Genomic DNA, 71,359 nt, shown 5'->3' on the forward strand with positions numbered 1-71,359 from the left:
CTAAGTAATGTTTTTTTTTTATAATGTCAAATATGACATGACTTCATCCCTGCATTTAGCCCTTTCTTTTGTTAAACTTAACTATCTGTTCAAAGTTGAACAACATTTTTTATTTTACTTTTAAAAGAGAAAAAAAACCTCAGCTCTTAAACAAATAGTCAATAATAAAATCTAAAATTTAATCAAATCAAATTAAAAATAATAACCCCATAAACAGATAAAAATCTTATCATATTTCTGATTAATCGTGCAATTTCTTCAAGACCATTCTGGTTGTTGTCAATAACACATGTTTGAAACTGAATAAATTCAAATCAAAGTTTCGTTTTTAAATTATTTAATAGCTTGCCATTTTAAGTAAAAGGAAATAATTTCTCACTTCAATAGCCATATGCTACTAAACAAAATAATATTTAATTTAATATAAAATTTCAAAAGGTAAAAACAATGGCAAAATGAGAATCCGGGTAATTGACCCCTTCTTAAATTTCAAGGTAGACTATAAGTTATATTCATAAGGACTACTTTCCATTTCTTTTGCCTAAGCTTCCGACGTGAGACTTGAGTTTGCTATGGCCTAGTTAGCCGGGGATTATGGAATTGTAATCCATATAATTAACTAATTATCACACGTAGCCTTCAAATATTCTTTGCATTTTTTTCTTCTTCTTCCTGTCTTCATTGTAGTGTCTCATCATCCTTTCAAGAATTCATATAACACATAGCTTGAGCTTGAAGATAATATGAATCCTTGTATTTTTTGTTACTTCCAACATGGACCCCATTGTGAATCCAGTCCTCCCGACTTATCCATGCATCCCTGCCTAAATCAAGAACACCAAGAATCTGCAAAGGCATATCAGTATGTTAAGCAAAAATTAAGGATACATTATACATGATCAGGTTCAGGTATAAGATTTTAAAACAAAATATCTGACCACTTCCCACCAGATTTAACATCTTACAATTAATAATGGACCCACAATTATGGAACTTGGACATTGTAATAAAGGTCCACATCCCACAATTGAAAATCAACTGGAACCGTAGACCTGAATCTGAAATTGATTGATAATTTTTATTTAAAAAATAACAATGATTTACATATATAAATAAATAAACAACTACTAAAACATATTATTTATTTGGCTTCGCTAGGCTCGCCCTCGGTTTCCCTCTGAACCTTAAATTCATGAATTTCATGACTTTGAAAGCTGAATAATTAACAAGATTATTTTTCCAATAATTTAAGACATCAAATTCCTCCAAGTCCATGAAAGAAGAATCAACATTAACATCCAAAAAGAGATGAACATATATTTCTCATTCATAATTGAAAAAACATATAGTGACAATAAGAACCACTTAATAACCAACAAGAAGAAATTCATGAAGTAAGAAGCCAAGCATGAAGGTCACAAGTGTTCAACATACCGCCCCGCCCTTCCAAGACACAAACGTCGGATTTGTCCTTGATTGTAGAACCTTAAGAGCCACCATGTACAAAAGGTAGTACATAAAATCAGAGACAAATAGTTAACAAGAAAACAAAAAATAAGTAGGTTAAAGCTATCACTTTCACATAAATGTGTAAAAAAATAAAACTATTACAATTCAATGGTTTGACCTTGGTTGAAAGTGGCCAAACCACAATAATCAAACATTGGCTTAAACATGTTTCTGGTTTCTAAAATATATTTGTTTTATGTTTTGAGTCTCTAAAATTTTTCTTATGGCTTTGATCCCTATAAAATTTTATTTTTCAGCTTTAGTCCCTATTACTATCCCACGCATGACATGTCAACTATCTATTGGATAACAAACCCAATGATTCTAACATAGGGACTAAAATGAATATCTTCTAATAGAAGAGGGGCAAATATCAAAAGTTTACGATTTTATAAGAACTAAAAAAATACCATTTAAGGACTGAAAAACAAAATTTTATAGGGACCAAAACCATAGAAAATTTTTATAAGGACTAAAAACATAAAACAGGTATATTATAGGGACTACAAACATAATAAGCCTTAAATACCATTTTTTAACATTATATAATATATTAAGTAATAAATTAGATCAAATTCTATGTTTTAAAGATAAACTAATAATAAGAGACTAAATAATAATAATAATCCAACAAATACCCCTCTTAAGGCTGAACTTTCGTTGTAGCTTGGCATCGGACCTTTATTTTGCTAAAAATTGATTCTGGTTATATTAAAAATGAAAAAGGTTTACCACCAGTTTCACTAGTTCTAGACTGGTTCAGCCAATTATTTACTGGTTCTTTGCTGGGTTGAGTGAACTGGACACCTGACTAGTTCACCTCTTTTTCCAATCAAAGCCACTAGTTCAGACCATTTTTTTTTTTTATCTTTTATCAATGTTTATGGATCGATTATTCACACTACATTACAACAATTATATGGAGCGCTAATGGCCAGCAATGCCACTTGGATCAGATTTGTATGCACATCTATAATTTTAAGTACAGATGATTAAAAAGTAATCATTAGATTATAGGATATGAAACTAACCTCCACAGTATCAATTGCTTCATTTGGAGGAATGGCATGTAAAACTCTGAGACTCAAAAGAATAGTGGATTCATCCATCAGCTTAATATCATGACATAATTAACAGAATCATTCATGACACTATGGTGTTGAAATTCGACATGAAAAATAGAACTAATTAAAACAAGATGAGGAAAAATGAAAAAGCATAAAATGATGGTCACTGCTAAACGTGCAGTTCTTTTAGAGAAAAAGTAAGGAAAAATGGGATAATGTCAAACAGGATGAAGAAAAGAAAAATAGCTTACGAAGAAGTCAAATCTAACATTAAAATTATAAATAATAAAGAAAGAAAACAAAAAAAATTACATTAACGTTGAAGTCAAAACTTCAGGTCATTAAATGAGATTATGTTTTCGTTCCAATATGTAACATAATTACAGACAGAATTCATTGATCTGCTTAATATGTCTACAATATCACACTAACAAGTAACAAGGATGCTGGTGATTTCAGGTTTCTTTTTTTTTTTGGTCTTTTGGGTACAAAGAAGTTTGGGGGACGGGGGTAGGTTTTCCAATTTCAAGGTCAGGAAGATGATCTACAAATGAATAAGCACTAGTAAGAATTAAACCCTTATCAATGTAGTTTGATCCCATCAACTACTTTTTCTTTCTTTAATACGAAACAATACATGAACTATCATTGCAAATATCAGTATCATAGCCAAATTAACTTGTTGTCAGGTAGGTTAATATGATAAGGTGAATCAAAATTGAAACAAACCTTTCTTCTACTGCTGCAACTAAGCCACTTGTCAAAGCCACCCCACCAGTCTATTCCAGAAAAATGTGTCAATTCCTTCCAATCAACATGTAATATTAAGATATAATTATATACCAAGCTCAACATGTAAAACTCACCAATTGTATGCTACAAAATAATTTTCTCTGGATGTCTATGCGACCTGTGAATACAAAACCCAGCAGTTAAACAAGGCTTCAAAATTATGTGTATGAAATGAAAAAAAGGACAAAATTACCAGTTGAGAGAATGCAGTTAGTAATAGCCTCTGCAAGGCCAACTTTCTCTTCTTTTTTTGGCTTAGTTGAAAAAACTGGATAGCTTTCCCACATTGGTAATCCTCCATTAACATTGGGATAGAAAGTATCTGGCATGTCAGACCTCCGGGAAAAGTCAATATGCCATGTATCTTCAAGCATATCCTCATAGTCGTGAAACCTAGCAAGGGAAACCACTAGAATTGTGTAAACATATAATTTGTTCACAAACATGCTAACAGCACAGAAAGAAATTCATGAATCCACTAACCAAGTACGGGGAGGAGGAGGATACACATCAGGAGTTAAAAGTGTTGGATAGAACAATCCCATAGGAGGAACCTGTGCAATAATCATCATCCCTTTGCAATCATACCATTGTTCAAAGGAAAAATGTGAGGGAAAATGAAAAACATTCAATGGAGGAACATACATTAAGAGCAGAAAGCCTTGTCTTGTGAGACACAGCTGGCACTTTTTCCGCAAAGGAATGAACTACTGCAACAGCATCAAGTTCCCCCTCCTATAGACAGGACACTAGATGATTAAAAAATGAATCCAAGTTTGGAAGCAAGCAAAAACTTGAGAGGAGCAGCAGCACTAGTTGTATATGATGAGATGCATATTCGAAAGTCATGAGACACGTCCAATGTTTTGGCTTATTTGTACATTAAAGGGCAGTTATAAAGAATATAAAAACATTAAAGGGTGGGCAAACTCATTTGGAGAAAATAAACCTTAAAAAGAGACAAAAAGAATATAGAAAAACAGATAATTTGAAGCAGATTTTATGATACAATTTTTAATATTTATATCAATTTAAATATTATTAAGTTAGCTTTTCTTCAAATTTTATTGTGTAATTTTTCAAAAATTTTGAAAATTTACCAAGTAATATTTTAAAATGACCACAAACCCAAAGTGTACAGACTAAGTAGACCCTCCACATAAAATATAATTGAGAAGAATTGTGCACTTGTACTTACATCAAAGAGTATTGCATGCTAGGAGGTATTTTGTCCAGCATTTTTTTGTTACTTAGAAGCTACTTTTACATCAGAACTCAAAATAAGAGATTTAAAAATAAAATAAGAGTTGTTTGACAGTTTTCATTCTTTTAGCCTAAAAGAGATGGACCAGAGAGAGAGAGAAGAGAAACCAACTTTTTTGGGAAACCTTTTTCACCCAACTTTTTTTAAAATGCTACTTTCTCCCTTTTGCTTCAAACTCAAGCTATGTGTTATATGAATTCTTTAAATAATTATTAGACTCTACAACAGAAACAAATAAAAAAATAAAAGGTGTTAAGAATGTTTGAAATAGGTTTAGTCACTGCTACTTACTTTTTTGTAGGCCATAGGACAAAATCAATTCAAATGGATTTAAACAGTTGTTTGGAATCTGAATTTACTTTGTACACAAAAAATACCTTGAAACTGTAAGATTACTTGTTCCCAATGACAAGTGGAAAGGAATGAAATTTGTAAATAGTACTATATAAAAAAAAATTATTCATGATATTTAGAAACAAGATAAACATATTTACAGGGGCACAAATGTGCGGCAACTAATTTACAAATTAAATAATCCAGCTTGCACTCAATAAGCTTGAGCTCTAAATTACTCAGGGAGATGTCTGCAAACTCAGTAACAGGATGCAAGGAAAATAATGTATTGTTTCAACAAAATGAGATAAAGTAGTAGAACTCACCTTGACTTCACAATATGTCTCTTTCAGTTGATTTAACATTAGCAGATCTATAGGTTTTGCAAAAACATCTGAATGAACTGGTGACCAAGTCTGGTAGTGTCTTTGGGTCCAGAGAAAAGCCCTTGATATATCCTGAAAGTATGAAGTCCTTATTTAAATAATGACATCATATAATACCACAAACTTACAAAATTTGGAACACACAAAATATGGTCAGCTACATAATTAGAAGAATTATAATATGAAAATCTTGATACTAAAACAAATTGAAAAAGCCAAAATAGCAACATATTACATAATGGAGAATCAGTATACATTGACAAGCACAGTTTTCTTTAATTACACGAGGCATGGGATTTAGAGGGTGTGTTGCTGAATATTTTTAACAATTGGATTATACAAGTCAATGTTAGGTAAGTGTATAAGAGTAGTAGAGTGGAATTACTCCTTTCTTTTATTTCAGTTTAGTATAATTAGCCTTTACAGTTAACTCAACTAACCTTGGGTTAGTTGACAGTTGCAATAACAGCTGTGTACAGCTGTCCTAGCTCTAGCATATATACTAGAGTTGTAATCGTTTTTTGGATGGGTTGAATATTATCATCTTCCTCATTTTCTGTTTAGAAGTTTTTCTGTCTTTCGTTTATAGAAAGCTTTAAAAGTGGTTGTAATACATATTTGTTGTAACTCAAGTTCTTATACGTGTACATCTTTCATCCAATGTATAACTCATAATCATAGTTCAATTTATTCCCCCACCATTTAGGTCTTTTTTGGAATGCCTAGGCTAGCTGAAGACTTTTGTTTGGATCAATACTTCATAGAATAAATACTATTGGAAAGCCTCCTTAATTGTGGTCACCCCTAGCCTATCTTAGTTGTGGCCTCTTTAGGGGTTTCCTTAATTGTCACCTCAAGGGTGGTGTTTAGTCCCAGCGACTTATATGACTAAAATAGAGCTAAAAAAGTTTGCACAGTCCTCACTTTACAAGCTGGTTTTGTGAGATTGAGTTGTGCCCTAAGTTCAAATTCTAAGAAAATACTTTTGTTCGGACCAATATACTACACAATTAATCCATTTGTTCGGACCAATATAGTTTAGTTTATACATGGCAAAAGTCACGGTCACAGGTGGAAAGAAAATCACATAGTTGCTACACTTAAAGAAAAATTTGAGTCAGAAAATCAAATATTAGGTATATCAAGCATGTCAGTAAGTGCATATTTTCCAAGTTTTTAAGGATTTAAAACATCAGTAAAAATGGGTAGAAATATGAAACTATTTTGTACCTCACCACCAAAAGGCAAAGTCTTTCCGGTTGAAGGTAGAGCACCTCCATCCTGAGCAACAAGAGACAAATTTAAATGCCAAGATTAGTGACCTTGTGTTTTTCATATCAATCTGAACTACCATCATCTATGCAGAGAACTCAACTTCAACAGTTAATAAATAGGCACAAGCTAATACTTAAAGTTGATATATGTGGCCAATAGCAAAACTATATTCAGAATAATATTACTAGTGTCAAAGTCATAGAAGTTATTTTACCATATTTGTTTTACTGAAGTCACAAAGAAAATACAATGACTGGTCAGAAGTTTAAATCATTAAAACAAACGTCACAATCAACAATATTTAGTTGTTACGATTACCATGGCCAACATAAGATTTATAGACAACCTCACATAGTGGGGGAAAAATTGTTTTTGTTGTTATATCTCTAACCATAGTTATTAATCCAAGATAGCAGCATGCAGCGTTATTTGATCCATAGCCAACCCCACCTACGTAGTGTTTGGCCTAACATTTTCTGCGCTTCTCTTTTCCTTAAAAGAAGTTGGGCTAAGCACGATTTTACAAAAGCTCTTAAAAATAAAGTAGCTTTTTTTTAATGAACAAAATCCCAAAAATAAAGCTTCTATGAAAGCTACTTGGAGGAGCTTCTACTTTTCAGGAGAAGGAAAGCCCAGACAAGTGGGGCAAAACACTACCCTGAGAAAAGGAAGGGTTATTGTCATATTAATCAACACATGAAAGCAACCTAGCGATTGGTTTTAACTTAGTATATGTTTGGTTCTGCGTCTAAGAGACTCTGATTAGCGTTTTTTACTGAAAAAATGAAAAATAAAAGCTAAACAGAGTAGCTTCTCTGTGGACGTAAAAATTAAACGTGTATGGTTTGAATTGGCGTATTATCAAACATGCTATCAACTTGTCACCCAAGAGTGTCATTTGTAGGATTTTAGAAAATTTAAGGACCACTTTCAAAAATTGAAAATATCAGAAAAGTAAATGTTATTTTCCTTACTGCTGATGGTACAACAAAGTTTTCCACACTGCCAAATCTGAAAGTTGAGGGTGGTTACTTCAAAACGAATGAAGTAAAGTTCAGGGAGCATATATACATTTTCTGCTGTAATTAATCTACTACCACACTGTCAGGCAGTGCTGGCAGAGGCGGAGGGAGGGGGGCACATGCCCACCCCTCCCCCCCAAATTTTTCCAAAGTGTATTTAATATATTATAGAAAAAATTATGCCCTCCTAATTTTTTTTAAAAAATATTGAAAAATGATATATGAAAATTACCATGTTAGTAGACACTTAGGGAGAAAATTAGAGAAAAATGAGAAAGGTGTAACTACAATAGGTAATATAATGCGAGAGAAAGAGTAAGATAAAGAGAAATTATAGGCATTAATGAAATATTTGTAATGTTACAGTGTCCACATATAATTATTCAAAATTATTTTATACATCTAATTTATCCTTTTTCTCTTATACTACCTCTATTAATATATAAAAGAAATAAAACCAATAGAAATAGTTAAGTTAGTTAATTTTAATTAAAAATATCAAATTTGAATTTTATTCTAAAAATACCCATATAATCCAATAGTTAAAGTAGTGGTTATATTTAATAACATTACTAAATAATTTTTTTTTTTGCCTATGAAATTGACTTAAATTGTTAATAAATCAAATGAATACATCCACTTGTATATGAAATGATTGATTGTCTCATTAATAAAATTCACAATAATTTAAGGATATAAAAAATGTATCTATTTGTTTCTTATATACAAGTGTATAATTAATATATTTAAAACCGAGTATGTTTTTTATAATTACAAGAAAAAATGTATCTATTTGTTTGTTATATTTATATAAATGATCTAATTAGCTAGGTAGTAATGTTTTTTGTACTTGATATAGTTATATTTTTTCTTTATAAAAAATATTAGATATATATATATATATATATATATATAAAAAAAAACTTGGTACCCCATTGCCCGGAGGCTCTTCGCTATGCGAAGGTATGGGGGAGGGATGTTGTACGCAGTCTTACCCTTGCATATGCAAAGAGGCTGTTTTCGGATTCGAACCCATGACCAACAAGTCACAAGACACAACTTTACCGTTGCACCAGGGCTCGCCTTCACACACACACATATATATATATATATATATATATATCATATATTAAACTTTTTATATATTTTTTATACATGTAAAAGTTTATTTTTTCTTTGGCCCCCCTCAAACCAAATTCCTGGCTCCACCCCTGGGTGCTGGATAAACATACAGTGATGTGTTGATCTACATACAGCGCTGTCATTAATCTACTTCCAAATTTTCTGCTGTTAAGAGTAGTAGATCATAGAACTATTAATCCATAAAGACAAATTCTAGATTCATGTTCAGGAAAATGTTACATCATTGAGTTATTCCATCTTCCAAGATATCCTAATAGAAAACTCCAAATGTAGTGCCAAATAAGATATGTTGAATAATAATAATAATAATAATAAAATACACCGAAGTTTCATTTACCTCAATGCATATAAGTGATGTCACCTGGGCACCAATATTCACAACACATGCTGTTGATAATCCATTTCCAAAAACTGCTGCAAGACCTTCCTGGTCAAATAATACCATATGAAATCTTTAGAAGCTAATTGAGAAATCCTGACAAATAGTTCCCTTCTATGTATAAAAAGCCTATTTGATCAAATGTTTTAGTATTTGATCTCCAACACCCCATTCTATAATTATATTTCATCATCCATCAGGATCGTGATCCCTGATGTAGATTAAAGATATCGCAACTGTTAGAGCTCAAAGGATTTGTAAAGCAAGAGCAAAAAGTTTGAGACTAGGAAAATTTGAATAAAGTCTGCTGCAACAACTTCCAACAGTAAGACTCGGTTTCATTTGGAAAATATTAACCAAAAGTTTGACAGTGAAATCACCCAAATTAAGGGCAAGAACTGCTTTGCTTAACACACATTTGTTCAGTTCCCTCAATTTTCATTACCAACATGCTTGATACCAATCTTGAGGGACTGAACCCACTCCTTGAGAATGAGACTTGCCGATGATACCAGTGTCCATCTATAGTAGTCAAGGGAGTTTGAAATAACCCCAGAAGTAATTTAAAATATTATCAACAGCAGCAACAAAACAACTATAACCACGATCAGTCAATGATGATGTTCATCATCTCAGATTAATAGTCATTTATACCAGCATTCATCATATCATATAAACTTATAACAGCAAGATAGGTCATACCTGGTGTACCACTGCTGAGCCAAAGCGGAGTTCTTGTAGTACTAAAGATAGAATTTCTTTTATTTCTGCTCGTGGCAAGGACAAAAACATAAAATGACTATATCAAGAGTGGAAAAATAAGAATTTGAAAAGAACCACAACATGCAAAATAAATTAATGACAAGTATTTATCACAGTTTAAATGAACTAATTTCCAAATACCACGATTGTCAAATGTTTCTGGCATCACAAGAACAGCAGAATACATATTTCTTTCATTGTGAGGAATGTGCAGTTTCTCTATTAAAATCCAGTCCCAAATAGTATGTAGATCTTCAAGTACCTGCAAAATAGGCAAGTGGTAGTGATATAAAATGAGAGCTAGAAATAATGTCGAAGACACTCAACATTCTCACCATTCAATCACAGTAAGTATCTTAATCTCTAAGACATGGTTCACATTTAGATATCCTACATTAGCTAGAAATATGGCCAAACTTCTTACAAGTGTTGGGCAACACTTTCCCTTGAGCTAGCTTTTGTAGTAAAGTTAAATCTAATCTGTTTCTAATATAGTATCAAAGTCTGTCCAGTCTTTGATGTTTGGCCACCCATAGATGTCTAGTCTTGGAAACTTCATATTCCAACTATTCAATCTTGGGCATGAGGGGGAAGATGTTTCACATCAGCTAGGAATATGGCCATAATACTTTGTAAGGCTTGGGCAATCCTCTTCCTTTGAACTAGCTTTTAGGGTTGAGTTATTAGACCCATTTCTAATAGTTTATATAAGCAACTCAAAGGACCCTAAATTATTTGGACAAGCAACCCGAACTTCAGACTCAAGTTATCCCAATCTAGAAAACAAAATAAAAATATATTCCAAAAGAGGTTAGATATTCAATGACCAAAACAACTAAACCATAATTTCCCAAATTATTGACGATAAATCTCTAAATCACCAATACAAGTGTTAACTCCCAATTCAGTTACATCATAATTACTACAATTTATTAATTAATAATTAAACATATCATCCCCCACTTCTGCATTATTCTCCATTATGAAGAAAACTTATTGTATATTTTTTTTTAAATGCGGAACTAACCTAAAAATGCAACAGGCAACAACAAAGAAGCCCATAGGTGATGCTGTGATGGAGGAAAAAGCTTTACAGCACCTAGATAAAATTACTGACTTACACCAATAGTATTCTAGTTTGGAAGTGATAAGTACCTGCTGCATGGAATAATATTGTGAAATGTTCAAATGTCCTCTGCGAATTGGATGGCAAAAACAATATGGTTCAGTTGGGGATATTCTTAATGCTTCCTCACCACAAATGAACTCTTTGAATTTTCTTTCACTTGCATTAGGTTCCTTTGAATGTGTACCTTCTTTTGGATCCAAAAACTGACCAGTCTCATCTTTACTTGAAGTCTCTACAAGTGCCAATTTGTATACAAATCATAACATAATGCTAATTAATATGAAAATAACACAGCATTTAAGACCAAAGCAAAATTAAATGCCATGTCCTCTTATGTACATCTACAATGCTTATAATGGATCACAAAGAACCAAAAAGCTAAACATGCTCTGTTAGTTCACACAACAAATAGATTGAACTCAGATTAGAGAGACAGCACACCCCATTCATATTTATGTAGAATATATTCTTTTTCACAATCAGAAAAAGCCAGATGATCAATAGAACTAGTTGCAATACAGACATTTCTTTAGTTTCTTTGTTTCTGGGCAACAATAACTTGAGAAAGATACAGGGAGTGTAGCCGCCTATGTATTTGAAGTACACATAGATAGCCCCTCAAGAGCCTGAACTTATGGAGACAGCAAAACAAAACAAGTGAACATCAAATTCTTAAAAAAATAAATCTGACCATCAATTTAAAATTTGTGAGTTCATGCAGGTCTTCAGCAACTTGTCTAACCACATTCCAACTCCAAGACAGTTATAGTAAAGTTATGATGCATCTTAGAATGTTGAAATCTGAGGTGCTTAGATACATAATTTCAGGTGAAAATTTTATACCTGTCCTAAATTCTTAAATTCCTGATGACATTTAATGGAAACAAAGCAAGAAGAAATGCTCAAATATTGAAATTAATAGCAGGCTTGCACCTCTCCCTTCACACTGTGATTGAAAATAACAAATAAAGGAACAAGTCCATTGACCAAGACATAAAACTAGTAAGAAAAAATATGGAGAACAAATGAGGTTCCAGATCCATAAAATTATGCAGCTCTAAATCATTTAATAAATGCATTTCTTACATCTAAATGGGGCACAGTTAATACAGATCTACAGTACAACTGAAGCACCCAACATTGACTCAGTGAGTTTTGACCAGGAAAAAAACACATAATGGCTCTTTTTAGGAACACTCAGAAAGCAACTTACCGTTAAAATGATGCCAATATCTTTTGTTACACCATGGTCCCAATCCAAATAAACAACTACACCATCACAATAAATTCCTTGCTTACACTCAACAGAATCAGAAGCAGTCCCCTTCATTGAATAAAAATGTAAAAGAGAGGAAGCCAACCTCTCAATAACCACTAATGCATGGAACATACAGGATTAATGTGTTCATCAGTGTTACTGTTATACCAACTCGCTTATGAAATTATTCATGCTACCATCAACACTTCATTGCTCATGTGACATAATCGTTTTAATTTGAACATTCCAACTTCTCACTTCTAAATGAAGACCTCAGTTCCAAAAAAAAAAGCAACAAAGCAAACACAAGGACCAAACAACGATGGGACAAAAAGAAGATAAAAGAGAATAACATATTTCAATTTAATGTCACTAAAAAAATAAAAACAATAAAAATTATCTTAAAGTGAATTTTCATAATCCTGCCTAGGTTAGCTTTGCTATTCTTAGCCGGTCCCAAGCCCGGATAAAAGGAGAGGGTTGTGTTAGGCTTTCGACAGCCAACGTAAAACTTTGTCGAATCTCTATGACATGGATCAATTACGTAATAATGTGAATGCTAGGTCGTTGCCCGGAAGCAACGCGCTGTATGGCTCGAGTACAGTGTCAAAAGAGCAAGGGCCGCTGCATCGCCGCCCGGATGTAGTGAAAAGTAAGCAAGGGTTCCCACATTTTCGTGAACGGGTGTGGGTAAAGAAGCTAGTTCATGACAGGAGGATTCGCTTTGGTACATGGAATATAGGTACACTTACTGGAAAATCTATGGAAATAGTGGATGTTATGGTGAGGAGGAAGATCAATTTTATGTGCCTACAAGAAACTAAGTGGACAGGTGAAAAAGCGAAAGAATTAGACAACTCGGGATTTAAGCTGTGGTATACGGGAAAAATCAGATCAAGAAATAGGGTAGGGATTATTGTGGACAAGGAGTGGAAGAAGGATGTCGTAGATGTAAGAAGAGTAGGAGATCGTATCATAGCCTTAAAATTGGTAGTGGAACAGGACACCTTTAATGTTATTAGTGGGTACGCACCTCAGGTTGGGTTAGCAGAACACTTTAAGGTAAAATTTTGGGAGGATCTAGAAGGGGTACTTCAGGATATACCCCAAGGAGAGAAAGTTTTCCTAGGAGGGGATCTCAATGGACATGTAGGTAGCGTGGATAGAGGTTTTGAGGGGGTGCATGGGGGTTTTGGCCTAGGGGAGATGAATGGGGAGGGTAAATCCATCTTGGAGTTTTCGGAGGCTTTGGATCTTTCTATAGCCAATACATGGTTTAAGAAAAGAGAGGAACATCTTATCACTTACAAAAGTGGAGGGACATGTTCTCAGATAGATTTCTTCCTTATCAGGCAGTCTAATAGGAAGTATTGCTTGAACTGTAAAGTTATCCCGGGAGAGAGCTTGACTACCCAACATAGAGTTTTGGTTATGGATGTAAGAATTAGAGATAGGGCAAAGAGAAGAAGTCCTATGGTAGCACCAAGGATCAAATGGTGACACTTGAAGGGTGAGAAACAAGGAATCTTCCAACAAAAGATATGGGAGGGATGGTGTGGACAATCACAAGGAAGTGCAAATGATATGTGGAACAAGACGTCCCAAGAGATTATTAAAGTGGCTAAAGAGACGTTGGGTGAATCTAGAGGTTTTGGACCTAGGGGTAAAGAATCGTGGTGGTGGAATGAAAGTGTTCAGAGCAAAGTTAGAGTAAAAAAGGAGTGTTTCAAGGAGTGGTCTAGGTGTAGAAATTCTGAAACTTGGGATAAGTATAAGATAGCTAGAAATGAAACCAAAAAGGCGGTGAGTGAGGCAAGAGCCCAAGCTTTTGACGGACTATACCAAGCTCTAGGAACCAGGGACGGAGAAAGACCTATATATAGGCTTGCTAAGGGTAGAGAGAGGAAGACTAGAGATTTGGATCACGTAAAGTGTGTTAAGGATGAAGAAGGCAAAGTCTTAGTGCATGAAAAAGATATCAAGGAAAGGTGGAAGGTGTATTTCCACAACTTATTTAATGATGGATATGGATATGACTCTAGCAGTCTAGACACAAGAGAAGAGGACCGGAACTATAAGTATTATCGTCGGATTCAGAAACAGGAAGTAAAGGAAGCGTTGAAAAGAATGAGTAACGGTAAGGCGGTGGGGCCAGACAACATACCTATTGAAGTGTGGAAAACTCTTGGAGATAGAGGTCTTGAGTGGCTCACCAAACTCTTTAATGAAATTATGAGGTCAAAACGCATGCCGGAGGAATGGAGGAGAAGCACGTTAGTGCCAATCTATAAGAACAAGGGGGATATACAAAATTGTGCAAATTATAGGGGAATCAAGCTCATGAGTCATATCATGAAATTATGGGAAAGAGTGATCGAACGGAGATTAAGAAAGGAGACTCAAGTTACTGAAAATCAATTTGGTTTCATGCCGGGAAGGTCGACCATGGAAGCGATTTATTTATTACGGCGGGTGATGGAGCAATATCGCATGGACCAACAAGACTTGCACTTGATTTTTATTGACTTGGAGAAAGCGTATGATAGAGTGCCTAGAGAGATTTTGTGGAAAGCTCTAGAGAAGAAAGGGGTTAGGGTTGCATATATTCGAGCTATCCAAGATATGTATAATAGGGTATCGACTAGTGTTAGGACACAGGGTGGAGAGTCAGATGATTTTCCCATCACAATTGGTTTGCATCAAGGGTCAACCCTTAGCCCCTACCTTTTTACCTCAATTCTGGATGTCCTAACGGAACAAATCCAAGAGATAGCGCCGAGATGCATGCTTTTTGCAGATGACATAGTCCTCCTTGGAGAGTCGAGGGAGGAGTTGAATGAGAGGTTGGAAACTTGGAGACGAGCTCTAGAAACACATGGCTTTCGCCTAAGCAGAAGCAAATCGGAGTATATGGAATGTAAGTTCAACAAAAGTAGGAGGGTATCTAACTCAGAGGTGAAAATAGGAGACCATATTATCCCTCAAGTCACACGGTTTAAATATCTTGGGTCTGTAATACAGGATGATGGAGAAATTGAAGGGGATGTGAATCATCGCATTCAAGCAGGATGGATGAAATGGAGAAAAGCATCGGGGGTGTTATGTGATGCAAAGGTACCGATCAAGCTAAAGGGAAAGTTTTATCGGACTGCGGTAAGACCGGCGATTTTGTACGGAACAGAATGTTGGGCGGTCAAGAGCCAACATGAGACTAAAGTAGGTGTAGCGGAGATGAGGATGTTACGGTGGATGTGTGGTAAGACTCGACATGATAAAATTAGAAACGGAGCTATTAGAGAGAGGGTTGGAGTAGCGCCTATTGTAGAGAAGATGGTGGAAAATAGACTTAGGTGGTTTGGGCATGTAGAGAGAAGACCGGTAGACTCTGTAGTGAGGAGAGTAGACCAGATGGAGAGAAGGCAAACAATTCGAGGCAGAGGAAGACCCAAAAAGACTATAAGAGAGGTTATCAAGAAGGATCTCGAACTTAATGATTTGGATAGAAGTATGGTACTTGATAGAACATTATGGCGGAAGTTGATCCATGTAGCCGACCCCACCTAGTGGGATAAGGCGTTGTTGTTGTTGTTGTTGTAAAGTGAATTTTCATATAATAATTGTAATACTTTATAACAAGATAGGGTAATGCATCAGCTCTAACATTACGTTGTTCAAATAATACTCATTAAAGATACTTTCCAGCTCATATTAGATACTTGGTAAAATGGACATAGATGAATCAAATGCTAAGCTAATTGACATAAACATACCAAAGCCACAAAGGAAACCAGGAAAGTACTAGGAAAATGCAAAGAGACCAATTTCTTCTTACCTAATGATACAGATGAATTAGTGGCCTCCTCATAGACATTAGTCCAGGTCAACGGCAAATCCTTCCTGATATGAGGATTGTGTCCATCAACACGTCCCATCTGCACATCAGGTACATTGAAAGTCATAGTATTAATTAATTAATTAATACTATTAATTAAGAAAAAAAGTTACTTGGGCTTAAGTTGTATTGTCAAATAGTAATCCTAGAAAAAACCAATAACAACTTCATAAATATTTGATAGAATTTTCCAAATAGATTAGTTTTGCCTGATCCTGAGAGTAGGAAATCGACTTTTCACTTTTCAGAAATCATAGAATTCATCCTTGTTAACATGTTCATAGAATCAATGAATAACTAGCTACTAGAATCATTCCCAAAACTTATCTATCATACTCTCTCGATGGATAACCTGTTATTTTGCTTCTTTTGTCTTCAGTAGCTCTCCAGCTTTACATGCTAGATTTTGCTCTATTTTTATTTAAACCAGCTTTACATGCTAGATTTTACTCTATTTTCATTTAAAATGACTTTTATTAGAAGAAAACAACCATGGAAATAAGAATTGTCTAGGTGATACATGAGTGAAGTGACAAACTTCATGAGATCATAAGGACATGAATTGAATATGTCTTCAAATCATATAATAAAAGCTCAGTTAAGCATTGTTTATTTATATTAAGGACAAAAATAGCAGTGACCTTCATAGAAATGTGATTATTCCCAAAAGGGTTAATCAAATTACAATATCTTTAATGAATAATATATTTGTCTGTCTGCATGTCTGTCTTCTGCAGCTCATCACTTATCTTCAGCTCAAAATCTTTATCAAATCAAGTACAACATAATTGCCACAGATTTCACACTACTAGAAATGCGATGGTTTGAAAGGGGAATATTAGTCCCATGCTTAAACAGATCCAAAGAAAGTCTGGACAGGTCCAAACATTATTACAACAAAATTACAGTAACACAACAAACAACAAAATCAGATCATACAAACAAACAGTTATGAGTTCATTCATTTGAATTGTAACTGAATAAACATTCCACATACCTTACGGGGGAAAGAGTTACCGGGACCTTCATCCAAAAACGGTATCTTCAACAATGGTGCAATCTTTTTTTTTTTTTTAACAAAAGAGGGAAAAAAATCAATATTAGCAATCTGTAACATGAAATTACAGCCTCAAAGTGTGCCATAACTTACAAAATCATAAGCTTTTTCCCTTTCGATGAGCTGTGTTGTTGTAACCATACTATTAAGCATCTAAATGCAAAAAACAAAAACCAACAACAATTAAAGTAACACATACATGCATGCAGAAAGAAAAAAAAAGGTGGGTAGGGTACAGAATAAAATGGAGTATAAAATAAAATTGTCAAATTATAGGGAAAACCTGATCTATAACAGTAAAGTTAGGAATTTGTTTGGTATGGCGAGCAATGCAATGAGGAATATTAAAAGGGGTGTCCTGTGAAGCCAAGCCAATCCTAACATTTGCAGAACCTGAGTAATAATGGGTACAGTATCAACAAAGTTAGAATATTTAAGTGCTTGATGTTGATTTTGGGAAGAATGTGGTAAATGGGTAGTGAACAAAATTGAATTTTTTGCATACCTGGGTTGATAACAACCAGATTGGAGCCTCGTTCTGACATTATTTGAGAAGGAAGCGCGGACTTAAGGTAATCCTGTGACATGAGAACATCCCCAATATGATGTGAGAACAAAATTGTTGAAAGGGTAACGGTAACATAAACAGATAAATTGTACCATGGGAAAGAGAGGATGTTGTAGTTGCAGTGAGTAGAGTGACAAAGGTTTTGAAATTTGGTGTGTGTGTTTTTTCCTTTTAGCCTTTGTTATTTTCTCTGCTCTTGCTCAGATCAAAACTGAGGAACACTTTCTCTTACAAATTTGTTTAATAAAGGTTCCTAGTAGGGGTGGCTATTCCCGCTTACGTCCATGAATCGGGCACGGGACTCTAATCCGCGCTTGGGTTATGGATGAATTTTTTTTAAAAAAAATTGATTACATAAGATTTTAGGTTCATCTTGCATAATTTATGGATCTTGCATAATTTATGGATTATGCGGGTTTGATCCAGGTAAGCTTAATTTAAATTCAATTAATCCAAAAAAAAATTATATTTATGTTAAAAATTTAGTTGATTGTGTTAAAACTTTTATAATTGAACATTTATTAGAGATTTTTTAAAATATATATATAATTGAGTATAATTGATTATTTTTTTAAGAAGAAAAATATATTTATTTTGAAATTGTAATTAAAAAAAAAATCTAAGTCTATGGGACGAGACAGACCAATATATTGCTTTCCTGTATAAGTGCAGGGATAGACTAATTCGATCCACACCAATGTAAATTTATGCAAGACGGACTATGCACTATATACACAAGAGGACAATCTATTTACCCACCCCTAATTCATACTCTGATAGTATCTCCTAAATTAAAATTTTCTAACAAATTTGTCTAATAAAGGTTCCTACTCTTCTAGTATTTTCTAAATTAAAATTTATAAGATTAAATCATGATTTTCATCTTGAATTTTTTAGGTATTCACGGTTAGCTTCTTAAAATGTAAAAATTAAAATTTTATTTTTAATTTGTAAAAAATACGATAAATTAATCTTAAATTATTATTTTAATGTGATTTTAAAATAAATTATATTGATATGTCTTATGTATTATTTAATTATATAATATTATGTAACTTATTTTGTTACGTCATATTATTAAGTTTAATTTTTCATTTTTTAAGATTAAAATATAAGGAAGTTTTTGTAAATTTAATATTTTATTTTTAATTTAATATATTTTAAAAAGATACTTTAATTCCTAATTAATTTGTAATTTTCCTAATTCTAAACCTCACCTACGTAGAGGTGGGGAATGCTGACTTGTCACTAACCAGTCCGCTAAGTGGTGGTCGTCGAGGACGTGTGAAGCGAAAGAAGGTTGGTGGTGGAGATAGAGACAAGGAAAATAATGATTAAATTATTAATGGCTATTGATATTTAGACCAGCTCATTTTTTTAATACCTGCGCTGGTAGACATTTTCCATTTTTGGAATGTTCTACCTGCTATAATTTTGCCATCCTTGTTTCTTGTTTGAGGTTAAGCTGGGCATCAGATATGATGTTTTTGAACTTTTCTTTCTAAAGTATTCAATTTTTGCTATAAAAAAATTATGTGAAGATGGTAGTTAATATTGATAGAACGCACGAAAGATTAGATTTAGAATTACGAATTAAAATATGTTTTTGAAATATATTATATTAAAATTTAAAATAAAAATATCCGATCTTTAAAAAATATCTTTAGTCTTTAATTATAAAAGATAAAAAATTAAAATTAAACTTAATTATCTAATGTGATAAAATAAGTTGAATGATATTATATGATTAAAGCAATAAAAACACATCTCAATGTGACTTATTTTAAGATTATATCCAAATAACAACCTTAATTTTATCATTAATTTTATCTCTTAACTAAGACGATTTTGTCTACTTGATGCTTTTATTTAATGATTATCATGTGTCATCAAAATTACAAGAGATATGTAAGAAAATAATTATAAAAATCATTGAATTTTGATGTGAAAATTATAAAAGGTATGTAAGAAAATGATTATAACAATTTCAAATGATAGGATTGTAGAAATAATAGAAATAAAAGAATATGATAATGTTTATGTTAATAATTTCATGTAATATGAGACTTATTTAAAAATTTAAAAATATTTTCAGAAACAAAAATGACAAGTATGTGTCAAGTTTTGGAACCAAAATGTCATTAAGTGTGGTTAAGTTCAATGATTTAAATGATAATAAGTTATTAAGTTCATAAAATAAATTGAAAAATTAATTTTGTGATACAGAGACAATAAGGTGGATGACTTATGTCAATCACCAGCGGCTAAGTGATCAATGGAAGTATCACATGTGTACAACTGTTTGAGTTAATAAAAAAAAATCAACATAGGATTAATTTGTCATTTTTTATTATTTTTCATCTTTCAACCGCGTTTGACGAATTTAAAGACGAAAATGAGTATTTTAATTTTCAATCAAGCAATTTCAAGAAGAGACGTAAATAAAGGGACAATGAGATTTTAGTTTTTTTAAATATAAAATAAAAATAAAATATGTTTAGTTTTTTTTAGCAAAAATAAGTTTAGTTAAAATGGAGATAAATTTATGTTTAATTTAATTTTAAAATATTTTGATGTCAATTTTTTTAAAAAAATTGTAATCTTAGGTTTTAGTTTTAATATCATCAAGTATGCGGTAAAAAAAAAAACATCAAAGTATCCTTTTTTTTACTTTTCTATTTGATTAAACACATAATCAATTACTTTCGCACATTAATTATGTGTACAATTAATCAACAATTAATTAATTATACAGATAATGGATCATGTGGTACTATAGTCAATTATGTTATACACAAAATAAATTATATGATCAATAAAATGTGTAACATAAAATAACTCATATTATATCATAAACTATGAAGTATTTTCATTAAAAATATTATCTAAACAATTTAACAAACTTTAACTGCTTATACCTAATTACTTAGTTAATATATCTTACATTAAAAATACATAATCATTAAACTCATTATAACATTAATAAATATTTTAACTTTTTTAATAATATGTTAAAAATCTTATAAAATATAACTTATAATTAATTAAAAATATAATTTTTATACTAAAATGTATCTTTATTAAACTCTTGATCTAATTGTTGAAATTCTGATTTCCAACATAGAGATCAAGTAACTTTTGTGAGGCAAAGTAAATGGGTAGAGTCGTCTTTTTATCCAGTGGTCGAGTCGAACGATGAAACTTTAATGCATTATTTTAATTTTTAAAGTTTAAAGTGAAAAATTTAAACGCAGCGAAACCAAGCAAAGTAACAAACAAACACACATGACACATCGTTAAGGTCGAAATGAGTTGCTGTTTGAGATCACTTGCTGCTGCTTCATACTTCAGATCCACCTTCTGATTCCTCAGGTAACGCCATGTTTAGTTAGTTACTGTTTCTAAATTGAGTTTTCAGTTTTTCAAAATTTCTTTTCCGGTCCTTCACCACTCTAGCTTCGCCGCCGGAGAACCCCAAATTGGTGTGGTGGCAGTAGCAACTTTCGAAATTTGTTTTACAGAACAGTTTTTGAGATCTCTCACCGCATTTCTATTTCTGGAAATGAAATGAGAATGATTCACTGTTGCAAATTCTACGCCATGAATTTTCCATACATGTAATAATTCTCCCTTTTGTGGCATGATTACATTTGTGTGCTGGGTTTCTAATTTCTGTTAAAGATTAAAAAAGCTAGTGTGCTTATGCAGAATATGTCAATGTGATGGCAATTAATTAATTAATGTATTGAGATCAGTTCAATGTGATGTAGATCCTGCAGGCTTCACCATGAGTAAAGCATTTTCATCAAAGAAATATTCCTCTTTGCCCCCATCACCTACACCATTCACAGCTGCACCATCCCGTGCGAAAAAGAAGCCATGTCCTAGAAGCCCTTTGCAGGATCTCAACCGCATTTCCAGCAGCAGCAACAGTAGTTATGCTTCTTCTAGTGTTTCCACTGAAGCCCCAAAGGGTTGTCTCAGGTTCTTGTCTTCCTCTTCTTTTAGAACCCCTGTCCACAGACCCAAGAGTCTCACCAAAACTCCCAGCTCAGTTCCTCGTGCAGCTCCACCGAAACAGTCTAAATCTAATTCTTCCATGGAGAACCTTCCAAAGGGTAATGCTGGGTTGAGAACTAAGACACTTGCATCGGATAAGAAGCGGACGCATAAGAAGAACCCGCTGTGCCTCTACCAATGGCAGTCTGGGAAGAAATCTGGTTCTAGGACTGGCCAAAAGTCTAAGCCTTGTTCTGCTTTGAATGAACATGGCAAGCTTTTACATAGACTACCATCTGCATCAGAGGAGTTAAAGGAAAAGGAGGATATCTTGGGAGGGAGAAATGATAATGCTGGTGAGCATGCCCATGTCAATTTGGGTCATGGTGCTGTAAACTCGACTCCTTTGAGTAAAAAGGTTACTGGGTCGTATTTGGAGGATGTTAGAGTTTTTAGGGATGTGGAGGAGAATCCAAACTCAATGGATAGTAGAACACCTCCAATTCATGACTCTCTTTCCCCGGAGATACAATGTGGGTCTTCTTTGGTTCCAAAAACAGCAACACCTGCTTGTTATGGTGCTGGCTATGTTGTTTCTGGTGTCGTTGACAAGAGGAAATGTAGGCCTAGAGGGATTCTCACTGTAGAGAAGAACTATTCATGCAGTGATAAAATAGCTGCTAATAGTTTTGATAATGATGAGAAGAAGAAAGTAATTGATACTAATGACCATGCTAGTCCTTCCTTGTTACCTTTGCCAACTGAAGCTGTAGTGCATTGGCTTTCTTCTCCATTTAACAAGGGAAAGAAAATTCCGAGTAAGGAGTTTGGAAATGGACTAAATCAAAGTCAGGGACTAGCAGAATCCACAACTCTTGCTTCCAGTACTTCACCATCATCCAGTTCTAAAACTTTTTGGAATGTAAGTGATAACGGTGATTTGTCTGGTGGTGCTAATGGTATCATGAGAAAAATCAGTTCTTCAATTTCTCCAAATGGACTTGCTGAATTTCAAGTACCTTCTAATTACATATTATCGCCTTCTTATTCATCCTTATTGTTTTCTCCCAATCCCACACCTATTTGTAGGGCAGGCAGCTCAGGAAAAGGAAAAACTGATAGATATAATCTCATTGATGAGAATTCTCCATTTTCCCTGAATTCATTTGGTAGTGGAAATGTTATTCAAACTCCACAGTCAGATTCTAGTTCAGATTTACATGTTGGATTGTCATTGGTGCATGCAGACAAACGAAAGGAAGATATTTCTAACCCTGGCCTTAACTCATCCAGCAAAATACTTCTATCAGAAAGCTTACTTCTCAATATTTCTATGCCCCTGGAGGATTCTGTTAATTCAAGTTTCCAATTTGATTTTTTAACTATGCCTTGTGAATCTATTGATCTCAGTAAACGTCCAAATTTTTTGGAGGGTCAAGATCCTTGGTTATCTAGTTCTACAACAGAGAATGCTTCACAATCCCAAATGAGGATATCATGGAGGGAAGGGTTAATGAGCCAATTGTATGAGCTGGATGAGTTTGACTGCTGTAGATGCTTGTCAGATGAAAGAGAAATTGCCAATGAATCTGGTACCAATAGATTTTCAGGTCCTCAAGTCAATATTGAAATAAATGATGGTAAAAAATTGAACAGTGATGTTGGAATCACTGAAACTGAGGATACTGAACAGGAAATTGATGGCCTTAGCAAAGAAAAAATTCCAGCTTTAATATCATGTTCAGGTGCTGAGTCCATAAGCACTGATGGTGGTAGTCTAGTTGCTCCAGGGGATGACTCACACTGGACTTTATGCCACGTGAACAAACCATTCGAAGTGTGAGTCAACCCCTTCATTGTTTGATCCATTTATTTATAAAATAAAACAACTTGTCATGTAACACCCCTTCATTGTTTGATCCATTTATTTATAAAATAAAACTTGTTGTCATATAACACCCCCTCCCCCGAAAGAAAATTGTCAGAGGGGCTGATCTAGGTGGTTATTCGAACAACTTCTCACCTTTCTCCAAGGCTATGTAGAAATACGCCTCACTCATGATGTACACTTTGTCTTGGGAAGAATTTCAACTTGGTGGAGGCAAATTTTTCTCTACTTCCAATTTAGGAGTAATTAACTGCTCAAGTGGTTAATCAAATCAATAGTGGCTACTAGGTAACCATTCTTTGAACATGTCATTAACTGATTGAGTAATTAATAGTTCCTAAACTAGAAAAATTTTAACGACATTTTTGTTGTTGTAATGTACCCTAGTCTTTTTCCTTCCCACTTTTTTTCATTCTTGTTTTTAATGAAATTTGTCTTTCACTCCTATTGGTTAACCTACATGGAAACCATTCACAAAATATTATGTTATCAGTTTTTATGGCTTTGGGCAAGGTGTCTCTATTTGTCAATTGGCTACAGGAAATTATTACTAGCTTCATGTCGGTATCTTCCAAAAACTTAAGGGGAAAAAGCAAAGGAAGAGAGTTGATTGGAGAGTGTAAAGAAAGTGAGTGTAACATGGATGCAATTAAATTAGTTTCACTTTCACCTAAAAGAGTTGAATGGTGGTCATATAATTGGGCATCGATGCGAAACAAGTCTGTTGATCAACATAATACGTGTGTATATAATGCGCAAATAACGCTCCTTTGGAATGTGAAGCAAAGTATTTGAAGCGTTCAATCTTACCATATTCAAATTATGGCAGTGTTTTGTATGGTGAAGTCAGTCAAGATTAAATAGTATAAGCTAGTCATGGTTAAATAATGCAGAAAACTGTTTTGCTCTAATTGGTTAAAAATTTATTATGAGTGATTAAGTTAATTAACACATTCTTGGCTTCTGATTTTGTTAATCCCAACGTGAATGTAAGGGACATGAGGTAAAACGTGGCATATAAACAACAATTTATGATAATATTTGAGACTCCAGAGAAAGTAGTGACTCCAAACTCGCCAAATCAGGACTCTCAAATCGGAAGTACACACTTGTATATATCATATTTTATTGTATTTCAAATTTAACCAAAGCTTCTGTTAATAGCTATTCTTAGTGCAAGTACAACAGAATGGTATGAGAATGATTAAGCATATTCATAATCAAATTATGTGCCAACATACAAAAATCATCAATGCAAAAAGGTTTAAGCAATAATTCCATAACACAACAACAAAGAAATTTAATAACCTTTTCACTGAAAACAGATACACAATTCTTTCTAATCTCTAAATTGTCTTTGCTTTTGGGGTCTTCTTCCTGATTTGTCTTCTGGTAATCGAGTACTTCATCTCTATAAAAAATAGCAATGCACCACAAAGTGCTGTGCTCTGCCATCCAAAGTGAACACATTATATTAAGTTACACAGGTAAAATCATTAGATAGAAACACATGAAATAACAATAGTTTTCACATACCTGAATGAAATCATTCAGCAGTAAATAGTATTCAGGGTTATTAGATCTATAGTTGTAAAAATCATATAGAATTGGAGTAGAAAGCCCCAGATACAAGAGCTAGAGGAAAAAAAAGTAATCAGGGTTATAATTCTTTAGGACCAAAACAAAGATCAAAACTGGAAAAGTAAATTTAAGAATGAAAACTTTTATTCATTTCAAACCTAGGAGAGCAAGCCCTTACCAGAAGATAAGATCCAAATGTACTGCCAAGCACGAATAGAATTCCTCCAACCCCCTTTAGAAATATGATAGAGGCAATGACTGACCGCACCTGTATTTAACATTTTAATCAGAAAGGCATATACAAGTAAAAATTAATTCAATTCCAAGAAATGTATAATATGAGAAAAGATGGCCTTACATTAATATCTGGTGTCTTTACCCCCAGTTTGGAGGATAAATTTCTCTTCAGAACAGTGAACTTGGGAATCAACTCCTTTGCAATGGGTCCACCAGTGTCATCAAATTCATTAAACCTAGCAACATACATTCTATATAAATACAAAAATACTAAATGTTGCTTCAATAGTATTATTAGCAAACTAATAATTACTTTAACAACACAACATTTGATAGGCTAAAATCTTGTCACAAGGTACCTGGTATACAGCCTATATGCTCATTCATAAACATCAACCCGGTGATTCACCACCAAGTTACAAAATAAAGTAACAGGACTTAAAACTGCTGAAAAAGGCTGAGGCTGGCTACAGAAATGCATTTTAAATTTCTAATCAACAAGTCTCCAAGACATCATATCAGAGCAATAGAATTTAGTAGAGTTGCAATCTCAGCACAAATTGCATATGGTACATTTTTGGGCCCACATATATTTATGTAACAAATACCACTGGAAAACCAGCCAGCTGAGTTCTAACTCTATCAGTTGATTTCTTAACACAGCTAGGCTTCTATTAAGCTCTGATATTCAATATCCACCCTGGACCACCGATACCCCAATATAGACAAAATGCAACATTAAATTAAAGACTGCAGAATTCATTAAAGAAAAAACAGGACTTTCAGAAGGACTAGTAAAGAAAAGTCAATATTACTATTGACTAAAACAAACAAAAACTACAAAGTAATAACAAACGAATTATCAAGATTTAGAACGGTTCATCGTATTATTACTGTCTCATTACTCTCATAGCTCCTTGTATATTCTGCTAGGCAAAAACTTGTCCACAACCCATGTTAAATGAGCCATTTAAACTATAAATTTGTAGTCTACCTAACTTGATATCAAACTCAGTACTAATCGCAAGCCTGAAAATTCTCAATGATTTGAAGGAAGCAACTCAAGGAAAAGCAACATTAAACCCATATTTCAAGTGCAACTCAAGGTTTCAGGAGGGTTTGGCTGCTGTTGTTGCTAATTGCTAATATATAATAACAATATCCCAACATGCTGGCATACTTAAGAGAACGAATTAATTAACTAATAATTTACATAAAAGAAAACCATGAAGCACCAGAGACAAAGATGCATCGTTAAACTTGAACAGCTCACCATAGTTCCCAATTATCAATCAATATAACCATTAAACAACATCATGGGTTTGTACTATATCTACGTGTCTCTAAGTGAAAACACAAATACGAATGAAAAACCCAGATGCAAAAAAACGAAAAGTTCGACGGGGAAGTAATCTGAACGTCATGAAGAAAAAATAAAATAAAAATAAACGAATGGATCTAAAGAGAGAGAGAGAGAGAGAGAGGACTGACATCTGCCATGCTGAGAGGATGAAGAGGGAAGCAAAGAGGACGCGACCCAGAAAGGAGGAGAACCCCATATTTTTCTCACTGTTTTGAAGCAGCAACAAGAGAAGAAGCAGAAGCTGAAGACGAAGGGAAGAAGAAAAGTGTGAAGAGTCGCAGTGTTCTACAGTACTGAGGTCAATTTGGTTTTGGTCTTTTGGTTTGATTCGTCAAAGTGTTAAACAATTTAAGGTTGTGACATTCGGAATAAATTGTTTTGCAAGAAAAACACATATGCTGCTTAAGCTTAACACTTTTATTTTTGTCATAATCACATATGCTTATCTTACCGCTTTATTTTACTCCCTCAAAAAAGAAAAAAAAAACTTACCGCTTTACTCATTTTTTTTAGTAACCTTTGATTTGAACTAATTTAATTTGCAATTGCTTTAAGATTAAAGTACGCGTGACTCCGTACGATTTTGTTGTTGTTGTTGTTGTTTTTTTTTGAAGTGGATTTCGTTGATTTCTATTTTTAATGAAGAATTTGGGGATTTTTTTTTCTGAGTAGAATTTCGGGGCATAAAATAAATCTTAAGGGATGGGTTGAAAAATTATTAATAATATGGGATGACGATTAAAATAAATAATTGTTCTTGTTAAAAATAGTTAAAAGCCATTCTTTAATTAGAATTAAAGTTAAAGAAAGTTAACTAATGAAAAAACTTGAGAGAGGGGTTGATTGAAAAAGTTGCAGAAATATGAGAAGAATTAATAGTTTGCCTTAAATTAAAAGGTTAGAATCTTAAAAGTCTCACTTACATATTTTTCTTTGAAGATATATAATTGACCCGTGATTAAAAAAAATTATAGGTTGGATTCTTCTCGTTAATAATAATTCACATTTATTGATAAAAAATACCTTTGTTTGATTTTTATCGATAAAAAAAACTTAACTATTTTGACTTATTATTTATTTATTTAAAAAAGTGATCAACACTCCCCTCCTATTGATTTCTAAATTGCGATATGACATGCCATTCGGGCTGCTGACCATTTTTTTTTTATATAAAATTTCTACCACGTTAGAAAGGTTTGAATCTTAATGTAGCTAGTTATTGCCCGTTGGATGCGAGACTCAGCTTTTTTACACTTCAACATTTGCAGCCTTTATGCCCAACTTTTTTTTACTTAATATGAGACTAATAACTTGGCATACATGATACAAACCCCACGTTAATATGTTGTATCACCTTGACGCTGATAATTGTAGGCAGAAATGATGCTATCTTAGTACATTTCAAATAAAATTTCACCAGGATAATTTATTTTGTGTCATTGTATGGTCAAGTATACCCTATGCTTTGTGGAAAATCGATTGTGTATAGTCTGTGGTACTACTGAAATCGTTAGAGAAGTTGCTCACTTTGGAAAATGGAAGGAGACACCCAAGAGAAAGTAAAAGTTTAAAGAAACATGCACAAGACTAAACATTCCATATATGACAAAGTGCTTGTTCTTGATTGCCAAACTAGGTGGGCATCTACCTTTTGATGTTTGATGCAGCCATACCACAGAAAGAAGTTTTTTGTCACCTGACACAACACAACAAACATGACAACAACCTCACCATATATCTCTGCCAAGTGAAGATGACTGGAATATGGCAAAGGTAGCTTGGTTTGTTGAATTTCTTTTTTCCTCAAATATATATGTAGAAAATGCATGTCATGAAATTGAGAAGGTAAAAACTGTTTGAGAATATTTATTATGGAGTATACCAACAAATTCATAGAAAACAAGACATGGAACAACATTATCTAAATTCAGAATATATATCTGAATTGAGATTGTAATAGGATGATTTCTTTCTACTGATGCAGGTAAAGAATGAGCAAATTGGGGCAAACAATGTATTCGCTGCTTACCAAGTTATTTCTTCCCAAGAATTTTTGTTGTAACTGTCCAACATAAATGAAAAAACTGCTTCACAAGATATTTTGATCCTGAACTCATTTAGCATATTAAATAGTTTTGAATTATATCAAGAAGTAGAGGCGTGCTTTAGGAATCCAGATATAGTGGTATATAGATGAGCATTCTATCAACATACAAGTCCATCAATATCTCGCAGAATACTGCTTGACCATGTATTTATTCATGCTCTTGTTCCGTTCTAGCCTTTAAAAATATAGATAGGTGGTACAAGGTACATTTATTCTTTGTCTTTACTATTCACTTTCTAAAGGGTTCTTCTGCTTGCAATGATAGGTATTTGACTATTCAGCTACGGATATTTGACTATCTTGGATTACCTCCAACTCCTAATAGATAATAGTCCTCTTCTCTCTCACACTTGTTTTATTTTGTCCTCTGGAATATACATCATAATTCACAAGTTTATGCTTCAAGATCATATATTCATTTTGCCCTCAATCTAACAGAGGTATTTATAATGTAATTTTGATAATTCACGAGCCCTCGGTGGAGTAGCTGAGAACCAATAGAGCTGGATTCCTAAGTTTTTCCTTCTAAGCCCTTCTTCTCTCATTCATTAGTAGATCTAGTTCTCTTTTCTTTAGGAACTTTTCTTTCTGCGCCTTCCCACTTATTCCATTTTATGGTATAGAATTTGTCTATTCTTGTAATCAAAAGAAAAATAAATATCGTATCATTTGAAATTTTAAAAATCTTCCCATTATGAAAATGGTGCTCGCTAATATTTAGATTTTTCTTGAGTAATCTTAGACTAGTTATTGGATCCTATTTGTCAATTTTTGCCAGTAGTACAGGCAGGGGAAGGTTACCCTTGACTTTTATGTATTTGAAAATTATTGTGTGGGGAATAAGTAGAAAGTTTTCCGTTGAGTTTTAGTGAAGCATCCTAAAGCAGAAAGTGAAGTAGATTATTATGTGATGTAGAACTTCTCTTCAGGATTTGGTGGCTGCTTAAGATAGTCAAATTGAGGAGGTAGAGGAGGATTTGTCACAGTCTAGAAGGGCCTGCTATTCTTGTGTTTTAAAGTATCCATGAATTATGTATAGTCAAAGAAGAATGATGCCTAATTTCAATTCTGTACTGCTCCAACAAACGAAGGTGTCTTCTTGGACCTAAATAGTTCTGCAAATCAGCACTCCTGAATTTGCTCATCTCCATCTTAACGAGCAAAACAAGATATTTTAATTAATTTTTCATTTTTTTTTTACTTATCTTGTTTGGTTGTTTAGTAAATATTTTTTAAAATAATTTTTTAGTAATTTTTAATTTTTTATATTTCCTTTTATTTTTATTTTCAATACATATATTTAACTTTCTTATTACCTTTTTAAATAGATCAGAATTTTATTATTTTTATATTATTTTATATTTTAATAAATTATTTTTTTAACTTTTAGTTACCCGTTAACTTTCCAACTTTCTTAGTTTTATCAATAGGAACAAACTCAGTTTTATTTTTACAATAATAAGTAACAACCATTTGAGATATGTAGATCGCTTATAATTTGTTTGGATACGATGGAGCACTATCGAATATGGTGACTTAGATTGTTTTAATTTGAAAATCTGTTTCATTATAATTCCATATTATAAACTTGACTTTGATATGATAACTCCTTATATAAAATTTATTTTTCAAAGGAGTTTAATTTTGCTCATCATTAGTAACTGTGCTGGTGTAAAAAAATTGATTGTAAGTCTAAGATATATGGTACTTGAATATTTTTTCTTTATAAAATTCAATAAAATATATATAACTTAAAGAATAGTAAAAAGACGTATAGAGGCAAGGAAGTCGACAATACTAAAATTGTTGATGGAGCGAAGACAATTTCCAAGAGAATGTATGACATGAAAGTGAAATACGTATTGGCGTGTAGTGGGTCCACCGTCCACACACTTTTGTAGAATAAGCTGCACGCTATTGGGGACGCGTGGGTGAGAGTTCACTTTCATTGTGCCAGAAAGACCAATGCAAATACAAGCAACCGAGGTTGTTCTGTTCCTTTGCTCACACTTTTGACTATTGTCATTTGCCAACTTAACTTGCTTCTCTAACGTAATTTCTTCATTTTCATTGTCTTGTTTTGCTCGTCACACTCTCTGCTTGCTTTCCCCAGATTTCAATTTCCCTTTGCACCTCAAATTTCTCCCCTTTTCCTTTCTGGGTCTCCATCTATTTTTTTTTTTTTTTTTTGGGTCAAATATGAAGATGATGGGTGTTCCTTAGCCATTGAGAATCTAAGATTTGGAGAGAAAAATGAAGGATTTCCCTGGGACACCGGGCACTGGTCTTGGTTTGGCTCTAAGGATATCACAGTTCGTTTTTGCTGCTGGATCAATTGCTTCCATGGCTACCACTCCCAGTTTCTTTAACTTTACGGCTTTTTGGTAATTGAAGATGTTTCTTTTCTGGAACTTTTTCATGCATTTATCTCTTTCGGTGTGATTTTGTTGCAGTATTGATCATATTCTCAAACTCACTAGTCATATATGTTATGCACCTGATTGTTGTCGATTCGTTTTCATATTTTGATTTATGCATGCAAGTCAATTTAGCTTTTTCATGCAAGTTTAGTTAGCACTTTGTTATAGTCGTCGTGACTGGAATTTGTACGGGGAATTTTTCATTGCTGTTGTTGGGAATTGGGAACTCTGATATCCTTGAAGCTTGCTTTTGGATACAATACAATAGATGTGAATCATAACTTTTTGTGACTTAAAAACAAAATGTATTTTGTATAAAAATTCACTAATTAGCACTTAACCTTATTGACATAGGTCTCCGTAAGAATAACTAGCAAGTTTTCCATATATCATGGGTATTTTTAAATACAGGTAAAATATTCAAAATGCATTTCAGAATTTTTTTTTATTTAATTGGTAGAAGATTATTTTTATTGTAAACTATAAATTATGCACGCATTTAATTTTTAGTTTTGGAAAATCTCAAAATTTGTTTTAATTGATAGAAGATTCCTTTACTAGTGGTTTGCAAATGTCTCATTATATTTAATAAGTATTGATGAAAATTAAGCATTGCTTAAAGAAATTGAGGAAACTAAAATGCCTTCTGATTGAATTACTAACCAAGGAGGGAAAGATATTGGTTTGACATGTATAACAAAATTGCAAAGATACATACATGGCTACTTGAGGAGGAGAGTACAGAGAAATTATCCTACTTTCAAGAATGTTGACTCAAATTTATAATATAGCGGTGGATTAAATAACAACTGTGATTTGTTGGATTAGCACAACGAGCTTCTGAACCTGGATGTCTTACAAAAGGAAAGGACTGAAAGGTTATTCATGGTTGTGAGGATGATGGGAATGAGAATAGCATCTTCTCGTGAGTTAGGTCCTATTTACATTTTGATGAAACTTAGATGTAAAGTTCTTAAAAACATTCCACCAAAACATTATTTACCGTACCACATCTTTCATTCTTAAATCAGTAGGAAATAAGAAGTGGAAATTTTGTGCCTGTCCCTCCTTAATCTTTAGTTATTTCTCCATAGTATTGGCAATAAAGTGCAGTTTTAATTAATTACTGGTTCACATGTTTATAAGAAAAGGATATCAAAATAAAGATTGATTGTTTGACTATTGGAGGGTGAGTTTTTGGCATAATGGTAAGGTTGCTGCCTTGTAGCTTGCATGGTTAAGGCTATGCTTGTTAATCCACCCTAGATCGCACTAGGTGGGAGCCTCGTGTGCTGGGTTGCCCTTTGATTGTTTGACTATTGCCATGAAACCACTACTACCCAACCTCACCTAGAAGAGTTTATGATGTTTCTTGGGACCTTTTTCTGTCAAATTCAGTGGTCAGACAAGATGTTCTCAATGTTTGGCCAGCATAATACTTCTGAAATATTCATACTTGTGTTACTCATTTTGGGTAGCATCCCAAGTTCCCAACTATTCGTACCAGCAGTATGCACAATTGTGGTTGTTTATTGATTTTCAAATTGTTAGAACAATAGATCATGAACCAACTAACCATTCAATTTCAAATACATCTTTTTAATTATTTCGACACACAAGGTGTGCTTAAAGATTTTGACACACTTACTGTGGGAAACAATTTACACTGAACATTACTATGAGGTGATTGTTTTTTGTTTCAATATATTACTCATTAGGTGTGATGTATCTTAGTTCAGTCAGATTCATTATTGGACATGTTCACATGATATTCAATTGGTCTCTTTATCCCGCCCCTTAAAGTCCATGAATACTACTTTTAGATCATGGTTACTACTTAAAAAGTTCGACTTTATCTTGTTGACGTTAAATTTTAAGCTCTGATTGTTTATCAGTGTATGCTTGAATGCTAAAAATTGAAGAAATGAAACAGGAAATGCTATATGAGCTTTGGTTCTCCATGCAAATGATGATTGAACTTACAATGGAATTCTGAATATAAAAAATGAACCCAGCTCAGCTGGGTATGGAACTAGGCTTGGAGGTGAGAATGAGATTGGGAAGGGTGATGGCCAAAAAGGGATGTCTTCAGTAAAACCTCTGTGGAGTGTGATATAACTGCATATTTTTAGTATTGTTTTGCTTCATGTTGATGCTCTTTGACAAGAACCTTGGGAGAAAAACACCATAGAAGCTAGCTGTTATAATTGGAAGAGAATGGCCACACTAGAACCCTATACTTCCAATGTGGAACTCAAGTCCCATACCTTGCAATTGGATCCTAATGCAGGCGGCTTGTTAGAAACTCTTAATATCAATTGATAAAAACCTTGGGAAAACCACACCACAAAAAGTAGTCATTTTAGTTGGAGAGTCCAAAACCTTGTAAACTCCACATTAGAATCTCATACTATGAATGTAGGACTCAATAGTCAATTCGCATACCTTGCAATTAGATCCTAACACTTTTGTTTTTCCTTATGAAAACATTTATGTCATGAACTGTTTTACTATTGATATGATGATCTGCAAATGTACTTGTGTTGTTCATCACTAGCTTGGTTGGATGTTGAATGTGGAATAACTTGCTACTGAGTGCTCCTTTTGTATTACAGTTACTTGATAGCTTCAATGGGTTTACAAGTCATTTGGAGTTTTGTGCTTGCTTTATTGGATGCATATGCCTTGGTGAAAAAAAAGGTCCTCCACAACGCTGTACTGGTTAGCCTCTTTGTAGTTGGAGATTGGGTTAGCCTCTGCCTTAACCTTTACTCTTACTAGTTATTCATTGGTTTGTTACTTACAGCACGAGTTCTGATGTTATGATCTTTCAATTACAAGTCTTCTTGACCACTGTCCACAGGTAACAGCAACACTATCTCTAGCTGCAGCGTCTTCCTCAGCTGGCATCACGGTTTTATACTTTAATGATCTGGGACACTGCCATTTTGGAGAGGAATGCCAAAAGTACCAGATTTCAGTAGCATTAGCCTTCTTGAGCTGGTTCCCAATTTCAATATCATCCCTAATCATGCTTTGGCTATTAGCTGCAGGGTAGCAGACTCTATATTCCGCCCAAGTTCTCTCTTCCAACACATGTTCATCTTATTGGAAATTCTTAGAAAGTGTCAATAGAAAAGAAAGTAGAGTAGATGCTTACACTCATTTAAATTGATTCCTTCATTTCTACCGGAAATGGGACAGTACTGGCAGATTGTAAAAACTAAAAATGCATACATGATTTTTCCATGCAAAGAAATTAGGCTACCAAAGTGTTATGCTGATTTCCTGATCCTGTGATTGAAGGTTAAACTTTTATGTTTACCGGGAATTGGGTTGCTAACATATGTTTTTGCCAACATATGCTAGAGAAAGGGTTTGTGTTTGTCTTCGGATTATTTATGTCCATAAATCATTTTCTTACAGCTGCTATGAATGGAGTACCTTTGTGCCCAATCATTAATCATTATGCCATTACGCGATTCTGCTATTGCTTCAAGAACTCAAAATATGAGAGTTGTAAATCACATACAAAAAAAGTTGGAACATTTAGTTTGATAAATTTTACAGCTTTTTCGGTTAGATAAAGTCATAAAGAACACTAACCCGAAGTTGTAATATTGACGTAATTTCAGAAAAGTAAACCACTGATCTGTTTGCTGTTGGAACCCACCGTACAAAAGAGCTTAGTTACAAATTGCATATACGAAGGAATTTACCTTGAAGAATGTAATACGTAGCTGATTTTATGTTTATGACCTTTTGATTATTCGCTCTAAAGAATGTCTTGTATGAAAACAAGTAGTACACTTCTTTTTTTAATCCCCAAGAAACTTCATGCCTCGAAAGAACCCTGTGTTCCCTATTAATATTATTGATCATTATCTTATCACCTCCTCAAATATTTAGTAGTTGAATTAGTTTTCTTCTCCTGTTTTTTTTTTGTTTTTTTTAATTGATATAATTGAATATTATTCAATTATAATATTCAAATTCTATTAAATTTAAAAAAAGGAATGAACATAATTACATAGATGAAAAGTTTCCAATAAAATATATATGTATCCAATTCCAGGGTAGTCTGTAATATTATACTTTTCTCTGGCTAGTCGCCACTGGCCACTGGGATTGCCACCTACAACAGTTGAAGAATATAATATAACCATACATCACGTGTTGCAAAATAAAGGTTCAGATTCCACTAAACATAATAATTACAGTATAGGACACATCACACATATCACACATCTCACATCGAATGGGACATTTTTGGTCTTCACAAGTTACCAACTTCCTAAAACAACTGTTTTTGATTTGAAAACTGATACCTTGGCACTTTGCTCATTGTTTACATGAACTTGTGTGGCTCAGGAAACACGAGAGGCAATTTGTGGCATCTTTATGCTCATAGGAACACCACTAAATAAGAGCTTAATTATTTGAGTAGAAACAATGTGCCACTATGATGTGAAGTGGAATTCACAATCACATCATCAACGACAAGAAAACGTAACTCATAAAAGAAAGGGAACAGTAGAAGCAACAATTTTGCTGACGGTTAATAGGGCCCAAATACTCGGCCATGAAGGAAAAATAATAGAGGTGTATAATAATTGCTCTTATAATGGGAAATCTTTTAATTGATTTTTCTTTAGTTTTTATATTTGCATGTCCCCTTTGAAAGCACTTAGCTGCAGTTGGTATATTTCTGGACTACTATGTGATTTTCAGTATGGAGAATTTAAGGATTTTGAGGTGGAATTTGGAGACTCTTATATTTCTTAATTCTTAGACTAGTAGTCTAACAATTAGCAAATCTTTTTACCACAAATAGCAAGATAAAATATTTGTTACTTTGTAGTTTTCTCTCCTAATCTTTGAAACCAAAAAAAAAAATTACAGTATTTAGCTTTATGCGGCATGTACTAAAAGGATAAATAAAATATAACCAAAGTGATGTTTTAGTCATTTTAAATTTCCACGTACAAAAGTATATTTGATAATACGTAATTCCTAAAGTTTGGATTAGAATGAAAAATTAGTTTTAACATGTGATAAGGGACATGAGAAGTATGTGCCTTCAAAAATAGAAGGCTGACTATCATACGAGTTGACTCATTGCATTATAACACCATATTTATGGGATGTTAAAAAAATTATCATACTTTTATATATATATATATATATATATATATATATATATATAATATTCAAATTTCAGATGGAATATATGTTACAAAATAAACTTTACGTATTATTTTGTAACATATTTTTTATTTTATTGTGTTCCTAAAAATTTTCATCCTATATTTTTTTATCTTACATATTATTTTCTTAATTGAGTCTTATAAATAAGAATAAAAATATTAATAAAATACTTAAAATAACTTGGTAACTTTTGTATTAATTAACTTATAGAAAAGCTAACTTTGAACAAATAAAAAAATTTGATTTCTTTTAGTAATATTTTATTAGATTTATAGTTTCTAATTTTGTTAATGATAAATTTATACTTAATTAATTTTTCTAAGCAATTATCATATCTTATTCATTTAACAAGTATTTTCTAAGATTTTTTCATGTGTTACTCAAGTATCTATTTTTGATATATTTGAATAACATACTTTGACTATAATAAATTTTTTTTTTCACTTAACTTGAATGAAAATTTTCTATTTTCTTCTCCTTTTACTATCAATCTTTGGACGCTTATGTGTTAGTTGCACTTATTAATTAATATCTCTTATGTTCAACATAATTTATATATTTCTTTTTGCTCATAAAAGAAATACTAATTATATATTAATTTTTTTATAAATGTCATGCATGTTCACAATTTTTTTACACTAGATCCCCTTATCTAAAATTTCTGGCTCTGCCCCTACTTATATGGTCATATTTCTTTTGTTATGTAATCTTCAACTAGCATATTTTTTTATCCTCCAATATCCTGATGCCCTTTCTGATGTCATAGTCTAGTCAGGAATTTTGAGTACATTTCGTGGGAATTTAATAAGAACATGATACCATGTCAATGCAATAAGAATCACATTCAACTAGCACATCAACTATATTTTGTATGTATTGAGCTTCTTGAGAGCTTGTGAGTCACATGAATTAGCCTATCACTAAACTAGCTTACACGAGTTATGGCACAGAAAAGAGTTTCTCATGTGCTTGTATGCAGAGAGTTAAAGCCACACCTGCTAATGGTCATAGTCCAGGTGGGCTATACCTTCTTATATTTCATCACTGAAGCCTCCTTCAATCATGGTATGAGCCCTCATGTGTACGTAACCTATCGGCATATTCTGGCTGCGGCTATGATGTTCCCTTTTGCATACTTTTTGGAGAGGTGCATATGCATTTCTCTTCAAGAGTTGGTTTGCACTTGCATGACTCTCTTTTTTGTGCCAAGCATATGCTTGATTTGATTCATGCATGGATGCTTAAAAGTATGCATCAGTGCTTGGTTTATCCATCTCTGGTTGCATTTTAATATCAAATTTAGCATTTGCATTCTTAATAAATTTATTTTATCTGAACAATTGAATTTGGTATGATCCTATAACCTTTATCATGTATCTGACTATAACTTTTGTTTTCTTGCAGAAATGCAAGACCAAAGCTGACATTTGCTCTTTTCATGGAAATTTTTGTGCTTTCTCTGTTAGGGTAAGGACAATGCATGCTGCTACAATTCTATACCATAGGGAAGTAATCGAAACTTGATTTGTCTAACCTCAAAATATTTCAGGGTTAGTGTGACTCTTAATATGTACTTTGCAAGCCTGAACTACACAAATCCGACCTTTGTTGCTTCCATGGTCAACACCATAGCTTCCCTTACCTTCATCATTGCAGTGGCACTCGGGTTTGCTTAATTCTTTATCTGCATGAATTTGGACTTTTCAAACACAAGTCATTATATTTACATTTTTTTTTATCTGATTCTTAAAAGAGTTGAGTTAAATGTAGGTTTGAGGTTCTTGATCTTCGAAATCCTCGTGGTATAGCAAAAGTTATTGGGACCATGATCTCCTTAGCTGGTGTTTTGATCATGACACTGTACAAAGGACCAGTTATGAGAAATTTATGGCATCCTCTAATCCATATTCCAGGGAAAAGTGCTGCTATAAATGAAGACTGGTTAAAGGGTTCAATTCTTACGGTTTCAAGTTGTGTTACATGGTCTGTATGGTACATTATGCAGGTTTTCACCTAAACTCAGTCATAACTGTTTGACGTGGGAGCTTCTAGTTTTAGCTTCATTTTTTCTCATTTCTTACGCATGTTTATGGCCTAGCAATGCATAACCAAATCCGCTATAAGTAGAATATTTACGTAATCCATATTTTAAACAATGGTTTATTAAGCAATTGATTCGAGTAAAATTGTACTCGAATCTTTTAATTAAAATCTCATATTCGAATTTTATACATAAAAAAACACAAATCTCATTAAAAATAATCAATTAAAACAAATATTTTATACTAATAAACGATAAACAAAAGCTATAGCATACTATCATAACTAATCACAAATACCCCAGTATCTGTGCATAAAAAATGATTAAAAAAACGGTATAACCTTTTAAAACTTTGAAAATTAATAGGAATCACCACAATAAATTGAAATAGGTACTATGAAGCAATGTTTTGAAATCTTGAAAGGACATCGAATTGGCGAAAATACTAATTCGAAATTTAATGATTTAACTGTGGTTGAATTGATGATAGTTTAATATTATTTTTTATATTTTAATAAAATATATTAAGTAATATTAAAATAACATATTTTCATAACATAATATTATGTTTATATTTTTAAATATAAAAATAATAGTGTGTTATAAAATTTCTTATGTTTATATTAAGTCGAACTAATATTTTAGAATCAAAGAAAAAACATAATAGTTATTAAGACTAATTATATAATACTATATTATGTTTATTAAGACATAACGTTTAAGATGAAATAATATATATAATAAAGTATATTATTTTTTAGAATTTTTTTATTAAGACTAACTATTACATTTGTTTTCATTTTTATTTTGGTATTTTTTTATTTCTTAAAGGTTCAAAAAGTTTATATAATTGGTTACCGTTTTAAGTTTTTAATTATATAATTTACTATTACATAGTAGTTTTTTATAGTTTATAATTGTATGATTTTTTATCTCTATATTTAAAACATAATAAATTCTTAATTTTTCCCCGAACTTGAGAGAATTGGAATGAAACATTTTTTTAGTTTTAAAATAAAATAAATAAAAGGCAAGTAACAAATGTTTTAAAAAAAAAGGGTTAAGTAACAAACAGAACAAATTGGTGGAGAAAGGATTGCCGAGTCCCACATCGAACGGCGCAATGCATTGCGCTGCCAAGTCCCACATCGGGCACCTGAGAGGCTGTTATAAGTAAAACCGGGCCTCTTAATTAATTGCTGTACTTCCTTTGTAACTTATTATGTCTCAGCTATGAATGAATAATTCTTAATTCACTTATTATGTCTTTCTACAAATTCTCCTATTACATTTTATATGTTAAGTTTTAAATAAAAATTCTGTTATTACATTTTATGTTAGTTTTAAATGTAAAATACTTTCAAGACGTACAATAAATAATTTTGTTTTTCATTCAATATTTATTATGAACGGATAGTAAGAGGATTTTATTTTTAAGTGATTTGTAGGTGTGGATAGTTTTATTTTGGGTTGTGCACGGGTGTATGAGAAATATTTAGCATTATATCCTGAATGATACTGCTTTGAACTTTAATTATTCTAAGCTAAGGATTTTTAGTTTTCTGATTCCACTGCTTACGGTTACAAGATTTTGGGGAAAATGAAGAGAGCATTGAAGATTTATTGATTGGAAAAGCAGTTTAGGGATTCATATTTTTCCTACACTCAAATTTCTTATGTTACAACTTAAAACTTGCAAATGTGGAGCTAGTATTTTAGGGGGGCATGCTTAAGAATTAAAAAAAAATCAATTTGCTTCTTGAATCTGTTTATATATATACATTTTATCTGTTTTCTACAAAACTAAAAGCATTTCTTGGGTTTCCTTCTGTTTATATATTTTTGCTGCCACCCCAAATTTACTGTGCAAGTTTTTGGAACTTATAAATCTCACCAGATATCCCCACTGTTGTCTGTTGGTGGGCCTTTGTGCTGCCTTCATAGTGGTATTCCGTTAATTTGTACATGAACTTCTTGGGTGTAGCTTCCTTACGCAAAATAATAGAAAAGGTTATTATCAAGCCTAAGAAGTTTCCTTTTTCATTCATGAAGGAGAGCAGTTCCTTACCATCAGTGGATGGCGGAGCTTCAACAAAAAAAATTGGGGAGCCAAAATGGAATTAACTAAAATATAACTTTAGTCACTTATTTACATTTGGAGGGCATGGCTCCCCTGTTAGCACAAAGCTCCGCCCCTGCTTACCATTCGATCCATATTTTGCATTTGGTCCAAAGAGAAATTTCATCATTGTCCTGCAAAGGAATAGATAGGACTTACTTGGAACATGTTAGTGGTCCTAGACTAGTTACCTAAATAACTTAATCAATCTCGTGAGTGCTTCCATAAGTTTCTAGCCATGCTAAAGTAGCTACCAAGCTCCACTGTTATTTTTATCATGCCACTGTATTGTTGAAGTTTGATAAACTTTTCTGATTGTTTTGTGCGTGACAGATATTTCATTGGTAAAAGACACTTCACACGTGATTAATTTTTTAATGGCATTATTTTAAGCCCCAATGCCTACTTCACATCTTTAACTTTCAACACCAATTTAAGATTTCCTTTGATAAAATGACTTTCAACAAGCTAAGGCTTAGTAAAATTCTGCAAGATTTTGTTGAGTTCCTGGGGTCTGAAAGGCTGAAAAACTTATTTTCACATTTTATAGGAATGTACCTAAAACCTCCCTCAAAATAGAGCAACTTTTAACCAAATAATGTTTTAGTACTAGAAATTTGTTCCATATCTTTAGTAAATGTCCTATGGCTGTGTACATTCCTAATTATAAATACTTGGTCATAGTTCCCTGAAATTTATGGATAGGTTGTTATTATGTGCACATCAGATCGCCCATTGACCCCATCCAGATAAGTATGTTGCTCAATAGCATCTGCTTCAATTTTATAGCTCATTCTCCAAACTATTTCGTCCAATGTTTTCCATGTGGAATTCATTTAAAATTTAAACAATAAACAAATGGTCTCAGAGTTGCAGCTCCCTCTGGACGAAGGAAAAGCAACCAATGGTACTAAATCTAAAACTGGGAGGGCATTTTATTTGTGATATTTTTTAAGATTTTGCAGAATAAAGTTATAGACAATCTCAACTTTTAGAGTTTTCTTCTTTTGGTCATAAAGAGAAGAGGTTGCTTAGTAGGCATGGCAACGGGCAAGTTGGGGTCGATTTTTACTTATCCCACCCCGAAACTCGACAGGAATGTAGATTTATCCCATCCATGTCCCCCAATGGAGGTTGAGTTTTTCCTGTCCCGTCTCTTCCCGCCACCGACATGCTTATAAAATCCTGTAAAAAAATATAATTTTTCATAGAATGAAAAATACAATTTTGATCAGCAATCACAACATCTTTTTAGACCATACATGACAACATAAAATCCAATCCAATAGTAGCATAAAATATACAACAATAATGACATAAAATCAGCCTATCACAAAGTCATAAAATGAATAACAAAAGTAGCCTAAAATCTAACAGTAGCAACAACAATAACATAAAATCAACCAATCACAAACGTCATAAAATAAATGTAGTCTTCATTCAAAATAAAGTTAACTACTCATAATTCTTCAAACATTGGATGCAATCTTCATTCCTCCAAGTGGGTAGTAAGGTCACTTCCCATCATACCACTTGCATAAGTTGATGTATAATCTCCATAGACTATAAACCAAAATTTTAGGATAAAGAAGAAATTGATCATTTAAAAATTTACATTGTTATATAACATAAACCTTCATCACCTGAAGTTATCTCATTTATCAAAGTACTACTTTGTTCAAGAATTTTAGATTTCAAAAAACATGTATTAAATATAACAATGTAAATAATTAATTATTAAATTAGAAATAAATAATCATTTAATAGAATAATTAAATCAAGTAATCAAGACATTATCATCAATTTCAGCACTCAATAGCCAACTTCTCGTACACATCAATGTCTCTTAAATAGTCCAATGAAGTCGACTACGATGATAACTTAAAATTTGCCCACTGATACCAAAAGGAGATTCGGAAGCTACATATAATACATGAATAACTAATATATCTCTTGCAATAGCTTGAAGTGTTGAATAGGTTTTAGATGTGCCTTACAAATCTGTTTACACAAAATCATGAGTTGGACACTGGATCCTTTACTTTTTTCCTAAACAACCTTCAATTTAAAATAATAGTATCACCTAATTGATGACAATTTATTGTGTGTTGCAGAAGTCAATTAAGCGCTAATTAACATGAGATCATGTGAAGGAGATTCAAATGGGACCAGAACACAGTAATCTTTGAGTATAAACCATCCGCAATGTGATGAACCTGGTTGCGGAAACATCCAAAAAACTTGGTTGTTTTAGGAGATGATTCTTGGTTTGGCAAAAAAAAAGTTCTTTACACATGTTTTTGTATCTTCTTTGGTTTTTTATGATACTAATTATGCAGCTCCTTCTCCACAATGCGACCTAGGTCTGAATTACTGCATACTGGTTTACTGGGTAACCAAAATGTCACCTAAAAATCTATTAAATCATATAAATAAGGATGCCCAAACCAGACATATAAAAAAGAATATGTTTAGTCTAAAATCCATGAAATATATCTTAGAAAAGAGATGATAATTTTTAGAATGATGAATCATTTGTCTTCAGAAGTGAAAATGTTGGAGCACCAAAAAGTAAAAATCTGAGAGCATTAGAAATTATGTTCTGAAATAATACCCACGTTGATGGATTATGTTTCTTCCCGTCACTTTATTCTAGAACAAATTTTAATTAAAGGTGTTTTTTTGAAAAAATAATTAATGTATGAAATTTTAGATTTGATGGATTGTGTTTCTTCCCGTCACTTTAAAATTTTTTAGATTTGATCTTTTAAAAAGTATCAAGTTACTTTTAACGTAGACTTTATAATAAGAACAGAAGATAATATATCCAAAATTAAAGATATTATTTTAAAGAATTGTTTATGATTTTTCTTTAATGCTTTACAAAGTATTGAAGAATGAAACTATGAAAGTTGGAAGTTTTAAACCTTTTCGTCGTCATTTTCCTTATTTTCAATTTTCCGATAAATGATAAGATGGAAACTAGCTGTACGTCGTCAAGATATTTAAGATTCATTTTTTATCCCTTTCTTCTAAGTCTCAATTTGCCTCTAATACATTAACCCACTAACTGCACAAGAGTGATAAGAAATATGACTTTGTATTTAAAAATAAAGAAAAAATAGCCGACATGTACTGATCGTTTAATTAATTTCACGCAATTATATAATCATAAATTACTGTGCATAATAAAATTATTTACTTTTATGATAATTATTTTAAAATTATACCAACTATGATTCTCAATTGATGGATAATATAAAAATTATACTAACATTGTGCACAAAACAAATTGAACTAATCTTTCCTCAGGGAGATGCCTTTTCATAATTAATCAAAGACCAAAAATAAAAATTTTCCAAATTAATGAATGATCATTAGTCTTGTCTTATTATATCAACATTCATTAATTCAATTAAACATTTCAAGGAAGTATTTTCCTTCAGACAAGAAAGGACAAATGCTATATATTATACAGTATGCATTCTCATTAATTTTTTCACCTTTCAAAAAATAATCCTATTACAAGAATCTACCTGACAACATTAAAAGTAACAAGAAAAACAAATAAAATAGAGAGGAACAAAAGATTTTTCGAGGGTCAGCTGTAGTTTTCAGCCATATAAATGCCCAGATATATCACTATAGAAAAGTGAAAATGATTATTAAATTCAGTAATTTAAATTGACTCCACGGGTGATGTTACTTTATAGTTCAGGATACTGATACTTTATATCCCTTAAAAAATGAAAAAATAAAATTTTATCTTTAAATTTTATAAAAGTGTAATAAATATATCTTACTTTCTTAAAAAAACAAATATTTTGTTTTTGTTGTGTGTTGTTAAAGTGGAGAGAATAATTTATTAGTTAATCTAAAGAATTGTAGATATTTTTGTTAATCAAAGGAATTGTGGAGGGAATAATTTATTAGTTAATTTAAAGAATTATAGATATTTTTGTACAACGATAAATATCATTTACATCCTCGGAGGTAATAACTTATAGTCCATGATTAACGGCTAAATCCAATACCTACATCAAACAACTTATATTTTTATTTCATACAATTTAGTGATGACTCCTAAATCAATCATAAACAAACCACCATAACACAAAATAAAAAAAGCATTTTATAATCCAACTTCTGTTAAATTCTATTTTCATTTACATCCTTATTACCGCCGTGAAGTGATGATGTGACAGTAAATTTGTGATTGTGTGATAATTTTTAATTATTTGATAAGATTATTTAAAATATAATTAACTATTTTTTATGGTTAAAAATTGCCAGAAAATTACTTCCATAATTTTTTAAAAGTATATCCAATGGAATTTAAAAGCCATTCTTCGAACTACAAAGAAGTGTAGGATCAACAGCTCCAACACGATTACACGAAGCACCCAAACGTGAAATACAATTAAAACACAATCAAATTAAAAGCCAACGGGTATTGAACGAGTTGGTGGATATATGCAGGAATCAATCAACAATTATTGCTTATTGCATGGGGGGTGTAATTAAAAACTTAGTAAAATTGGGGGGAAATGAAACCGAAAATTGAGTTGAAGGTTGTAGAAGTGTGATGACAGGGGTGAGTAAGTGGGTCAATTCGCTCGTATAAGTTTGCATTGGTAGCGTACTGGACTAGTTCGCTCCGCATTCTTATACGGATCAAATAAATTGATTCGTTCCCGTCCTGAGGATCCCGCGGGTCAAACGGATCGGCCCGCGGGTCTACTTTTAAAAGAATTTCAATTTCAATAAAAATACATCACAATCAAATTAAGTTCAATACAAATGTAAATAAAATTTTAACAATTAGTCAATTACATCAATAAAATAAATAATGTCTTAACAAAAGAAAATCCAAACAATAAATCTAAAATATGAAACTTAAACATCTCCAACAACAAATGATTTCATATTTGAAGCAATAAAATCCTAATACGTGCAACTCGCGGGCCAAACCCGCATAGTTCACGGGTTAAGCGAGACGGGTCCATGACATAATCATGAACCGTTTAAAAAAATTGGTCTGTTATCCACATGAACCACAGGCCAACCCATGCACCTGGGTCTGTTTATCCACTCCCATGACAGAGGATGCTGGCTTGTAAGTAGGGATAGTAAATTACTTACAAAAGAGTTGGATTATAAAATACTTTATTTTTCTTTTTTGTGTTATGGTGGTTTGTTTATGAGTTGTTTAAGGGTAGTCTCTAGGTAGTTAGATTGTATGAAATAGAAATGTGAGTTGTTTGGTGTAGGGATTGGTTTTAGCCCTTAACGGTGGACTATTTTGAAAGTAAGTTATTACATTTAGAGATATAAATAACATTCAATAATATTATTTAAGAACTTATTTGTCAATAATCACTAACCATTGTAAAAAAAAACATCTACAATTCTTTAAACAGACAAATTAATCCTAAAATTTTAGTGACAAATTATTCCCTACACATTAGTAACACAACAAAATTTAGAATGAGTGCCACATAGGATCAATCATTTAGGTTGACAAAAAAAATTGATGATGGAATAAATTTGTCACTTTTTGAAAACTCAGGAACAAAATTATATTTTTTCATCTTTCAGAAATCCAAGAAATCCAAGTGTAAGTCCTTTACAAAATTGAATAATGTCCTTTTCTACAATCATTATGCGTGTAAATTAACTGATGAAATGTCTCGGGTTTGAGTCCGTCAAAATGCACATGTTGCCTGAAATAGTCCTACCCAACTTAACCAAATTACTTATACATCTAATGACCAGTGTGATATTTGAATATCAATTATTCAAAACTTAAAAGAAAAGGACTTTTCTACAATAAAAATGGCACTATCTCCACAAAACAGTGGTTCTCATTCACCAGACGACTGTCAGGATTGGATTTAGATGTAGGATATACGATAAATACAAAAAAATAAAAAAGGAACAGTATTTAATTATTGAGTCATTTGATCAAGTATCAGAATGTTGGTACCATATTATTCATCCTTTGGTGAGAAGTAATTTATAGAAAAGAAGAGAATAATCAGATGACATTAGCCTCATGTTTTAGTTTGTCAATCAGCTCATCCACAGAAGAAAGAATAACCCCTGCTTTTCTCTTGGGAGGTTCTGTGACTTGAACAATCTCCAAATCAGATTTGATTTCCACATTCAACTCCTCCGGAGTGAATTTTTTTATGGGTTTCGACTTTGCTTTCATTATGTTGGGAAGAGTAGCATACCTTGGTTGGTTCAGCCTCAGATCAGTGCTGCAAGAAGAAAAGGTTCAAAATTCACATATCAAGAAAGGGTTTTAAAAGGAGGGAGAAAAACACACTTGTTAAATCACTAATTACTATTACATAGAAATGTGTCTAAGTCACCCATATGTTAGAGCAACCATACATGCAACTATCTATAACCAAACATTATATATCTAATGACGCAAGTATTCATAAGACATATCATCAAACTTAAGTAATCTGTAATCCATATTTGGAAATGCAAATGTATTCATATGTCACTGCTCATTTGAAGCACTTTGACTGAAGTGTATAGATCACGTGGTTACTTTTTGTGATCACATCAGTTCCAAAACATTGTTTTAATCAAGAAAATTCATCCCCACGTCATTTCTCAAAAAAAAAAACAGTAATATGAATCTCAAATGAGACATTAGTGTCTGTGTTTCTATTGTATAACAGTGATATATATATACAGTAAGTTACTTAAACAAATTTGTTCAGGCACAAAATGAATTATATTACTATGCATTTTTAGATCAATATATTGCTCATTCTTCAAACGGTGCAACTGTGCAAGAAGCAGATAGCTGCCTTAAAATTCAGAAAACTTTTAGTATCCTTATAATTTCAGCAAGGTTGCTTGATAAAGGATAATCTTATATGCAACTTGACATAGTTCGATTATAATGATGCCCATCCCAGAGAAATTTTATGAACACTTATAAATGAGTCAATTTGAAGATAACAGTGTTAGTTTGCAGTGTTAAACAAGAAACAATTCATGTTTGCATTCAGAAATTTGGCAAAGGGTACAATTTTTCATGCTTTAACGATAATTTTGTAGAAAGTAGAAAAAAGAATAACTGTGTTGGAAATTACATGACAATAATGGTTCCACTTACTGCAGTAGCCTAGAATCTAGATACATGGTTAGGAAGTAGAGTTAGAATTAATTATTTTTCTGTTGTAAGTTTGTTTTTTGTATTTAATAGCTTCGTAATCATCATGTATATAAAATTTCTTATGGCTGAGTGCATTTTCACTCAAGCTTTACACTCACAAGCAGTCATGAAAATATTATCTGCTTCAATCTCAAGCAACTATTAAACCAAAAACAGCATTAAAAAACAGATTCTACCACACTTATGACTTTAAACGTCCTCACACAAAATGATGTAAAAAATAAAACGAAAACTACAATCCAGCACTACGCTATACATGTAACATGATGTTTTCCTTTTTATAATCACACCAAGTGAAATAAACCGGCAATATCATTCAAAGAGAAAGCTTTTCTTACAGATTTTGTGAAAAGATAGTTTAGACAGTATTATAGGTTGCTTCACGATCCAAAGAGTTAACTTGAACTTTGGTTATGAATGATATGAAAAGAAAGCAGCAAATTAAAACAGGGAAAAGGAAATTATATGCATCTTAGGTCACCACCATGTGATACATATATACAAAAGGGCAAAGCTTCTTAAAAATATAGATAGGGTTGATACAGCAGGCTTAAAAGAATGACACTTACGTTATTACTGCTGGTAAGTTCAGACACACGGTTTCAATACCATCGTCAACCTCTCTGTCCACTGTGGCAACCTGTTTCTCTTTGTCAAGGACCACCTACTGGAAAGAAGCAGTTAGTTATAAAATGATTTAATCAAAATAAATAATTTGATATTTTAGAACAAAATTATTATTGAAAACTGTAACACTGAACTGCAATTTTTCTTGGATATATGCTGCATATGCCTACTTAATGAACCATTAAGAAATTCTACCACATGAAATCTTGATTACTCTAATTCAAACCTAGCAGATGACCCTGTATCCTTCCAAGACAAATAAAGATAATTCTTTCCTAAAGAAGTGGCCTAGTTCATCAACTTGGTCAATGATTTTGTTAAGAAACAGTTGGACACAAGATGCAACAATGATCAAACTCTAAGATAACTTTGAAAGAAAATTTGATGTGAAAATTGAAATGGCACAAGATTTGATATAACAAGGAATGAAGGATAAGTTCCCTTAACAGTTTTGAAGAGGTAACAAGAAACATATTTCAGACTCAGTAGAAGACTCCAGTCCTTCAAAAGAGCAAAATTCAACAAAACCATCCATGATACCAAAGTGTCTGAGCCATTACTATTAATACCCTTTGGTAGAAATCATTAACACGCATACATTGATATGTATATCCATAACCATAAGAGGAGTTCCCTGGCTGTTTTCGTTATTCTAATCTAACAACTTTGAGAGCTTTAGAGAGCTCCTCTACTGGCAAAAAGCTTTATATTTCCAATAGAGAAGTTCTCAAAAGCTCTTCTAACCCGTATACAAACAAGCGCCCTTGGGCTTTGAAAATCCCCAAACCATGGTTTGTGCAAAAGCTTTGAACTTTTTGCACAAAGGCACAATCTGGAGACAGAACCAAGCATGCTATTTAATGTTTTGTCATATTTACATACCAAACTTAAGGTGTAGTGTTTAAACCTGCTGTAAAATAAAATGAAGAAAGGAAGATGTGTAACTCATCTCTAAAGATTTTTCACAAAGGCCTCAATAGTATTCCTATTTTGATAAACAAAAGGATGGCAGAGGCAACAGTGTGCAAAAATTAGAGGGGGGGGGGGGGGGGGGGGTGAGAAAATTGAATAAACATCTCTGCATTAGAAGGAATCCATTTGGTATTCAAAGAAAAATGTACCTTTGATAAAACAGGAAAGAAGAATGAAGAGAAATAATAATTATTTGAATAAATTGCACTAACATGATAGATAGTGATGATGGAATGGAATGGACTAACCTTAGAAGCAAAAGTCCCTTGAGGCCAGTTGAGGAGTCCTGCTATCATCTGCCCAGTTTGATTGCAATCATCATCAATGGCCTGTAAATAATTAAGAAGAAAAAACCCACTTAATAATAATAATCCAAATAAAAAGAAAGGAGAAGAAGAGTAATAATAATACCTGTTTGCCAAGGATGAGAAGAGCGGGTTTCTCAATCTCGACGAGTTTTCTCAAAATTTTGGCAACAGAGAGAGGGTAGAGGGAAGCAGAGGAGTCGACGTGGATGCCTCTGTCGGCTCCCATGGCAAGGCCGGTTCGGAGAGTGTCGAGAGATTGAGAGGGTCCCATGGTGACGGCGACAACCTCGGAAGCCAAGCCAGACTCTCTGATGCGAAGGGCTTCTTCGAGAGCGATCTCGCAGAAGGGGTTCATCGACATTTTCACGTTCTGGCTCACCACCCCTGTCTTGTCTGCCTTCACCCTGATTTTCACGGCGTAGTCCACCACTCGCTTTATCGCTACCATTATCTTCATCGTCATCGTGCTGTGTCTTTAGCTATGAAGAAAAACAGTGCATGTGCTGGGTTCAGTCTGTTTCCACTTCTATTTTTATTGCTATCTTTTGTATTTTCTTTGGCTTCTAAACTCAGAGTCCACGTGCCAAGGATGGTGGCGCTGCAATTGATCTTATCCTAGAGCTTAGCACTTACTTTATACGACACGCCAAATAATAATGCTTGTTAAAATCACAAACACGTGTCATTAACACTAAGAGATGTTTGATTTTTCTTTTTTACAAATAAATTTTATGATATTCAGTTAAGATTATTATTTTTTTTTAAAATATTAAAAAAATTATTGATATTCATTTAAAATTTTTATCACTTATAAAATGTATTATTATTTAAAAATAAACAAATTTTAATATATTTTATATGAATTTTTAATGACAAATATAAATACCTCACTCACCAAATAATTTCACCCCAGTCCTTCATATTGTTGCTTAGATGTATCTTTACTTTAATCTAAAAGGTTGATACAGAGCTTTCGTTTTCGTTGTCTTCACATGAGTAATTTATGTAATAAAAGAATTCATATTTAATTTTAACCTTGTGTAAAATCACACCGTACAAGTAGAATTAATCTCTGATTCAATGAATTGATAGTTCACATGAACTCTAACCTAGGATAAAAAAAGATACATCTTTACTTTCTTATTTTACACATCTCAATTTAGAATAACCAATTCCTTTTGTGGTACAACAACATATGAATTTTGATGAAAGTTGTTATGTTAATTTTTGTGCGTAGATATAGATAATAGGTGAATAGATTCTGGACTGTAACTAAACAATGATGATCCTTGTAAAAAATTTAGGTGGTACATATTCTGAGCTTAGAATTGGAGATTATGTCATGCTTCCTTTTCATTGGTATCAAAGGTGCATGCTACTTAGTGAATGTTATAATGTTCATGGATGAATTTCTAATATCTCTTGGAGATTACCAATCACAATATTTTGGTTGAAGGGGATGGGAAAACTTTAGGCTCTTCCTGAAGTTGGAGTGTTTTCAGGTCCTACACTTTACAGATACTGTCCCCTGGGCAACATATCTTCATTCTTCTTATCACCATAGTGCATAAAAATTTTGAACTTCTAACCATACAACGGGGATAAAGACATTGAAACTAATTATTCTTCTGAATTTTCCTCATGATCTTAGTTGTTTGTTGGTTGTGTACATCGAGTTGTAATTTATTTGGGATCTTTTGCCAAAAGAAAACGGAAGTCCCTTTCTTATCTCATGTTGCGAACCTACTTGTCCAATTATGTGTCAGGATATTTTAGTTTGATGCTGAATTGCTACCTGGATTTGGTTTATGTTATGTTGGATTACATGAAATAATTTTAATATTATCCTCATCATTGACGCATTTATTGTCATATCATTATGTGTACGTTGCCTGATTTTATAGGGTTTACGACTATATCTGTATGATGAACTTGAGGATGTTATGGAAGAGGGGGAAACATTGTGGACTACCATGGCTGCGATTTCTTTCCTGAGCGATGGTTTGATAGTGTGGTTGTACTTCAAACTGATAACACCATTTTGTATGATCGTGAGTAGTAGGTATGGAAGCACTCGTTTCTGTTATTGAACGTTGGTTTTGCAATACTCTATTAGTGGTTTCATTATTAGCTTACTTTCCACGTATATATGTGAATGTGACAGAGGGTACAAAGATTCAAAGCTTTCAAACAATATTGAATGTGAAATCTTCCAAGTTCTGCTTGAGGAGGCTAAAGAAAGTTACTCGGAGGAGAAAGTGATCGCAATGAAGAGTGATAATATTGAAGACATTAGTAGAAATGTTGCAACTCTGACAGATTGGGTCAGAAATTGGTCTTTACCCTCACAATCTTAACAAAAAACAGGAGTACTTTTTATATACCTTTTTGCACGATTATGGTGAAAGTGTCGTGATGAACTGCTATCTGAAGCAGATTTGTAGTATAGTTTAATTCTCTTACAAATTTTGGTGTGGCGTGTATTTGGGACATATATGTTATGAGTTTTAAAACACAAAATTCACGTACCCGTACAAATATTATTCACAGTTACAAAATTGAATACTTAGATTTAAATAGTTATAAGTTTACATTTATTATACTTTATTTTTTAAAATTTATAATTTCATATAGATATTACATAATTATCATTAATTGAGAAAAAATTATAATAAATTTCGATAGGCTTAATAATTTGTAGGACAATGTCAGATTAATTAAAAATATAATTAATGATATTTCTCAACTGTAATGTAATTATATTTAATATGTTATTAATTATTTTAAAAATTGATAATTTTATTTATGTTTTTATATAAGTAAAAGATTATTAATGGGTCAGAAGAGTAATCGATGTAGCCAATAACAACCCTTGTTGCAAATAAATTAATTGTAGGTGTTGGTTTGGCTCCTAGGCATACCAGACACCAAATTTCTGAAAAAATCACAATCAATACATATGGTAGCCTAACAACATTGCACATGCTAACAACCCCAAGCTAATCCCCACCCAGATATATCATGAATACTGCAGGATGCAGGATCCTTTTTCTGCTAAATTAATTCTGTAGAATAAAAAATACCAGTAGTATATGCCAAAGCCTCAAGAGAACGGAACCAAGGTACCAACTTTGGTAATGGTATGATGCAAATTTTCATAGGCTATTGCTTCTTGAACCTTCTGGATTACTTCTTGCACCTTTTTTTACTTCTGGATTGGCTAATCTAGAATGTAAAATTACATTTCAGATTGGATGCACTTTTTTATATTCCAAATTGGCTAATCTGAAAGGTAAAAAATATATTCCGAAAAGGTGCAGGAAACAATTTTAGGGGTCCTGAAGCAACTATCAATTTCGTACCCATCTCCAAAAACAAAGGGAGTTACTATTGACCCAATTGTCATTGTTAATGGTCCCTACCAAGGGGCTGGCATCTATTTTTTTTTCCAAAAATGCCATTTTCAGGGAAATATGATTATGTTGTATAGTTATACAACGGAATCGTGTGTCTGTTACACGATGGGGGTGCGAATAACAAATACATAATGAAAATATGATTTCGTTGTACAGTTCTATAATAAAATCGTATTTCCATTGTATTAAAGGAGTCAGAAACAAAAGTGAGAATGTAAAAAATACGATTATGTTGTACAATTATATAACGAAATCATATTTTCGTTTTCCATTAAAGGGGTAAAAAAAATTAACATTGGAACTATGATTTTGTTGTAATGTTTTAATGAAATTGTATTTCTGTTGTTATTTTTAACAACGATGATGTGTGGCGTGGACAAAGTTATAGAAGTGACTTTGCGGCGGTGTAGTGGTGGATACACTGTGGTAGAGGGGGTCGCGTGTGCAATGGAAGGGGAAAAAGGGTGGCGCCTCTAGGGAAGGGGAATGAGGGTGGTGCGTGGGGAAAGAGGTCTTATGTGGGGAGGAGGAAGGAGAAGAAGGGTTGGGCACGACTCAGGGGAAGATGGACAAGGGTTGGTGGCTCACGGGAAGGGAAAAGAGGAAGGTTTACATAGAGGGATAAGGGAGTCTTTTTTTTTTTGAGAAAAATGTAAATTATATTAAACCCAAAATGATACAATAATAAACGGGGCATACCCCACAGCTAGAGAAAATAAAAAATCTCCCTAATACAATAAGACCTATATCAAGATGCTAAAACAAATGTAACAAGTGTGCTTGTCTATACATAAGAAACTTAATCTTGCTAATAACTTCTATTACAAAAAATTGATAATCTTCAAAAATCAGTTTGTTCTTAGACAGCCAGATGCAGTAAATTGTAATTGTTATAGCCAGACAACTTAATTTTCCTTGAACACCTAATGTGGATCTAACTAACTCTAATTAAAGATTCAGTAATGCGCTGTAAAAAAGTGAAACGTCTGCGGAAAGGAGCCAAATCACGAATGTGAGCCTTAACTTGGAGAGATTTCCTGCAAGAAAAAAAACAAATGAGCATTTAACTGAGTCTCATTTGAACATAAAAAACAAAAGAAACCCTTATTTAAAAAAACAACTTTATCAAGGAGTCTTTTCTCATACTTGTATGGGCCAACAACAAAGAAGATAGGGACTAGTAATAGTTCCCAAAACAAAAGACAACAAATAGGTGTGGATGTCAGCTAATTTGTCATCATATAGTCCAGTTCTAGTGAGACAAAATAAAACAAAAAGGCCTGTGAAGTCCAACCACTGACCTGAATAACTAAGCACCAATTTGAAATTATGTAATAGCAGGTGGACCTAAAAAAAATAACAAAACTATGAAATAAACAGGTCGTGTGAAGATAATTTCCACAAAACTCATTATCCAAACAAGAAGTTTGATCCAAAATCCAGCCATATACTACTCTCTCTTTAAAAAAAGACAGTTCTTAGTCATCACCATTGTAAAAAAATAATACTTAATACAACTTGGTCTGTGTTAAGTTAAGAAATACTTTTCATCAATGATTAAAATTAATAAAATTTTAGTTGTTTTTTATTTCAAAAATTTGGAAAAAATAATTATTGAAACGGATAGAGATATAAAAAATTAAGATATAAATGATAATAAGTTAATTACATAAAATAAATAAAGTAATGTATTTAAAAGTTTAATTTGAAAAATGAGAAGGTAGAAAAAAAATCTTGGAAATGGAAGAGTTCTTAAACTATATAGAGAAGAAAATCACCTTTTTATTACATATTAATTATTACTAATTTTGCACACAGTAACATCTACAAATTACAATATTTCATCAATTTTCTTTTGTTCATTTTGAAAGGTAGCATGTATCACGAAATATAATTGAAGTTAAATTTTTACACAAACATCCAATAGAATTTTACTTTTTTACTTTATTATTAAATTATAATGAATAGGATAGGATGATGTGATAAAGTACAACCAACAGAATCAAATGTAATAATGTTTTAACTTGGACAGTTGAGAGAGTTTTACTATTTATAATAATTCTATCATACTCAAAGAATTCACACCACACAAATTAATTAAAGGGAGTTTTAGGAAGCGTGTATATAATGATGTGATTCTAGGATTTATTATTCGTATGTTCTTTTTGGTAGAATATTGATTCTTAGATACTACTGTACAAGGTAAGTGAAATTTCTGACAAGAGAAAAGAAAAGGCAAATGGAATTGAGAAGCATGAAAAACATATATGAAATTTTGCATTCACTCTCTCGTCCTATTCCAAGAACATGTTTTGTATAAATTTATATATCGCAGAAAAATTGTTGAGTTACTTTCAAAAAACACGAGACAATGAGGCCCCATGACATTGAAGATTATTTTTCCTCTTTTGGGGGATTAGCTTCTTTGAACTTTTGGTTGTGTTTTTCCCCCTTACCTTTTTGACAAAGATGTAGCATCTCACGGGTTCCTGAAGTGTGCAACAGATCTTGTAGCCCCTGCCCATGCTTACGTGCACATGGCCTTGAAGGAGGACTCTATTATGAGAAAGAATAGAAGGGGATGCTTTGGACAAAAGTTCCAATGCTTTATTTTAAAGTGAAAAAAAAGTCATATAAAATGAGAAGTAAAAGATCATATGAACATTAAAGTTAACCCTGTCAGCGAGCTTAAGAAATTACTATGTGCAGACAAATATTTGGGTGGGCAAAATCATAACTACAATGATGATTGATGAACTACTACCAATGAATTTGGCTGTTGTTCTTTCATTAGTTAATAAAATATTTCAACCGCAAATTAATGATTGATTCCTACAAGCTGGAAACAGATGAAACTGTGGAACAAAAAAGCATCACCAAACCAACCAAATATGACCAAACTTTCCTATCCATCCACCAGCATTACAACACACACGGTTTGTACAGAAATATAATGTTGGTGGTTGTATACTATTTATCAATGAAACAAGGACCCCCTCCCCTTCTTTTAAAATAAACTTTGGGACACCTTCACCTATCTACTTTATTCACCCTTGGATTCCCCATTTTGGTAATTGGTCGAGTTATCCATTTATTTTGCTTTATTTCCTACGATTGTTTTTACTTTAAAGCCAGATTTGCTTATTTCTCTTTCTGATATGCCCAGAATAAGAAATGGCACAACCTAATTGATCCATAGCGGGAAAACTTTTTTCCTTTAGAAAGCTATTATGTGATGATTGGAGCAATGATGCTTATCATGATAGCTCCTTGCCGTTTGAAGCAAACTAGACCATATCAAAACACCATGCCATAATTTTTATACACACTCAGAAACATACATAATACAGAAATAATGGTTTTAAGTTAAAAATTAAATCCAATTGAATGTTTGTTTGTCATACAATCCTATGACCTGTTCATACATCTAACATAGCAACATCTCTATCTCACCAAAAGAATAATAAAATAAAAAAAGTAAAGACTTAAGAAACTTGCACGTTGCAAACATAATGGAAAGAGGGGAAGAGGGACAAAGGAGAAATTTTAGGGGTCCAAAGAAACAGGTTGCACAGAACTCCTGGATCTACTTCCATGTCCAAAGGAAAAGAATGACCTCTTGGCTCTACTACCACTACCACTGCAACCTTCAATGGAGTTGACCTCATTGACTTGCCTGTTCTGATGCCTCAGAGCTTCTTGAACTGCTAAATAGAACTGTCTATCCCCTGATGAGTCCATGGAGAAAGACCTCCTTATTGGTTGCACTGAGAACTGGTCATCTTTGGCTCTAATATCAATACACTCATCCCCCATGCTTGTCACTTTCTGCAGTTTCATTGTTTTCTTCTTCTGCACATTTCTATGTTCCAATAGCTTCCTTGGTGAAGAAGGACTAATAGGACATGTTGGTAACTCCAAAGCATTGCCTCTTTCTTGCAAATTTTGGCTTCTATCATGATCACTACCCAATTCAATCACAACAAAATCTTCATCACCACCAATGAGGTTTTCCCTAGGTGGGGTTTGATCATGAGGATAAGAAGAAGAAGGCCTTAGGTTGAGAAGCTGATCAATGTGGAATCTGCTTGTCAAGGAAATGGTTGTTCTACAAAGAGGGCAATTGGCATTGCTCTGAAGCCAAACATCTATGCAATCAATGTGAAACACATGGCAGCAATTTGGTATAATCCTGAGCTTCTCATCTTCTTGAAACTCATTCAAGCAAACAGCACATTCACAGAATCTTCTCTCTTCTAAGTCTCTATTATCCCCTTGTGCTTTGTATTGAATCACTGGGATTAACCGGATCAGTGCCTCATCTAGTCCACGAGTATCTGTGCCTGGTGAGTATGTTGGTGGTGGATCTTCACGCCTTCTAGATGGAGAGAAACGTCTTAGAACATCAATTCGGTGCCAATTGAGGCAGCACTTGATCACAAAGATGTAGTAGCTCACAAGCAAGAAAGCCGTGGCCATTATTCCTATTATGGCAATTGCAATGATGGGAAAACTGGTGCTAGAAGAATGCTGGTGAGGATGAAAGATTGAACTCCCTGGACTTGTGATTGGTGAAAGTGCTTGTGGTTGTGGCCCATGTTGTGAAGCATAAATCAAGTATCTTCTGCTTACAAGATCCATACCAGATATTACAGATAAAAATGCAGACAAATTGGTTCCCTTGGATCTTGAATATGAACACCAGACATGAATAGAAGAACTCGGCAATGTAAGGGATTAGAGACAAAATAAATAGCACCTTCTTGGAAAATCTATTTGAGGTAGGCTATGGTTGTTATCCAATTGAAGATGGGTGAACAAAGTTAATGAAACAAGTACATGGTTGTTATTATCAAATTGAGAGAAAAAACTAGCTTTGAATCAATGATGGCTGAGGAGAGAATTAAAAGCAGATTCAAAGACCATTAAACCAATGAGAAATGAAGGAGTATGGAGAAGGGAGAAGAGAGCAAACCTAGGTGGTGTATAAATGTGGGTGGTGATGATGAGGGGGACAACACATTAAGGTCTTGAAATTCAATGAAAATGTTGACAAAAACAAAACCTGTTTTCTTTAATTAAGGTTGGAGGGTGGAGTCTTAGCTCAGACTACGTAGTTGGTGAATTTCTCAGAGAGTTAGGCTAGAAAAGTGTTCAATGCCTCAGACACTGCTCATATATTTTATGTTACAGCAGCGTATGATCAAATTTAATAATTGGAGACTTTATAGAATGTATGACGGTCCATTAAGAGTGATAGAGGTTTACAAGGACCTATGCCGGACCATTGCACAATAAATGATTGAATAGTTTGAATTTTTGAGGTATTATGTAAGCATAGCTATACTATTTTGAAGGATTTCATCATAATTAATCAAGGAGCGTACAAATAATTCGTTGTGTCCTTAAAAGAAACCATTAGGGAATCAAAAGGAGTACTTTTTTTTAAATAATTCTCGTCCCTTTCTGTACAACTTTTTTTTTCTTCCTAATATGCTCAAACTTCAATAATACCGATTAAACAGACTTTCAAAATCATGTATACTACCTTGATGCAAATAGACTATTATTATCACGTAAAAATAATACACACAAATAATCTTATTGAAAGAAATTTGAATTGATGTGAATAAAATGATTGCACGTTTTATAAAAATGCCAATATGTACTATTTTATATTAGTAGGAATGGGTAGACTACATACTTAAATATTTACATATTTTATGGTATAGTTTTATGTTAATTAATGTGTTTGATTTAGCTTTCTAGAATTGATTCTGATTCTAGAATTAATTTTGGATGCATTTCTATATGTTTGATTTTATATTTCAGAATTGATTCTAAATTAAAATAATTTTAAGTAAGTGCTAATCCAAAATTTTATATTGAATTTTATTCATAACTTAATTTTTTAATAAAATATTCAAATATAAACCATATTACTTCACAATTTTAACTAAAATTAATTTTACAAGATCAATTTTATTCAAACGCTCATTTAAACTTCCTAAAAATCACCTTCACAATTTCATGGATTGTGTTTTATATAAAGTATTTGACCCCACAGGAGAAATGAAAACTTGGAATAGAAAACTCAGATCAGAACTATAATGATAATAATTGTTCTTAAGATTCAATCAATCATTCACACGTTATTAATCCAAAAAGATCAAAAAGCATTATTAACTCACGCACATCGATTGGAGTTTAATTGAGCAAGGTACAAAATCATAAAGTTAGAAAACAAATTACACGAACAAGGTTAACAAAAGATTTAATATATATAACTCAAGGTTAATGACTCAAAAGGGGTAAATTGAGCTTTCAATTAGTAGATTCAATCATGATCAATGATACAGAAAAAGTGTCACTCCCCACATGCAGCCCACCAATGAGTCCTTAATCAAAGGGCTGACCCATTCGATCAACACTTTTGCCCTTTGCCCCCCGCCCATCTTATTTGAAAATAAGCTTTAGCCAGATGAAGTCTAGTGGTCTATACGTAAGGGGAAAAAATTCTGGTGGGTCCTAAATTCCCGATACAGTGATTTGTAGCAAAGTCAAATATGTGTGCAGTGTTGTAATCTTGTATATAAAAAGGGTCCAGAACCGACACATATTCATATTTTGGCTTGTTGACGAGCAGTGGAAAGAGATCAACTAATGTGAGAAAAAAGCAGACACGGTTACCCTTTTGCTTTCCAAGTTTCAGAAAGTGCTTCACACATTAGTCAAAGGTTGAGGCCTATGCGCCCTTGTGGCGTCTGCCAGAAGAAACTTCTCCCCACAACTTTTGGACAATATTAATTAACCATCGTTTGAAAATATTAGCCCCTGTCCAAACTTAGCAGAATGAAAAAAAAGAAAATAAAACCTCCCTTTCTGTGTCCTGATAACCTTTTCATGTTGGGCCTCATTTCAATAGTATTAGTATTAGTTAGTTAGTATTAGTATATCAAACTTTTGTTCTGAGCTTTTACCTAAAGCAATATTTATTTATGTGAGTTCACACAAGTATTTAAAGATCTGAAGTTAACTCTCACCCTAGTAACTGAAATCTAGCTTGATTGGTAAATCTTCTTTAGGAAGATTCTTTGATGTCTAGTAACTAGTTAGTTAAGCAATCGTGACTGAATGAAACTATTTGGGATGCGATTTGATCTATTTAGTAATCTTCTAGGTAGTCTATGCTGACAACTCCAGCATGCTATCATAAGTGTCTCCTTATTCTACTACTTCACAAATCAAAATACTTATCCAAGATGAAAAAATAAGTTTGGTTGTATTTTTATTTTTTTTTTGAAAAGCCAAATGAATTTATTGATGGAAGCATAAAACAAGCTTTTAGCACAAGGTGTACTAAAGCTTAACAGTAACAAAAGTTTGGTTGTATTTTTGTAACTGTAACGTATCCCTTTGTACACGCACAACTTTAAAATCGCATTTTAAGGTAGGACAATTCATGGTTTCTCGGATGTAAATGCATGAAGTATGTGTGCTGGAGAAGCTTAGTCAAAGTAATTAGGTGAATGAAAACCTTTTAATGCGTATAAGTAAGTGTCTTTGATATCGTTGATTAAAAGAATGGAAATTAAATCTATTCATCATTTTAAAAATCAATCTAATTTGATTATGCATAAAACACAACATAGTCCTTCTATGACCATCTGCGTTCATATTGGGGGGAGGTCCCATGATCTCATCTAATCTAAATATTGCATAATACTATATAATTCCTTCATAGATAAGTCGCAGAAAACAAGAGGCAGTGGGCAGTGACTACAGATACTATCGTCAATTTCTAGGCTGAATGTAGCATATGACTAACATTTCTTTTTTGCATATTTCATTGTCACATTTAAAATTCTAATTCAAAGTCTAGCTTGGTCTCCAAGCTTGTTGACTCAAGTTATATTATTGTGATGAATTTTTTTCCCCCATTTAATACGATGGCAGCACATGTATCCCCCTTGTTGAGCATATATCTGCAGCTAGTTAATGGTTTCTATATGTTTACAGTGAAATATTGGACCACTTGTATTGTGTTGAGGGAAAATAATACAAATAGTAGCGTGACGAGAAAGAGCACATGGATATGGTAAGGAAGCACCAGCTGTTAATAGACAGTTTACTTGGGAAAAGTGCTGAGGACACACAAAGTTTTAGAAAAAAAAATCCTTAAATTTTTTCACAATAATTGTCCCTTTTCTGTCACTTCAGGACGCGCGTTACTGGGTTGCGTTTGTTTTTGGGTGGTGGATGGAATGGTGTGATTTCTTTCTTCTGTCAAACAAAATTTCTTCGCTTATTTATTGCGTGAATACTCAATACTTAGTAGTACATAATATTACAATTATATTTAATTGCAGAAATGCTTTGTACATGTGTTTGAAGTTCTAATATCATCCCAGTTAATAAACAGGAAAAAAAAAGTAGTAGTTTTAATTAAGATCATCTCTTTATAGCCAGTTTTATATAGGTTATATATGTTTGGAAATTATTGATAAGTATGTTTAACTTTTAAGAATCATATATCTAATTTGGCTTAATTTGCTGCAAAATGTAATTATTTCACTAGATTTTAAGAGCTAACAATGATAGAAAGAGATTAACTACTTTTCATTCAATGTCAAGTTATGGTGAATACAAGGTAAAACTAAAATTGCATCAGTTAAGTGGATTGAGGTTTAAATCTTGTCAAAATTTATTATTGGTGAGTTATTTAATTTGTAAGTGCTTACTATTCTTTGAGCTTTAAGGTCTAACTTCATGAGATGAGGCCATCAACCCTAATCCTAGATTTGGTTATCATACTTTAATCAGTATATAGTTCTCCAAGGATAATTTTACCCAAAAAAAAATTAAAGTCGTGTTAAACTAAACACCAAACACCGATATTAATTTATTAACCCAAGTAATAAGAGATAACTAGTTGGTTGCTCTTTAATAAGATTTCGTCTTCAAATTTTTGAATGAAAATAAAAAAAGATATTACAATAGTTTTACTTCTTAAGTAAATTCCTTCAACATAACTAGAAACACTTAAACATTAAAGTGACTTTTTTTGGTAGATAGATTAAAGTGACTTTTATATTAAAGGATTTGATAAAAAAAAAAAAAAAAAGCATCAGAGTAGAATGATATTATTGTAACACGTTTATATTAACCCAAGTAATTTGTAAATACATTTTTTCCCAACACGTTTCCTTATCCACTAATTATTTACAATGATATTATTGTAACACCGGCACCAGGGGCTCTATTATTATATTTATTTCGATGCATGCATGCTTATACTCTATATATTGTAATAATCTAACTTCCCGGTCAATGTTGATCTAAAATACTATGCAACCATTTTTGGTTGGTATTGGTGGGCAACATACATAGATATAGATAGGCTTACAGGTACTTCTTGTAATGCTTGGGGATCTATTATACCCGATATATATATATATATATATATATATATATATATATATATATATATATATATATATATAATACTTAATTTGCAGAAAAATAAAAAGAAATATAGGTATTGTTAAGATCCTTATATTTGATTTCACTATCCATCATATTTTTATCTTTAGTAAAAGGAAATGATATTTAATTATAAATAATTATTGGTCTACTTTTAAGTAATATGTGACTTTGTGGCTACTATAACAAACATCTTCAAAAGGTTAAAGAATAGGAATGACCTAAGTTTTCCTTCTAGCGATAATGATTCGACCTCAAATATGTAGATATCGTTAAGATTTCTTATATTGAAGATATTATTTAGTTAGGCGTTCAATTAACTGTTACAGTTTTATCCTTAGAAAAAAAAAAAAGACTTGATGGGTTGAGAAAGAATTTTAAACGACCTTTCCCTTCACATTGGCTCCTAAACAATGTGATAATTTGTTGTGGCTATTTAAACAGGCGGATTAAACAACCAAATTCATTATTTAACATTTTCAATGGTATTAATTTAATTATTTAAATATTTTTACATTGAATAAATTATCTATGGGTTAAAAGTGACATTAAAATATTCTTTCCTCAAACTGTTATATATCAAAATGAAGTTAATTCTATTGTTACTTTTAGTTATTAAAGGATTTAATTAGTTCAATGTCACAAATATTTAAATGATTAGATTAACAGAAAAAGGGTTATACACTTTGTATAAAAGGTTTTGTATAATCATTTAAATTATAATTCATCATGTATGATAAGTTTATTAACTTTTAAAAATATTTATCTCAAAGTAATTCATATGATGATTTATAATTGGATGACAGTATAAAATTGTTTTATACTATTAATGTATAGACATTAAACTCTTAGACTAATGTTAAATGAATATTATAATTATTTTTTTAATTTAACCTTTATTTAATAAAGGATCTGAACCCTAAATGAATCTTATTTGTATTGATTTAAAAGCTAGAGTAAAATTGTTTTTCTAATGATTTTAATTTAGATATACTAATAGTATAAAAGTTTTTAACACTATTAATATGTATAAAAAGATTATTAATTTTTATAATAATTATTTTAAAAGTTAACTTAGGATAATTTTTGATTGATTAACAATATAAAAAAATCATATTACTTGTATTTTTTATATTGATTATTTGTGATAAAACTTGAAAAAAATACTAATTTTTTTTTAAACTTTTATAGAATTGAATATATGTTTAATGGTAATATTAACATTTTTTAATAACATATTAAATAATTTTGCATCATTGAAATATATAATAATACAACTTATAATAGGTTAATTTTAGAATATTATTATCTCTTGAAAATTTGTTTAACATACTTTTTGAAGGATCCCTCAAAAAAATCTTATGTATTACTTTTGAAATAACTTTAACTCAATATATTGTGTTTGATGGATAGATCCTTCAAACTAAAGGCAGTGATATATTAAAAAAGAAAACATAGTGACAAAAAAAAAAGATGGTAGTCCAAGAAGAAAACAACAGCATAGCAGTTTTTTTCTACTTAATCAAGTTTAGATTTTTAGAATAATTAAAATTCCAATCACGTGACTGCATGCAACCTGTCAAACCAGCAGCCATATTAGTTTGTTTATTTCTGAATTCTCTATTGTAGAATGCAAAGTTTTTACGTTTCACATTATTTCTGAGCTTTTTTTTAGACATTATATTTATAAGATAAATTTATATTATACTTTCTCTTTATTACCTTTTATCACATTATACATCTTAAAATATATTATATAAATAAAATTCCTCATTCTTATGAATGGTTAAAGACATCACTCACGTGACGATTGTGCACGTGTCTTCACGTGTTCTGCAGGCCGTCCATACAAGGAAAATAGTTACTTTCCCTATTAAGATCTCTGTACTCTGTACCTTTTTTAAATCCACATTTGAAAACGCCAGTCAAATATACCACGTAAGAAAAACAATAACCTTGCATGCATGCCTTATTTTATTTACTTATTTATTTAATGCAGTCTGCATATATTTGATTATAGTGATTTTCATTGATTAGTCAACATAAATTACTTGGCTCACACTTTTAGTTTTTTTGGTGAAATCTTAAGATTACTTTCTTTTCCCTGTAAGATTATTTAATGTAAAATTTATAATTGGGATTAATTTAACTATACATCTTATTCCCTTCAATTTAGAAAAATCAAATTCTAAGTAATTTTATTAAAGAGTTGAACATAAGTGATTAATATATTAAAGTTAAGATTAAATCATTTGGATAGTATCGAAGTTTGATTTGTGAGAAATTATAAATTTTTTTTCTGATGAGCCAAAAGATTAAGAAAATAAATAGATTGAACATAAGTGATTAATATTAAAGTTAAGATTAAATCGTTTGGATAGTATTTAAGTTTGATTTGTGATAGAAATCAGGATTTTCTTTTTCTAATGAGCCAAAAGATTAAGAAAAAAAAATCAAGCAATTTTAGATCCATTTAATCCACCTCGATAAGTGCTTTTAATCCCATCTCTGGTAAGTTTCGATTTTGAAAGGGGGAGATCTTATTGGATTGGATCCTATCTCAATTTTTCATTTGCTAGACCCGTAGTTAAAAAATCCACTTTCTTACGATTATGCGGTTCATTCGAATATGAAATCCAATCTTGGAAACACAATGTTGGTTAGTTTCCCTAACCCGGGGGAACTTCTAATAATTTTTATCCAACTGGTTGATATTCAAATTTGATTTTTACTGAAAATAATTTTTTATCAGATTTTACTTCTTGATCGAACTTCGAATTAGTTAAATTTTTTTTCCCATAATGAATCAAAGAGTTAAGACAAAAAAAAATCAATTTTAATGGGTTTAATGATTTTTTAGAGTTAACAATGTTAATCAAGTTATTTTACTCTATAAATATGTATTCCATTTCTTAAGCAATAAATATATTTAACTTAGGAATAAGTTTTTAAACTTAAAAAATATAAAGTTATTAAAAAATTTAGATTTAAATTTAATGTTAGCTTCAACTTTAAAATAATTATTAAAATAAAAAATAAAAGTAAATGCTACCTTTTTTTTATGGAAGTAAATGCTACCTTAATACTATCTCATATAACTAGCGATTGTTTAGAAGCAGAAAATGCCAAAAATCATTCAGCCCAATTTTACAAATCATGACTTCAAGGGACATGCTAGGTGCACCCAGCAACATTGCTGGTGCACCTAGCAATTAGGTGAATGAGCAAAATTGTCCTTGTGTTAAAAAAAATAATTTTTTCTTCTGAAAGAAAGTTCTTCCGAAAAGCTACCGGAAGAAGGTTCTTTTGGTAGAACAATTTGTTCATCCGGAAAAACTTTCTTCCGGTAGCTTTCTGGAAGAACCTTCTTCCGGATGAACAATTTATTCTATCGGAAGAACCTTCTTCTGAAAAGCTACCGGAAGAAGGTTCTTCTGGTAGCTTTCCGGAAGAAAATTCTTCCGGTAGAACAAATTGTTCTATCGGAAGAAGATTCTTCCAGTAGAACAAATTCTTCCGGTAGAATAAATTGTTTTACCTGAAGAATCTTCTTCCGGATGAAGAAATTATTTTTTTTAACACAAGGGCAATTTTATCCATTCACCTAATTGCTGGATACACCAACAATGTTGCTGGGTGCATCTAGCATGTCCGTGACTTCAAATGATGGCCGACAATAGTTCTGCATTTGGGCCTATCCTTATTGTGAGCCTTGTAGTAAGAATGAGGTTCTACTCTATGGTTCCAGCCCATTATTATTCATATTTACATTTTAAAATATTTTAATTTTTTTTACAACAAAAAAAAATATTCATATTTTTGCCAAAGTGACTTTGATATTGAATAACATGTTTAGCTATTTTTATTCTTAAAAGACCTTAAAAAGGCATGTTCTTATTCACTGAACACCTTCTGCGAATCGTAAATTCGTTTGGAATCATATTAATCACAATGTCCACTATCTTTAGACACTTTTACTTTTCAACGGTACATAGATTTGGACTTTCTTTTAAATAAGAAATTAAGGTTAAAAAACTATTTACACTCCAGTATAAATTCTGTCAAAAAAAATTCCAGGATAAATTATTTTTTCTTTCTACTATATAGATTTAGACATATTTTGTCAATAGATTATGGCTAAGTAATCTTGAATTAAGTTGTTAGAAGGTGGTTATCATGTTAAACTTGTAAAAACGTGCTACTAATCTTACACCCAATCACTCTGAATCAGACAATTTAAAAAGAAAATCTTACTGTAATACCGATACGTCTTTCATTTATATATGGCTCTATTGGGTCTGGTGTTGCACCATTTATATGAATATTTTGTAAATCACATTCTGATTCTTGCACCATTTATTGAGAATCTTATTCAGTCACTGGGATTTCTTCACGAAGACAACCAAGCCTCAAGATCGTCCACCCTGATAGTGCTCTTCTACAAGTAGTTGAAAATTTGCATTAAAAATTTATAATATAATTCTAGACTATTTACTAGAACCTGGTTCTTTCTAGAAGAAAAAATATCAGCTCGTTCTAGAAAACCTAGTTCTACAGAAAAATTCTCAAATAAATGTGGTGAATACTGTCTCCCAAAATATAATTATGTGCTCTGAGATCATTATAATATTGATTACCTAAGTAATGATCAATAAGCAAACTGACTTGACAAAATGGCACTCAAGTACTATAGATCTTCCCACGTTTTGACCTTTTCAAACTACCTGCATAAAATTGATGAGGTGGGGTTACCACTAATTTTAATTATTGTTATTTTCCTTTCAATATTATTCTTGGCCACAAAGTGGTATTTGTTTCCTTGTGCGGGCATGAGTGAAATGAATTCCCAAACAACGATGTGCAAAAGGCGTTTAAAAGAGAGAGTGCTAGAACGGCAAAAGAATTTCAAAACTTGGCAAAGCCACCACCTTGACCATCCAGATACAATGGACACAAAAACTTTTCAATATTGGTCATTGGTTTCAATAGCAGAAACTTCTAATCGTCACGTGGCAACAATGCTTGCGTGGCCTAATCAGATTGTGCCTTTTCAACCATATATATATACTCCAACCTTGTCATACCTTACCATGCATGCAAAAAACACAGAAATTAGTACCTTACCAAAAGTGCAACCATGGATGAAGAAGGGTCGAGGGGGAGGGCTAAGGAGGATGCCGGAGATGTCCGGTACCGGGGGGTTCGGAGGCGGCCGTGGGGGAAGTTCGCGGCGGAGATTCGAGACTCCACGAGGCAGGGTCAGAGGGTGTGGCTGGGGACTTTCAACACTGCGGAGGAAGCGGCCAGAGCCTATGATAGAGCTGCTTATGCCATGAGAGGTCCATTTGCAATCCTTAACTTTCCTGATGAGTACCCTATGACTGCTGGTGGTGCCACTAATGCTGCCACTTATTCCTCTGCTGCTTCATCATCATCCTCAGCCTCTTCTTCTAGGCATGCCAATGTGGAAGCTAGAGGAAGAAGTGAGCAAGGAAGGGAAGTGTTTGAGTTTGAGTACTTGGATGACAGGTTGTTGGAGGAGCTTCTTGATTGTGAGGACAAAAAGAAAAGGGGACCCTGAAAAAGAATAACTATTCTATGGTCCCAAATTTAAATTAAGTAGTTTTGATTTATCTTTATTTTCATGTGACATGTCGGTTAACTCTTTTTCCTAAATTAAGAAAAATATATATGATCATAAATCAAAACTACAAGCTACTACTCCTCCTATAAGACAATTAATGTTACTAGTCCTAATAAGTAGCTATTTGCATGTATGTCTAATATTTACTAAGTGGCATCATATCGCCATCAAGTTTCTGAATGGGAAAATGCTAAATTGCAAAAATCTAAGTAGGTGAATCCTTGTTTATTATTATATATGTAAAAATAGGACACGAATCTGTTTTTGTAATTCGTGAAAAATAAACGTTCATATGGAAATGCTGTTCTAAATTAAGGTCTACATATTCATGTCGTTTCGTGACTGAGAAGCAGTTAAGGGTTTGTTTGTACGTATATGAAGTGTCCCTGTCTTCGTTAAGAAACTAAAAATTGTGTTTACTGGTCAAGAAGTGTCCCTGTCCCCCTGCATTAGCATTGTGGTATCTTTTGTGTTGGCTTAATTCAATATAGGATGTAATAAGACTCTGTTTCCCCTGCACTTCAGATAATATATATCATTGCATACCTCAAAGTTTGGCACCTTAGAATATGTGCTCATACAATATTCGGGGACTTGTTTCCGTAAGGTGTGTAGTTTACGGTTATATTATATACTAGGCTACACAACTTTTTTCATGTGTTGATGTAACAAGATGCTCATGTTATTCTTATCCTTTGAACTTAACTCCCACTTTCAGAAAGAAAAAAATATATATTATGTCGACGAATTTACGCAATCAGATTTGAATGAGTGTCAATAATAAGTATATTTCATTTATATTTGGAGAAGCATAAAGATAAGCGAAAAAAAAAAAAAAAGACAAGTCATAAGTACACTTATCATCTTAGTTATGTAAGTTTTGCCGGATGAAAGTATTATAGTTCCCGGTAACTTTTTTTAATGTTGGTGAATGTGAGTTGGGTGGACTAATATAATTTGGAATCACTTATAATAAAGATTTGTTTCCACATAGAATTAGAATTGTAATTTCACCTCTAGTTATGACAATTTAAAGTGATTTAATATTTGAATTTCTATATTTAGATTGTGAAAAAAATAAAGTAAAAAATTATAATTGTAAACATGTTTAAATATAACCATGATTCTATATTTTGTTGGATCTGTAATTTTGATTCCTTTATTTAAAAATTGAGACATTTAATCCTTTTATTTTTTTTAAAAAAATACACAATTTTAATTCTCTTATTTGAAAAAGAGACATTTAATCTTTCTATTTTAAAAAATTTATAACTTTGATCAAATTTTCAATTTTGTTTTCATTTTATTTCTTTTTTTTTTTCAATTGAATCCGCCTAAAGTTAACATATTTACTTAAGGTACGTATCATCAATAAATGATTTAATTAATTACAAAATAAGAAATAAAATATAGATAAAATTAAAGATAAACAAAAATTATATATTTTTTAAAATACATGAATCAAAATTACAAAAAATTTAAAATATAAAGATGAAATGTTTGTATTTAAAAATAGGAAAATCAAAATTGTAATTTTTTTATAATAGGAGGATCAAATATTTTAATTTTAAAATAAAGAGATCAAAATTATTATTTAGTAAAATAAATAGACCAAAAGTACATTTAAATCTAAACTATATTTCAATGTTACTTTTATACTTTTTTTTTGTTACAAAAACTTTTATACTTTTTACTTAATTAGAGAGTATTTTATAAAAAGTTTTATATTGCCATCTAATTATAACTCATCATGGTGAATTTTTTTTAATAATTATTTTAAAATAATCCAAATGATTAATTGTGATTAAGTATATAACTGATTTAGAGTTTATAGACATTAAATTCTTTTAATTAAGTATATTCTTTTAATTAAGTATAGTTATAAATGATTATAATGAGAGTAATAATCATAACAATAGTTAGGGTGTATTTGAATATTGAGTCGTGACCATGACACCTTCACCAATGAGTTATCCTGGGAAACCTTTCCACCACCACCTTCTAGCTCCCCCCATTTTTCTCCTTGAATGCCTCTGCAGAATTCTAAACACCGTCGTCTTTGGTGGGACCATTGCTCCCCTCTCCTTTCATCGCATTATGCTATTTGAAGTGAAGTTTCAGCTTTCTTCTGCATACACCATCACCCTCCGACATAAAAGGTCCAGAATTTATTGCAAGCATATTGTTGATTCCATTCATTGTTTGACAAATCAACATTGAACAAATGTTGGGTTAATTTCACTTAACCCTTTGTACTCAATATTAGCAAATTAAATTATGCTCCAGAACCAGAAGCAATTACATTCTTACTGGCTATGGCCGTTTTTAAAAATAATTTTTAAATTTTAAATCAATTTTAAGATGAAAAACTCGTTAAATTAATTAAATCATTTATAAAAAAATTATTATAATTTTATTTAAATTTTATTTTTGAAATTTCTAGGAATGCAAAATTATTTATTAAAATATCATAATGAATTTCATTTAATATTATTTTAATTAACAATAAAGTCAATAATTTATATTTTAACGTTTAAAATAATAAATATTGAAAAATGTATATTTTATTTAGCATCAACGTAAAAAAATCCATTCACCAAATAAATAAATTAATAAGATAGTTATAACTTAGAGAAATAGTAAACTGATATATAGAAAGAGAGCAGTAAAAAAAATATGACCAGAAACTTATTTTTTAATAAATGAATTTGAGATTGATCACTATATGTATCGATATTGTGAAAATAGTTTTTACGATCATTTAGTTATAAATTATTGTTTCTATTATTATGAAAGTTAATAAATATATTATATATAATAATTTATAATTGGGTAAAATTATTTTAATTGTAACTCCTTCTTCTCAATGAATTTACTCTTAATTAATAAAACATATATCATGAGAATTA

General features: G+C 32.1%; 8 protein-coding genes across 12 annotated transcripts; 4 read left to right on the forward strand and 4 right to left on the reverse strand.

Annotated features, from left to right (window-relative positions):
• Positions 1 to 371: 371 nt before the first annotated feature.
• On the reverse strand, positions 372 to 18,157 carry LOC114403921 (actin-related protein 9-like). 2 transcript variants are annotated; one of them, XM_028367152.1, is made up of 20 exons: positions 17,929 to 18,156; positions 17,774 to 17,846; positions 17,552 to 17,661; positions 17,362 to 17,421; positions 17,209 to 17,271; positions 16,152 to 16,251; positions 11,088 to 11,293; positions 10,074 to 10,194; positions 9,873 to 9,937; positions 9,129 to 9,218; positions 6,582 to 6,632; positions 5,292 to 5,423; positions 4,014 to 4,103; positions 3,852 to 3,922; positions 3,562 to 3,761; positions 3,443 to 3,486; positions 3,306 to 3,355; positions 2,541 to 2,586; positions 1,435 to 1,485; positions 372 to 846 (listed from the first exon to the last, which is right to left on the reverse strand). In XM_028367152.1, exons 1-20 carry the CDS (start codon positions 17,929 to 17,931, stop codon positions 703 to 705), a joined length of 1,770 nt encoding a protein of 589 aa, XP_028222953.1. In that variant the 5' UTR covers positions 17,932 to 18,156; the 3' UTR covers positions 372 to 702. The 2 variants fall into 2 exon arrangements, with proteins under 2 accessions (XP_028222953.1, XP_028222954.1); XM_028367153.1 differs by lacking the exon at positions 17,362 to 17,421 and having other exon boundaries at positions 17,929 to 18,157.
• A 2,922-nt stretch (positions 18,158 to 21,079) lies between these two features.
• Positions 21,080 to 24,170, forward strand: LOC114403808. 3 transcript variants are annotated; one of them, XM_028366983.1, is made up of 3 exons: positions 21,080 to 21,208; positions 21,607 to 22,757; positions 22,925 to 23,093. In XM_028366983.1, the coding sequence occupies exons 2-3, from the start codon at positions 21,624 to 21,626 to the stop codon at positions 22,952 to 22,954; spliced, it is 1,164 nt and encodes a 387-aa protein (XP_028222784.1). In that variant the 5' UTR covers positions 21,080 to 21,208; positions 21,607 to 21,623; the 3' UTR covers positions 22,955 to 23,093. The 3 variants fall into 3 exon arrangements, with proteins under 3 accessions (XP_028222784.1, XP_028222783.1, XP_028222782.1); XM_028366982.1 differs by having other exon boundaries at positions 21,592 to 24,170; XM_028366981.1 differs by having other exon boundaries at positions 21,607 to 24,170.
• Positions 24,171 to 24,818: 648 nt separating this feature from the next.
• LOC114403809 lies at positions 24,819 to 27,244 on the reverse strand. The gene is made up of 5 exons (XM_028366984.1): positions 27,033 to 27,244; positions 25,663 to 25,777; positions 25,483 to 25,572; positions 25,260 to 25,358; positions 24,819 to 25,171 (listed from the first exon to the last, which is right to left on the reverse strand). Exons 1-5 carry the CDS (start codon positions 27,098 to 27,100, stop codon positions 25,070 to 25,072), a joined length of 474 nt encoding a protein of 157 aa, XP_028222785.1. The 5' UTR covers positions 27,101 to 27,244; the 3' UTR covers positions 24,819 to 25,069.
• Positions 27,245 to 30,936: 3,692 nt separating this feature from the next.
• On the forward strand, positions 30,937 to 34,863 carry LOC114401517 (CASP-like protein 5B3). Its single transcript, XM_028364037.1, has 3 exons — positions 30,937 to 31,395; positions 34,047 to 34,179; positions 34,295 to 34,863. Exons 1-3 carry the CDS (start codon positions 31,265 to 31,267, stop codon positions 34,487 to 34,489), a joined length of 459 nt encoding a protein of 152 aa, XP_028219838.1. The 5' UTR covers positions 30,937 to 31,264; the 3' UTR covers positions 34,490 to 34,863.
• Positions 34,864 to 37,362: 2,499 nt separating this feature from the next.
• Positions 37,363 to 43,102, forward strand: LOC114402832 (WAT1-related protein At5g07050-like). Of its 2 annotated transcripts, none has more exons than XM_028365520.1 (5): positions 37,363 to 37,720; positions 38,044 to 38,106; positions 38,189 to 38,305; positions 38,410 to 38,644; positions 42,914 to 43,102. In XM_028365520.1, exons 1-5 carry the CDS (start codon positions 37,581 to 37,583, stop codon positions 42,929 to 42,931), a joined length of 573 nt encoding a protein of 190 aa, XP_028221321.1. In that variant the 5' UTR covers positions 37,363 to 37,580; the 3' UTR covers positions 42,932 to 43,102. The 2 variants fall into 2 exon arrangements, with proteins under 2 accessions (XP_028221321.1, XP_028221320.1); XM_028365519.1 differs by having other exon boundaries at positions 37,363 to 37,786; positions 42,914 to 43,100.
• Positions 43,103 to 46,645: 3,543 nt separating this feature from the next.
• On the reverse strand, positions 46,646 to 50,506 carry LOC114401300 (electron transfer flavoprotein subunit beta, mitochondrial-like). The gene is made up of 4 exons (XM_028363788.1): positions 50,011 to 50,506; positions 49,848 to 49,928; positions 48,570 to 48,664; positions 46,646 to 47,062 (listed from the first exon to the last, which is right to left on the reverse strand). Exons 1-4 carry the CDS (start codon positions 50,368 to 50,370, stop codon positions 46,837 to 46,839), a joined length of 762 nt encoding a protein of 253 aa, XP_028219589.1. The 5' UTR covers positions 50,371 to 50,506; the 3' UTR covers positions 46,646 to 46,836.
• Positions 50,507 to 56,620: 6,114 nt separating this feature from the next.
• LOC114402542 (RING-H2 finger protein ATL16-like) lies at positions 56,621 to 58,487 on the reverse strand. The gene has a single exon (XM_028365158.1). The coding sequence runs from the start codon at positions 57,962 to 57,964 to the stop codon at positions 56,870 to 56,872; it is 1,095 nt and encodes a 364-aa protein (XP_028220959.1). The 5' UTR covers positions 57,965 to 58,487; the 3' UTR covers positions 56,621 to 56,869.
• Positions 58,488 to 67,542: 9,055 nt separating this feature from the next.
• LOC114402862 (ethylene-responsive transcription factor ERF096-like) lies at positions 67,543 to 68,514 on the forward strand. Its single transcript, XM_028365547.1, has one exon. It carries the CDS (start codon positions 67,944 to 67,946, stop codon positions 68,385 to 68,387), a length of 444 nt encoding a protein of 147 aa, XP_028221348.1. The 5' UTR covers positions 67,543 to 67,943; the 3' UTR covers positions 68,388 to 68,514.
• Positions 68,515 to 71,359: the final 2,845 nt, after the last annotated feature.

The sequence above is a fragment of the Glycine soja genome, chromosome 20 (genome assembly GCF_004193775.1).
Source record: "Glycine soja cultivar W05 chromosome 20, ASM419377v2, whole genome shotgun sequence".
NCBI lineage: Eukaryota > Viridiplantae > Streptophyta > Magnoliopsida > Fabales > Fabaceae > Glycine > Glycine soja.

Excerpts from the sequence above, each read along its gene's own strand:
- LOC114403921 (XM_028367152.1), bottom strand. Across the intron at positions 3,923-4,013 it reads CAAGGCTTTCTGCTCTTAAT|GTTCCTCCTATGGGATTGTT; the intron begins GTATGTTCCTCC and ends ATTATTGCACAG. Across the intron at positions 3,356-3,442 it reads TATTTTGTAGCATACAATTG|ACTGGTGGGGTGGCTTTGAC; the intron begins GTGAGTTTTACA and ends TTTCTGGAATAG.
- LOC114403808 (XM_028366982.1), top strand. The coding sequence starts at position 21,624 with ATGAGTAAAGCATTTTCATCAAAGAAATATTCCTCTTTGCCCCCATCA.
- LOC114403809 (XM_028366984.1), bottom strand. The coding sequence starts at position 27,100 with ATGGGGTTCTCCTCCTTTCTGGGTCGCGTCCTCTTTGCTTCCCTCTTC. Across the intron at positions 25,778-27,032 it reads ATCCTCTCAGCATGGCAGAT|GTTTAATGAATTTGATGACA; the intron begins GTCAGTCCTCTC and ends GTATGTTGCTAG. Across the intron at positions 25,573-25,662 it reads TAAAGACACCAGATATTAAT|GTGCGGTCAGTCATTGCCTC; the intron begins GTAAGGCCATCT and ends TGTTAAATACAG.
- LOC114401517 (XM_028364037.1), top strand. The coding sequence starts at position 31,265 with ATGAAGGATTTCCCTGGGACACCGGGCACTGGTCTTGGTTTGGCTCTA. Across the intron at positions 31,396-34,046 it reads TTTAACTTTACGGCTTTTTG|TTACTTGATAGCTTCAATGG; the intron begins GTAATTGAAGAT and ends TTTGTATTACAG. Across the intron at positions 34,180-34,294 it reads TCTTTGTAGTTGGAGATTGG|GTAACAGCAACACTATCTCT; the intron begins GTTAGCCTCTGC and ends CACTGTCCACAG.
- LOC114402832 (XM_028365519.1), top strand. The coding sequence starts at position 37,581 with ATGGCACAGAAAAGAGTTTCTCATGTGCTTGTATGCAGAGAGTTAAAG. Across the intron at positions 38,107-38,188 it reads TTTGTGCTTTCTCTGTTAGG|GGTTAGTGTGACTCTTAATA; the intron begins GTAAGGACAATG and ends AAAATATTTCAG. Across the intron at positions 38,306-38,409 it reads ATCATTGCAGTGGCACTCGG|GTTTGAGGTTCTTGATCTTC; the intron begins GTTTGCTTAATT and ends AGTTAAATGTAG.
- LOC114401300 (XM_028363788.1), bottom strand. The coding sequence starts at position 50,370 with ATGACGATGAAGATAATGGTAGCGATAAAGCGAGTGGTGGACTACGCC. Across the intron at positions 49,929-50,010 it reads TTCTCATCCTTGGCAAACAG|GCCATTGATGATGATTGCAA; the intron begins GTATTATTATTA and ends AATTATTTACAG. Across the intron at positions 48,665-49,847 it reads AAGGGACTTTTGCTTCTAAG|GTGGTCCTTGACAAAGAGAA; the intron begins GTTAGTCCATTC and ends TCTTTCCAGTAG.
- LOC114402542 (XM_028365158.1), bottom strand. The coding sequence starts at position 57,964 with ATGGATCTTGTAAGCAGAAGATACTTGATTTATGCTTCACAACATGGG.
- LOC114402862 (XM_028365547.1), top strand. The coding sequence starts at position 67,944 with ATGGATGAAGAAGGGTCGAGGGGGAGGGCTAAGGAGGATGCCGGAGAT.